Here is a 70997-nt window from a genome sequence, read left to right as displayed (position 1 = left end):
TTCGTGGGTTCATGAGATCCAGCTCCCATGTTGGGAGCAGAGCCTGCTTGGGATTCTCTCTCTCCTTGTCTCTCTGCCCCTCCTCCCTGACTCAAAATAAATAAATAAACATTATTTTTTTTTAAAAAGAGCTGGCCATGTGTGTGGTAAGGCAAAGATTTTTTTTTCCCATGTACTCAAATATATTCAGGATTTTGACTGAGCAGTAGGGGTGACTAATGGCTTTGTTCTTCCTCAGAATCAGGTCACAGCAAGAGGGTTAGAAGATCTAGCTTATAGGAAGAAATGATGGAATTCCTGGAAGGTATGCCAAGAGAAGTTGTAGTCTCCCCCCTCTGGCAATTCTGAAAGAGAGCACAGCCAACTGTTTTGGTTAATAATCCGTACAAAATCTAGCCTAAATCATGGTGCTCATTCTAAATAATAATGGTGCCTCTGTTTAGGGGAGCTATGGATCCCTTCTGAGACAATGATGGATATTCCATTTATATGTTTTATCCGATTTAATCTCCTCGGCATTTTTGCATTTTTAGTTTTCATTATTATGCTTCCTTTGCCGGTGAAGGACTTAAAGTTCTGACAGGTTAAGTTACTCACACTGGGTCGTATGGCTGTTCAGTGGTAGAGCAGAGATGCAAGTCCAAGTTAGTTGGGGTTTGAGGATTCCAAGTATCAAAACCAACTCTGGCATCTCAGGCGAAATAGATAAGTATGTGTAGTAGTCGGGGCTCCCCAGAAACAATAGGAGATGTATGATGCATGAGAGAGGGTGGGAAGTGGAAAGGGGCTCACGCAGTATGGAGGTGACAAGTCCCACAAGACACCGTCTGCAAGCTGGGGAACCAGAAAAGCCTACGGTGTGATCCCAGGATCCCCAGAAGAGTCATCTTTATAGAGACAGAAGGTAGATGATGGGTGATCGCTTAGGTCTAGGGGAGGGCAGCAGGGGGTCTGAAGTAGAAGAAAACTGAAGAAGAGGTGTCTGGGGGGCTCAGTCCGTTAAGCATCTGACTCTTGATTTCGGCTCAGGTCATGATCTCATGGCGGGTGGGTTCAAGCCCTGCGTCGGGCTCTACGCTGACAGTGCAGAGCCTACTTGGGATTCTCTCTCCCTCTCTCTGCCCCTCTCACGCTTCGCTTGCTCTTTCTCTCTCTCTCAAAATAAATAAATAAAATTTTAAAAAAAGAGGATAGCTAAAAGGGACAGGGGTTCTCTGTGCAGTAGTGAAAATATTCTAAACTTGATTGGGGTGATGGTTGCATAACTTTGTGAATATAGTAGAAACCACTGAGTGAGCTGTACGGTATGTGAGTTACAGCTCAATAAAGCTGTTACCAAAAAATTTTAACAGAGGGCATGCTTGCGTGGCTCAGTTGGTTAAGTGTCGGACTCTTGATTTCCATTCAGGTCATGATCCCAGCATCATAGGATCAAGCTCCAAGTTGGGCTCCCTGCTGGGTATGAAGCCTGCTTAAGATTCTCTCTTTCTCCCTCCATTCCTCTCCTGCTCATTCTCTTCTCTCTCTCTCTCTCTCTCTCTCTCTGTCAAAAATAAAAATAAAAAGATTTTTTTATTTTATTAAACATTTTTTAATGTTTATTTATTTTTGAGAGAGACAGAGACAGAGTGCAAGTGGGGGAGGGGCAGACAGAGCGGGAGTCACAGAGTCGGAAGCAGGGTCCAGGCTCTGAGCTGTCAGCACAGAGCCCAACGTGGGGCTCGAACCCACGAACTGCGAGATCATGATCTGAGCCAGACAGACACCCAATCGACTGAGCCACCCAGGCGCCCCCCAAAATAAAGTCTGGGAGGTCTGATGTCCAAGGGCAGGAGAGTTGGGTGTTCTAGCTCAAAAAGAGAAATCAAGAGACTTTGCCTTTCTTCTTTTTCTTTTCTTTGGGCCCTTAACAGTTTCGATGAAGCCCATCCCCATGTGTGAGGCAACTCTCTTCTCTTAGTCTCCCGAACCAAAGGCTAACCTCTTCTGGAAACACCCTCGCAGACACACCCAGAAATAACGTCTTATCAGCATCTAGGCAAGATCAGTCAAGCGAACGCATAAAATTATGTTCTAAAAGAAAATAAATAAACTGTATGTGGAGAAAAGTAGCCAATGAATGGCAGGGTGTAGGAACGGGTAAGTTCTGTTGTTGATGTTGTTGAAGCTGCCCCGTCTGCGGTGCCTGGTCTGGCGGCCCTAGCAAAGGCCATGTGTTTGACCAGAACACTCGTGAATGAGGTACAACTGTGTTTCTTAAACCGCCACCACGTGGTTCTCTTCCGGTTACCTTTGGTTATTGATTTCTAACTTAATAGCCTCGTGGCTAGAGACTGTGGTGTGTGACTTAGTCATTTGAAATTCATGGGGCTTGTCTTTTAGCCCGGGACGTGTTGCACGACGTGGGTAAATATTCTTTGTGTGCGTCACGGGAAGGTGAATTCTATAGTCATGGTTCCATCATCCTTATACATCTGTGGGGCCAAGCGGGGGGCTCGAGAGAGGCTGTTTTCCCGGTGGTTCCCCGGTGGTTGTGATGGGTGACACTTCTAGCTCACCTGCGCACTGAGGGTGTGTAAGGGTAGGGCTTACCTGTAGCCTTAAGAAATAACAGCTTTGTTTTAACACTATAGGTTAAGAGATAACAGCCTTATCCTATCAGTCAAAGGATGGATTAGTGCCTGATTGGATTGGGGCAAGGGCCTGTTTGAACTGTTTCTCCCTGGGAACTATTCCTTTGTTCTGTTCCCAGGTGATAATAAGACGATGTGGTCGGCTATAAAAACTCTGTACCCCAGCTGTTCGAGACCGCACTCTGGTCAAGAGCTCCGGTCCCGATCGATCGGTTTGCCTTACCTCTCATGACAATAAACTTTGTTGTGACTGTCACTGGTGCCCGTAGCATTCTGTTTCAGGAGTCGTGTGGATGCAACAGGTGCAGCCAGTTGGGAGCCTCACGTGGTGGCAGGGGCCTCCTGCTGGACTCCCTACCTTTGATGGCACCAGGCTTCGCTTCCAGCTCTCTTCCCGCTCCCAAAGTTGCAGGAGTGGATGCCCCAGTTCACCTGCTTTACTCTCAAGGTGAAGACCGCGCCTGGCTCAGCACACCCTGCCCCCACCTGCAAGTGCCCGACTTCAACCAGCCTCTCGTGCACATCTTCCAGAGCTTCGGCTAGCTTGTGGATGCACGTCAAGGGATTCCTTAAAAAGTCTCTCATTCGGGACGTAAGACACTAAAAATACAAAGGGAGAAGGGCCACGCCAAGTACAAAAGCAGAACGACCCACAATCTGCAACCATCTGCCCAGAAAAACAACCCCTTACCTACAGAAATCAGCCAAGGTAGCCAGCCTGCTGCAAGAGGGAAAACCGCTTTCTCCACCGACAATCCGGGAAGGCAGGCAACAATCTCTGTAACGAGCAGCCCAAAGGGGCCAGCGCCTCATTAATAACTGACGCTTTTCCCGTCCTTCCTTCCGATTTAGGCCCAGCACACCCCAGAAAGCTAAACAGGCGCCTGTCACCCATCACAGGAGACACCCCGCTTCTAGGCAGCAACCTGAAGCTTCCCCGGGCAGATAGCCTCCATCAGGGCGCCCCCGGAGCCTTCTCTTTCCTCCACTACGAAGCTTTCCCTCTCCTCCGCCCACCTCTGTGGCTCTTTCAAGACAGGGTGATGGTGGCCGACTCCCCCGTCATGGCCGCCTCAGAGTAAACAGCCTTGGCTTCTCCCATTTGGGTAGACTTTGTTTATTTCGTTTAGTTATTTGGATTATTTTAACCATCACTTTCAGTTGTTCCTTAGCCTGTAATGTGGTCTGGTACTTGTCAATTGGTGGGTCTGTTTTGTTCCTTTCTCACAAATTTCCAGAATACAGACTTGGCCCTCAACACGGACTCAGCAATGCTCCCTTGTCCACTTCCCTTCCCTACCCGAGCCTCACACCGACAGGCTTCTCTGCTGCCTCGGTTCTCCACACGGTGGCCAGAAAGATGCTTCCAGAATGCAATTCCGCTCGCCTTACTACCCGGATCCACCACTACCTTCAACCCCTCCTGTGGTCTATTCAGGAGATAATCGCTAAGATCCCAGTTCATTGTGTTGGGTGTATTACTCTCAAATTAATTCCTCATGAGAATGGGGGGGATACTCAGATATGGTGAAATTAACAGAATTCTCTTGTCATTCCATGTAACAACTTGTGGTTAATGTCTGTACCAGGAATGCAGTGCCACATAAAGGGCTGGAATTCGGACCTGCATTCCTGGCTCTCGGTCTGACTTCACTGTGCCAGAAGAAAGATGTTGCGTAACAGAAAGATGTTCTGTAACACAAACCAGACCTTTGTGGGGAGGTGGCCTATCCGTGGGCATCGCTCGTGCACCTGAGGACAAAGCAGGCATGAAGGTCCTGCCTATAAAGGAAATAACTAGGTGGAACCCAAAACCTCTGTGACACTTATAATAGCGGGGGAGGAAAGAGAAGGGGGGGGCAGGGAGGGACGACCTTGAACTTTGCAAAAATTTCTTTCTGCTCTTGGAGCATGCCGGAGCACCTGTCCTATCAAGCCACTGCTAGAAGCCTTCTGGGTCACTCGGCTCTGATTTGAACAGGACTGAGGTCAGGAAAACCCTTCCTGAAAAGTGACATTTAGACTGAGACCTGCAGGAAGGATCTCAGAAACAAAAATCCTCGCTCAGAATTTCAGCTGCGCTGGCTACGGATGGCTGCAGGAATCTGGAATCATAGATAGAAGCCTTTTACAAGCAAGGGGTTAATTCAGCATCCTAAATCTAGTATGCATTAGTCAAATAAAGTTCTGTGGGGGAAAGGGGGTGGGGGACCGTGTACCTCTCTCATTGATGGTTATCATACTGATAAAGTCCTTATCAGAGAGGAAGGTTTTCAAGACTGTAATTCATTTTCACCCATTGGTTTACTTTGAGTTTGCCAGAAAAATCATTGTGTTTTTTTTTTAATTTTTTTAACATTTTATTTATTTTTGAGACAGAGAGAGAGAGAGCATGAGCAGGGGAGGGGCAGAGAGAGAGGGAGACACATTATCTGAAGCTGGCTCCAGGCTCTGAGCGGTCAGCACAGAGCCCGACGCAGAGCTCAGACCCACTAACCGTGAGATCCTGACCTGAGCCGAAGTTGGACACCCAACTAACTGAGCCACCCAGGTGCCCCCAGAAAAATCATTGTTAACTAAGCATCAGATTCCATTTAAATCAAAATAATTCCTATTTACATAATTTAAAGAAGGTCTTTGGAGAAGTGGGAAATAGGCTTTGCTGAAGTATTAGCTCCTGCCCAGCTCAGCTCGGAGCAAACATTGTCTCCTTAATCCAGGCACAGGCCTGCAGGGATGTCCAGGACTCCAAACCCACTTCCTAAGAAAGAAACAGGCTGTTAACAGTCCAAGTCGTATGCCCCTCCTTACTGTAGTAAGTTGATTCATTCCTTTGTCTGACGTAATTAAACTGAACTTTGGAAAGTCACTCCTATTCTATTACCAGCAGTGGGACAGAACAAAGACAAGAAAATAATGTCTTAGGCTTCTTCTCGGTTTTTCACTTTACGTTCTACCAGATTCTCAAATTTCCAACAATTGACTAGGCTCTCAAATTAGAGGCGTGTAAACAATGCTACTTTATACAAAAGCATAGCATCCCGTCATTTGGGGATACAGTGTGGCCAAAGGCCATACGTGGGTTTCCAGCATAGATTATGCCAAAACACTGTACGTGTGGCCTGGTCTATAGACTATGCGACAGATAGATGATAGATTGATGATAGATAGATAGATAGATAGATAGATGGATAATGTAACTGGGGCCCAAGGATATAAGAACACCTAGCTGCAGGAATCCCAAAGAGATCAGGTTCGGCCACTTTCCGCTGACAAAATCCAAAGGCAGAGAGACGTTTGGTGGCGACACAGAAAGGAATTTATTTCAGGGACGCCAACACTAGAAAGACAGCTGACTAACATCTCAGGGGTTGTCTCCAAAGTACCGAAAACACTTCCAGGTTTATACAAGGGAAATGTGGGACAAGGGTCGGTGGGTACATGCAGCTGGACAGCCAAGGTCAGGTGGATCATTATCTTGAGGTCAATCACGTGGGGCTTGCAGGCTCAGGGCAGTTCCCTGTGGCTTGAGGGGGTAATTTCGGTTTCCATCAAGGGATGCTTTGCCCGCTGGGTCCTTTGCCCGAGTTAAGAAATGACGAGAGAAAAGCGCTCTAAAAGTCTGATATATAAGGGAAACCATTTTAGATTTCTTTCTAAATCAGCGTGACCGTACGTAAACTTTGTTCAAACCCAGAGCCTGGTTTATGATCCACCCCCCCCACGGACTGTACACCTGCTTTGTGAATGAGCAGCCAAAAGGACAACCATCTTGTTCTAGAGATATCCATCGGGGCTCCTGCTTTCTGCATTCCTTGATGTTAAAACTCACAATTCCTGCCTATATGCTAATCTATAATCTTTTGAGCTGTTACAAGATGTAAAAAAAGCACATACCTCTGTAAAATCTGTTCGTTCTCCGAAGCACTTTCTTCCCCGTAAAGAGCATGGTTCCCGGACAGCCGTCCCAACTTGGGCTCAAAGAAAACTCTCTTTCTTTCTTTTAGCAATTCTAAAAGTTCTGTTCATTTTGAATCAGCAAAGATAAGCTGGAAGGAAGAACTTAGAAGAATAGACTGAGGTCAAAATGGAGGTAGATGAAGCACTCTTTCAAATACACAGATGATAAATAGATACGCAGACAGACAGAGCCACTGACCATCAGTATGGCCACTGAGTCTCCCAACACCACTGAGGTAGATGCTGTGCTTCCCATATCACATCTGAGGCCCAGAGAGGGTCAGCCCCCAGCTGAGGTCACACAACGACTGAGTTGACAGAGACAAGATCTGACCCGGGATCTAATCTGTGCTGTCTGGCCGCCTATCAAAATACATCTGAAACAGAACAAAGCTTTTAATACCGCTGGTTCCTGCCGAATTGAATTACATTCTAGTGTACCATTGATGGAAATTACGGTTGTAGGGGCGCCTGGGTGACTCAGTTGGTTAAGCATCCGACTTTGACTCAGGTGGTGATCTCGCAGTTCACAGGTTCGAGCCCCACATCGGGCTCTGTGCTGACAGCTCGGAGCCTGGAGCCTCCTTCGGATTCTGTGTCTCCCTCTCTCTCTCCCCCTCCCCCACTCAGGCTCTGTCTCTCTCTCTCTCTCCCTCTCAAAAATAAGCAAACATTAAAAAAAAAAAAAGGAAAATATCTAGTTGTAGAAAAACAAAAATAAATCAAAGTTCTGCCTACTGTACAGATGGCCACCAACTTACAATGGGTCTACTCACAACTCTATGACTTTGTGATGGTGTGAAAGGGATGTGTGTTCAGGAGGAAACCGATTTCGCAGTTTGAATCTTGATCTTTTCCAGGCTAGCGATGTGCACATACTCTCTCATGATGCTGCCTCAAAATTACCCGACATAATTCAACACTTTATTATAAGTTTTATGTCAGATAATTTTGCCCAACTTTGGGCTAACATTAAGCATTCTCATTTAAGCGTGTCTAAGATAGGCTCAGCTAAGCCACGACGTTAGGTAGGTAGGCGTAGGAATGCATTTTTGACTTATATTTTCAAGTTGTGATGGGTTTATCGGGATGTGTCCCCGTCGTTAAGTTGAGGAAGATCTATATATGGGTCCAAATGTGGCTGCTTTTCACCTCTTTCTCTTAAGGTTGAGTTCGAAAATTAAGTTTTCACAGGTTTCCAGTCCCAAACTTGGCAGCTTAGCCTGTTAAGTTAAACAAAGAAGCCACTAGATTGCAGGGGCTCTAATACCCTGGCGGCTTAGGTAGCAAAACAAAATTTAAACCTGGAAATGCCTCAAATGTATAAAATAGAAGCCTAAGGATGACCAGTCACAAACAGCCAACCATGCTTTAAGTGATAGGCAATCAACAAATTCCCGTCTTTGCTCCCACACCCTCTCTCCCCTGGGGCCTGTGGGTCGGGGAGGGAGAGGGTGGTGGGGGACACATTACAGCTTCCAGTTTAGCACTGCCCAATCCAGAGTTCTGCTCAGATAAACTCAACATTTTTAATATCCCTCCATGTATCTGTTAACAGGACCCGAAGATATTTGTTGTTAAATGGTTAAAGAAGACAAGTGAGGTGATACAAACGTTAACACTTTATCAAGAGGACAGTCTGTCTCCATCAAGGGGAACTGGGAAATGAGGCAGATGTCAGAAAGCTTTTATAGCGTAAAGAATAAGGAATAAGAAATAAGGAAGTAAAGCGCAGAGCCCAGAGTTGGCTTGGTGTTTGGGGATTGGCTGACTGGGTACATTGCATTTCTGGGCAAGCAGGGCATTTACAGGAACCTGGAAGTCATCTGTTTGGGTTTGCCAAACACATGGTCTCTGGGCAAGAGAAGCTCTTTCCGGTCGAGAATTGACTTCGACGATACCAAAAGCCGCAGAGTTTAGTGACCACTTTGGCCCTCCAGGCCAGGGCGATGGTGGTTCCGGGGGCCTTGTATGACCTTCTTCCTTGAGGGCCGTGCTGAGAAAGGCTGAGAGCACTGCTGGGGTTCAGCCTCTGTATCTGTATCTCCCCTGACTTTTTCCAGGTTGCTCCTGAAATTCCCGCATTTCCTGGTAAGCCTGATGCTACTACAAAGTAACTATTTTATGAAAGGTGTCCTCTAGCAAGGTGGGGGTTTTTTTTTCGTAAAATTTATGGTTTAATGACATCATAACAAATGTTTTTGCTCCTTCTGCAAACTGTGCGTGGCTTTCACTCAGCAAATATCTACCGAGCCCCTACTACCTGCTGAATGAATGGTGTAAGGGAGAACCAAGAATGTGTACCACTAAGAGGCGTGCGTGTTCGCCCTCGCTATGTTATACCACTGGGGAAAACGGGGCATCTGATTCAGGTAGATCTAGAATGTTCTTACGAATATGATAAATTACGTAACGGGGCCAAGTCCTCATGATACAGGAAAAGAGAAGCAATGACTTGGTCAAGCGAACACAAAAGCAAAACTTCTCATCTTAGACCCACGATAGTGACCCAAAGCAGAGAGCCTAAAATTAACATCTAGTTTATCAGTAATCATAAGTGATGTTCTAGGACCGAATGTCACTAACAAGGATGTCAAGTTCTTATTGTGAGAGAGAGAAGGATGTTCAAATGTCATTTCAATCGAAATAAGCCCATGTTCTTTAAAGTATTCAATATCAGCATTAAATATGGTGCAAAACTATTCATATTATTCTAACTTTGGTCTATATAATTCCTCTAAGTTCTAAAGCACCAACTTTTTTTAAATGGACATTAGCATGGAACACTAGCATGAGACAGTATTTATAGGCTCAGATTTTTCCCATCTATGCTTACTTATAATGTTGCTTTATGAACAAAATCAGTTAAAGAGTTGAGAATTTGAAAGGGAGACGTGGAAAATTAATTTTTTATTTTATCGAAGAGAGCGCATTAAATGTCTTTTTAAGGCTACTCCAGAGTCTCCATAAACATGGCAAATAGTGAAGAATTCAAATTTACAATGGCCGTAAAAGCTTTATCAACCAAATTGTTTTATCACGTCAAAAACGTCTAAAAAAAAAAATAAGATGTCTAAAAAATACCTAAATAAAATCGGAAAATACAGGTTCTCAGTCAAAGCTGTTTTTTTTTTTTTTTTTAATTTTTTTTTCAACGTTTTTTTTTTTTTTTATTTATTTTTGGGACAGAGAGAGACAGAGCATGAACGGGGGAGGGGCAGAGAGAGAGGGAGACACAGAATCGGAAACAGGCTCCAGGCTCTGAGCCATCAGCCCAGAGCCTGACGCGGGGCTCGAACTCACTGACCGCGAGATCGTGACCTGGCTGAAGTCGGACGCTCAACCGACTGCGCCACCCAGGCGCCCCAAAGCTGTTTGTTAAAAGAATAAACCTTAAACTCTCTGGAGTTGACCTTATTTCCAGTAGCATTCCCATCTCTGGAAGATGCCTCCTTCCCTTTACTCCTTTCCAGAAGCCCATTGGCTGGTTTGACAGGTTCACATTCCCAAAGCAGATCTACTATGAGAGACTGGTGAATCAACAGTGGGCTACCATCACAGACTCAGCGGCACCCACCAATTCCACGGGCCCCGAAGGCTGGGGTGCCAGGCTGGGGGCCACCGGGACGTCACCTTCTGGGTGGCGAAACCTCTGCTTGTGCAATCCCAGCCAGGCCCATCGAGCAAAGAGCAGCGTATAGATTCTTCTACGTTCTGTTTATCTCATGGGTCTCTGATGGGTCCGGTGACTCATCCCCAGCCCTGTCAGAACTTTCTACGTCTTGATAACATCTGGATGACTAATGCCTACGACACCTGGCGAGCTCCGAGAAGGCGCTGTTTGTTCAGAGCACACTCATTCCAATAGAATCCAGAAGTTGGTGGTGACCACTGGCAGCTATGTCCCCATGGACCCTAAACCAGAGGAGTCGGTCTAGTCTCACTCGTTGGCTCTGATGAATCCAAGTCAGTGCCTCCCGGGACTGGAGGTCAAGGCGTATGATAGTCACCCCCCCAGAAGATGGCATGGTCTTCGGAGTGTGACCGGCTGGCACAGGGCAGCTCGTGACCTCCCCTCCTCCCATCGAGATTCAGTTTAAATCACCTTTGTTCCAGCCATCAAAGGGAATATTTACTGTTATTGTACTGACTCCTCTTACCGTACACAAGGCCACACCTAAAACACACAGGCTGTCAAAGCACACAAAGGGGCCATTGTGCAAACATGAGCCGGTGAACTAGACGGGGTAATAAACATACGATTAGCAGCTGTGCTCCGGGGCCCCTGCAACTTACCTTAGTGTGTGTGTGTGTGTGTGTGTGTGTGTGTGTGGCCATTGGGCCTTGTACTGTATTTATTTCAAAAGCTGCAACTTCCTCGTGATCATAATTAAATATCTGGGCATTTGCTCTGCATTAAAATAATCCAGCTGCGAACAAACATCATACTGGGGAGAGAATCCCGGGCTAAGGTGGAAAGTTGCGGGTCTGGTCCTTGGTTCATGCTGGGAGACCTCAGAAACACACCATCCCCTTCAGGACCTTGAAAAATGACATCAGAATACAGCAGAGCAGTTCTCAAGGTGTGGCCTAGGAACCCCTGGTCGGTGGGGGGGGGGGTCCCTGAGCCACTTTCTGGGGCCCTGTGGGGTCAGAAGTCGTTTCATAAGAGTCATTTGCCTTGTCCACTCTTGCTCCACGGTGCACACGGAGTGTTCCAGAGGTTTTATGCCGTGTGATACAACGGATTGACTTCAGAGGCAGATGTGAGAATCTGACTGCCTTCTGTCAAGCCAGGCATTAAGATTTACAAAAATGTAAAGCAATGCCAGGCTCCACACTAATTGTCTGTTGTTTTACAACATCGTTCCCCTTTCATTAAAAAAAAAAAAAATGTTATTCATGTGAACACATAATAGTTTCATTGTAATTATTTTTAAATAAATATTTTAAACACTATTCAGTTCTGATTTCCAATACGGTAAAAACTGGTAGAAACCACAGACCCAAGACACATTAACAATGTAAGGAATCCTGAGACCAAAATGCTTGGCAATCACTGCCCTACGTCATTTTTAGGGTCCTTTGCCATTCTGTAATTTGGTTCCCCCTCGCCTTGTTCTTGGTTTTTTTTCCCCCTTTGTCCCCATCACGCACTTATTTCCATTTTAATTACTGAGTAGTTATTTTTTCCAATGTTCATTTATTTTTGAGAGAGACTGGGAGCAGGGGAGGGGCAGAGAGAGAAAGGGGGGACCGAGGATCCAAAGCGGGTTCTGCACTGACAGCAACGAGCCTGATGCGGAGCTTGAACTCATGAACCGCGAGATCATGACCTGAGCTGAAGTCCGACGCTCAACCGACTGAGCCACCCGGGCGCCCCAGGATACTTAGTTATTATGCTTATCACCTATCATGCATGTTCCCCCACGTTCGTGTAAACTCCAGGAGGGCTGACGTATGTGTCCTTTTGTGTGTTAATGTACACCAGGCTGCCCAGAACGGCAGGTGCTTGGTGAATACTGGCGGATGGGGAGCGGGGAGAGAGGAAGGTGTGTAGCTCTCCTGCTATCTGAATAATCGACAGACCAAGGTGTCTTACCTCTGTTTTATGGGAGAAACGGATGCATTGGAAATGAAGGGCCCTGCAAGATCGCGTGGTAGGGGGCAAAGCCGGAACTCCCCATCACAGCTGTCTTAGTCACATGACTCTATCATCCAACCCCCGTAAGGCAGTGCCTTTTCCCATAGATCCCAAGGGCATTCAAGCCCGCCGGAACTGGAATATGTAGACAGCCAACGTCCAGGTGACCCTGAAAGGGGCGGGGACAGCCCTTCCCCAGTGCACAGGTTCTTCAGAGGCCTTCGCAGGGTCTGAGCAGGAAACTCAGACCCACACAGGTGGTGCAGGAGCCCCGAGTCTGTGAACAGACACAGGCTTTGGAATCCATTGAGAGCCTTCCGAGTTCACCCTGGTGGCACAGGTCAGGCCCCGTTTACCAGACCTGGAACATTCCAGCTACGTCAGGTGTGCCTCTGAGGGCCACCCATCACTTTTGCTCCTGATAAGTCCATGATTAAGTAACCACAACCACAGACCAGGCCGTGCTGCCTCTTCTGGAAATCTCTGGGAATGAAGAGATTCGATCAGCCAGCCAGGCACCCCACTGAGTTCACCTCTCTGTCAGCCTCCCCCGCCTGGGAATGACCCCCTACCAACTCCTCTGAAAGGTGATTCCTTCGTCCGTGAACACTCAGGGCCTAGGTGAAAGGACAATCTTCCGGGCCCTAAGGAAGCTTACGGTCTCTGGGAAGAAACTCTGGCGAAACTGTCACCGTCCAGGAGGTAAGACCCAGGGGTGACCTCGGACAGCCAGTGAGGCTACTGTAAGGACCAGGTGCGAAATAGGGCCTGGTCCTCGGTGGGCACCCAGTGCATTTAAGTCACGCTTGCCCTAGCCCATTTGAGTCACTGTAACAACATAGCACAGACTGGGTGCCTTATAAACAACAGAAACTTATTCCTCACAGTTCTGGAGGCTGGGAAGCCCAAGACCAAGATGCTGGCAGGGTCAAGGTCGGGTGAGAGCCCAGCTCCTGGTGCATAACTGGCTGGCTTCTCACTGTGTCCCCAACAGGGCAAGGGACAAGAGAGCTTTCTCCAGCTGCCTTTCTAAGGGCACCAGTCCCGTTCATGAGGGCTCTGTGCTTGTGACCCAGTCATTTCCCAAAGACCCCACCTCCAAATACCCTCACGTTGGGGTTAGATTTCAATACATGCATTTGGAAGCCGCACAAACATTCAGACCGTAGCGATGATCGTTACAACAGGCCAATAAATCTCTGGTTTTTTTTTTCTCCTCAATCCCTTGCCTTCCTCTTGGCTGGACCTTGAGGCTCACGGTGAGGCTGGTGGGGGTGTGGGAGGCCAAGCTGGCCACGCACACGAAAGCCACACCAAGCTGTTTAGATTTTCACAGCACGGACGCACCGAATGCTTTTGAGCAGGGGAATAACCTAATCAGAGCAATACATCGGGAAGCCTATCTGCCTGGTCAGTGTAGTATTGATTGAGAGGAAGCTACCAGAAGGAGAACGTCTGATTGGAAAGTGACGACCTGACCCTATTGTGCCGTCCCTCTCAGATTCGTGGAGACAGAAAGAAGAGATTGATTGCTAGAGAAATTGAAGAGCCAGAATCCACAGGCCCTGGTTCCAGGTTGACTTGGGTTGGGCAAGAGAGAGTAGAGCCTGTGAGGATTGCCCCTGGTCCACCGGGACATAACCTGGGAGGAGGGGCACATTTCAGGGACGGATGCCCTGGAGACTTCTGCTTCTCCTGCAGGTATCCGTTCTTAGCACCGACTCATCTAGCTAAAGACTACACTTCCCAGCCTCCCTTGCCGCTAGATGAAGTCATGTGACTAAATCCAGACCAATAAGAATGAGCAGGACCACCATGTGCCATTCTGAATAGTGACCTTAAAGGGAAGTCCCTTCCTTTCTTTGCCGGGGAGGAACAGGGAGGCAGTAGTGAGCCATCTTCAGTCAGGGGACAAAGGGCAGAACGAGATGGGAGGGGCCTAGGTCCCAAGGTCACTGAGCCACCAAACCAGCCTCAGACCACCTTCCCCAGGTGTTATACTAGGGAACGATCAAATTCTCTGTCACTTAAGCCCCTGTATTTTTGGAATCTTGTCACTGACATATATGTGCAAGTGTCATTCTGCACGCGGGGAGACCCGTTTGCTTTTGTTGTATTTTAAGTGACTGGGAGGTTGAGGGACTGTGTCTCTGCACCGAGGGCTCTCAGAGCCACTGGCCCTCTGTCCTCAGGCTCTGCACTGACTCGTGGCATGGAAAGCCACCCGTGAAGCGTCCCCGCCCGGGGACAGAGGCCACTGTCTGTGTGCAGACAGGTCTGCGGCATGCATCTGGACAGTAACGGACCCTTCACATCTGCTCTGGTGGGACCCAGCCAGGAAACACACCCAACTGAGTGAAGGCCTCGGGGTCACCAGGATTTCATAAAAACCAGTTGTGTGGGTGTGACCTGCCAGGCTGGTTGGAGAAGCAGATAAGGCGAATGTGACAGATGTCGCCCGTTCCAAAGCGGGATATTTCACACAGAGTCGTGTATCTTCGAGGGTACTTCTACAAAAAGGGCTAACCAGGCGTCAGTGACTGTCACCCAGAGGAAGAGTCCCAGTGACATGCTTTGCATTAGTCACTATTTGTTCAACGGCTTGCTTAGCAAGGTTATAGGTTACCAGAGCAGTTAGTAATGAAAGATACTTTGGATAAGAAAACTCAGGAGTCATAAAGATCGGAGACACTGTGATGCACTGAATCTAGCCAGATTCATTCATTCGCTCACTCACTCATTCATTCACTCATTCATTCATTCATTCATTCACTGAGGGGATATTCATCGACAGCTAGAACATGCCAGATGCTGCTAAAGGTGCTGGGACACAGCAATGAACAAGATAGACAAGCGTTCTGCTCTCTCTGAGCTTGCGTTTTAGTACGCTGGGGAAAGACAACAAAATCAAATGAACAGATAAATTAACAGGATAACACGGTAATTTTGTAGCGGTAAATGCAAGGAAGAGCGTTATCGGCATGCGGTGATAGTGACTGGAAGGTGAGGCATCTCCTGACCAAAGGTCAGAAAGGACTACCTTGAATGACATTTATCCTAGAGGATGAGAAAGAGCAGCCTTGCAGAGACAGGGGAAAGAGCGGTCCGCAGAGCAGCAAGTGCAAAGGCCCTGAGGTAGGAGCACTTTCGGGGCGTTCCGGGAGAAGATGGAAGCTTGTGTGCTGGAGCGTGAGGAGCAAGGAGAGGATGATGGGATGGGAGACGAGGCAGGGCAGGTCTTCTAGGGGCAGGAAGGAGTGGGATTCTATTCTACGTGGGTGAGAAGCTTTTGGAGGATTCCGAGGAGAGCAGTGGCATCACGGGATTTATTTTCTGAAAGACTGTGTTGGCTGCCGCGTGGAGGGTGGATTGTAGGAAGTCTGGAGCAGAGGGGTGCCTGACAGTTAGGAGACGGATGCATCGTCAAGGTGAGTGACATGGCGACAAGGGTATGGAAGCAGAAAGAGCGAGGAGCGATCGGATTTGAAAGATGTTCTGGAAGTAGAGTTCACAGGACTTGCTGATGTCTTAGGGGCTGAGGGAAGACTGGAAACCAAGGATGACTCCCAGGGCCTCTGAGTGCCTGCTGGATCCCGAGATGTGAAACCCTTTTCGGGTCCAAGCCACCCTCCTCACCTACGTGTTACCCCCACTGTGGTCCCCTGTCCGGCTCCCCTGCTTCCACGACTCTGGTCCCCACGGTCTACGCTGGATCGTGTTGCACAACACTCTCACTGCTAACAGATGGGCTGCGAGGAAAGCCCAGTGTCTCACGCACAGCAAGCAGACAGGCAGACAGGTGCTCCCCGTGTGGGACTGTCCTTGTGTGGCAGAACACGGACGTGGCTTCTGCCCAGGGAGGGGCTGAGGGCGCCAGGCGGAGAAGTCTGCATTGAAGAAATAACACCCAGGCAGAAACCCCATCTCAAGAGACCAGAAGTGAGGGAACGAGGAGGTCCCGATGCTCGGGACCCCGCCGTGGCTCTGGGCTGGCCGAGACTCAGTCCGCCCCCTGCCAGACCACGGGGCTGGTGGTTGGTGGACTGTGATCCCAGTCCAGAGGTCCACAGGACCAGCCCAGTTTTCTTACCAACTCCAGAATGGGTATTGGATCAGATCCAAAGTCAAGGGGCCCCAGAGAACCCAGCTAGAAGCTAGGAAAGAACAGGAGCGGGAGGGCCAAAGATGACCTTCTGGTTCCTTCTAATCTTCTGGTCATCAACCACTTCACACTATGGTTAACAAGTAATTGCCCTGCATCCACAAGTTCTTAGCCTTTTATCTTTATAAAATTTTTTCCCCCCACCTGAGTTGTAAATGGTGACTCAGCCCTCAGATTGTACTTAACATCCCCACACGTAACTGCCACCTTGAAGTGCACATCGCCCTCACTGGCTGCGATGTCCCCCACCGTGGTTTCATTAATCCCTTCCTTTCGCCTTCTTGTAGAGAATGTCAAAGACCCAAGTCACCGCCTAATTCAACTTTTGATTCCTTCCTGCATTTTTAATTCACTCAAAACTTTCTTACTCGGGCAAAGATCCCTCGCTTTCTTTCTTTCTTTTTGAAGTGTCTGGTTCCATTTATACGAAATTTCCAGAACAGGCAAATCCATGCGGACAGAAGGGATCCCTTGCTTTCTGAGAAAGCTTTGAGTCTTGACTTCCATCCCTCATGCCCATTTCCTGGCCCTCCTCTCAGGGTCACTGCTCCCAAGGAGGTTGTCTGAGTTTCCTGTAGCTGCTATAACAGATCACTGCAAACTCATGGCTTAGAGCAACGGAAATTTACTCTCTCACAATCTGGAGGCCACACGTTCAAAGTCAAGGTCGGCAGGGCCGGGCCCCTCTGAGGCTCTGGGTGAGGGTCTTTCTTTGCCTCCTCCTTCCTGGTCGCTCCAGGTGGTGCTTAGCTCTGCCTTGGTCTGCACATGACCGTCTTCTCTTCTCCCTGTGTCCCTCCTGGACATTTGTCATCAATTTAGGGCTTGCCGGGGGTAACCCAGGATGACTTCATCTTGCAGATCTCCACTTACTACCTTCTGCAAAAACATTTTATCCAAACAACGTCCCATTCATGAGGTTGCAAGGGTTAGGAAGTAGACATCTTTTGGGGGGAGGGAGCTACCTTTCAACCCACTTCAGGAACCCAGCTGTCATCCCTGGGGGAGAGTTACTGCAAAGGCCGAGAGAAGGGGAGCCCACCCACATGAAGGTGAAACAGAAGCTGAAAGGTGGGTGAGGCTCCCTTGCTGGCCATGTGGCTGCAGCGACTGAGACGTGTTTCAGCCAAGTTTCATACACAGCCCACCACGGGGCTTCGGGCTGCTCTCAGATGACGGAACTGACTGATAGGACAGCCTCAAATACCAAAGGTCAAGCTGTACCTTGTTCAGCAAAGAACAAGGAAGTCAATGTCATTGTTCGTCATTGGCAGTCAAGTCCACACAAAGAGCAGATGCCTGGTGTGGGCCCTCAGCTTAGCCAGCTGGAGGGGGGTGGAGGGGGGTGGCAAGACGCTGGCCAGGCTGAGTCACAGTTTCCTCACTGGTTCACCAGGGACTCGGGGCTAACAGGGCGTGTTCTGCTTATCACAGGGCAGGGGCAGGGCAGCTGATGTCTGCGAAACAGTCTGCAAAGTGTGAAGGGTTAGACCCACACAAGCGGCGTGCCCTTCTGTTTGCGTCAGGGGAAAAACACTCTTCAGTGAAAATTTCAAAAGATTTCAGTCTTGCATCCCTTAGAAGTTCATCCTGTGACTTTGGGCAAGTCACTTGAAGTGGAGATAGGAATGCGATCCAAAATAAGGAATGTCATAGAAGGCAAGTCTAGGAAAGGTACAGAGTACTACATAAATGCCAGATGCTACCATGATTACGGTTTTTTCCTACTTCAGCGAAGACTTATAAAAGACATTGCATAATGTAGTTACATCTTTTTATGGATAAAACCTTTAACATATGCGTCCATACTTACTATCCAACATTCTACATGTTCGCTGGAAAGGCGATAAAAATTCACCCATGAACTCATTAGCGTCATTGACCCAACAGATATGTGTTGAGTCTTATGTATCAGGAATTGTTCTGAGCTTTGCAGAAAAGTAGTGAACAAAACGGATACAGTCCCTGCCCTAATGGAGCAGAACTTGGGCTGGAGAGATAGAGAATGAATTGGGGAAAAAAAAAAAAAAAAAAGATGTAAAGAATATTCAATAATGATATGTACTCAAGAAAAAAAATCATGCGGGTCTGATGGGAGTGGTTGAAATGTTGGTGGGGTAGCCAGGGAAGGTCACAGCACAGGTGACTATTTAGGGAAAATCAGAGGCAGTAAGGGAAAGAACTCTCCCAGGAGAAGAAGGAGCCTGCCTGGCATCTGGGGGAGGCCAGAGGCTGGTGCCCGGCAGGGGTGCAGGATGGAGGACAGAGGATGGATCACGGACATGGAAGGAGGCCAGGTCACAAGGCATTGAGGGGCCTGGCGGGCTCTTGAGCTTTTCGTCCAAGCCACATGGGCCATTGGATGGTTTCTGCTGGGGAAGGACAGGATGACAGATGTTTCAACAGCATGCCTGTGAGAATAGACATCTAGAAGTCTTTAGAAACAAGCATAAGTATTTCAGTTCACAAGGTATACTGCAAGTCATTGAAAATTGTCGAATGACGTCATTGTATCTTAATAAAACTGAATGGAATAAGTGATAAGTAGATGCTAGATGCTAGCTAGCTAGCTAGATGTAGAATGGTTGTTTTTCCTAGACGATAGCAAATGGTTCTTGCAGAGAAACAGTCTACTCATTTTGCTATACAAATGCCAAAGTACAGGGTGAAAATAAAGAAACAGGAAGGCACCACTCACCACATTTAGTCAACAATCTTCTTGCTCCCCAAGCTCAAACTAGCGGCGCCCAAGCTGAGAAGGAGACGGGTTTCCCTGGTCTTCCTCCCACAGCGCTGCGGAAGGCCAGGTGGGCGGTCAGGTGAAACCCAGCCTGATCCTGCCTGACGTGACTTTGTGTCTTCCTCCCCTGCTCAGGCTGGTCCAGGAAGAGAACATGAGGCGTTAGCCCACTCTGGGGGCAGAAGATGCCATAAATTTCTTTTTTATTTTTATTTATTTATTTTTGGAGGTTAGTGTGGATATTTATCATTTTCTCATGAATAGGATCATACTGTCCAGATTATTTAGCCAATCGCCTTCTTCACTTGGCTGTATGTCTTGGAAATCTTTCTACCAAAACCAAAATCAACCTTGTTTTTTTCCTGGAATTCTTTTTTTTTTTTTTTTTTTGTATTTTTATTTTATTTTTTTAATTTACATCCAAGTTAGTCAGCATATAGTGCAACAATGATTTCAGGAGTAGATTCCTTAAGCCCTTTACCCATTTAGCCCATCCCCCCTCCCACAACCCCTCCAGTAACCCTGTTTGTTCTTCATATTTAAGAGTCTCTTATGTTTTTGTCCCCCTCCCTGTTTTTATATTATATTTGCTTCCCTTCCCTTGTGTTCATCTGTTTTGTCTCTTAAAGTCCTCATATGAGTGAAGTCCTATGAGACTTGTCTTTCTCTGACTCATTTCGCTTAGCATAATACCCTCCAGTTCCATCCACATACTTGCAAATGGCAAGATTTCCTTCTTTTTGATTGCCGAGTAATACTCCATTTTATATATGTACCACATCTTCTTTATCCGTTCATCCATCGATGGACATTTGGGCTCTTTTCATACTTTGGCTATTGTTGATAGTGCTGCTATAAACATATAAACATTGGGGTGCATGTGTCCCTTTGCAACAGCAGACCTGTGTCCCTTGGATAAATACCTAGTAGTGCAATTGCTGGGTCGTAGGGTAGTTCTATTTTTAAGTTTTTGAGGAACTTCCATACTGTTTTCCAGAGTGGCTGCACCAGCTTGCTTTCCCACCAACAAGGCAGAAGAGATCCTCTTTCTCCGCATCCTCGTCAACATCTGTTGTTGCCTGAGTTGTTAATGTCAGCCATTCTGACAGGTGTGAGGTGGTATCTCGTTGTGGTTTTGATCTGTATTTCCCTGATGATGACTCATGTTGAGCATTGTTTCATGTGTCGATTGGCCATCTGGATGTCTTCTTTGGAGAAGTGTCTATTCACCTCTTTCGCCCATTTCTTCACTGGATTATTTGTTTTCTGGGTGTTGAGTTTGATAAGTTCTTTATAGATTTTGGATACTAACCCTTTATCTGATACGTCGTTTGTAAATATCTTCTTCCATTCCTTCGGTTGCCTTTTAGTTTTGCTGATTGTTTCCTTCACTCTGCAGAAGATTTTTATTTTGATGAGATCCCAGTAGTTCATTTTTGCTTTTGTTTCCCTTGCCTCCGGAGATGTGTTGAGTAAGAAGTTGCTGCAGCCAAGGTCAAAGAGGTTTTTGCCTGCTTTCTCCTCGAGGATTTTGATGGCTTCCTGTCTTACGTTTAGGTCTTTCATCCATTTTGAGTTTATTTTTGTGTCTGGTGTCAGAAAGTGGTCCAGGTTCATTTTTCTGCATGTTGTTGTCCAGCTTTCCCAGCAACACTTGCTGAAGAGACTGTCTTATTCCATTGGATATTCTTTCCTGCTTTGTCAAAGATTAGTTGGCCACACGTTTCATTTCTGGGTCTATTTCTGGGTTCTCAATTCTGTTCCATTGATCTGAGTGTCTGTTTTTGGGCCAGTACCATACTGTCTTGATGATTACAGCTTTGTAATACAGCTTGAGGTCCGAAGATGCGATGAGTTTCATTGTGCAGCCCAACAGTTCCCCAGGTACCTGCAAATGGAGACTGGACACTGGCTATAGGAGAAGTGTATATCATATATATATATATATATATATATATATATATATATATATATTTACATCACGAAAGGAACGGAATACTGACACATGCTATAACATGGATGTCCCTTGAGGACATGATGCTGAGTGACAGAAACCCATCACAAAACACCACATACTGTACAATCTCATTCATGCAGAGAGTCCACAAGAGGCAATTCTAGAGACAAAATCAGATTGGTGGTTACTTGGGACTTAGGGACAATAGGGTGATAGCTAACGGAAACAGGTTTTCTTTATAAGGTGATGAGATGTTCTAAAATTGACTGCATAGTAGTTGTACAGCTCCATGAAAAGTCTAAAATAAAAACGATTGAATTGTGTACTTTAAGTGGGTCGGTTTTATGGTATGTGAATTAGATCTCAATAGAGTGTGTGTGTGTGTATGTGTGTGTGTGTGTGTGTGTGTGTGTGTGTGTGCACATATACATACCTACACACACACACAAACACAAGGTTTTTTCGTGACTTCTAAAAAATGTTAATAATCCCTAATGGAAGTATTTATGCCCAGCCAGGAGAGAGACTTTTTAAAGAAAATTTTATTATTATTATTTTTTTTTTTAGAGAGAGAGAGAGAGCATGAGCAGGGGAGAGAAAGAATCTCAAGCAGGCTCCACTCTCAGTGCTCAGTGCCCAACGCGGGGCTCAATCCCAAGACCCCGGCATCATAACCTGAGCCAGAATCAAGAGTCAGATGCTCAACCAACTGAACCTCCCAGGCACCCCCAGGAGAGCCTATTAAAAGTGCATTTTGAACCTCTGTTGTCACACAGGAAAGGATAGTTTGAAGAGATCGACCGAGATGACCCAGTCTCTGCCTGTGACGTGGCTAATGGGGCCCTGAAGGTGGAGAAAGCCCGGGACAGACGCCCCCCCGGGACCAACTATATCATTTGGAGGGCCCATTGCAAAATGAAAACGGACCTCTTGTTGCAGACAGTTACTCAGAATTTCAAGATGCCAAGTGGAACCCTGTCCTTTTCTACAGCCATGGGGGAGGGGGCTGTTCTTACCGCATGAACCTGCCTGTCAGCTCTGCTTCGTTTTGACGAAAGGGTATTTCTTCGCCAAAAAACAGGGGACTCCAACAGCATTCTGTGAGACTCTTCCAAAAGATGGGTGCTGGTGTTTCTCTCCCTTGACAGCTAAGTGTGGAGAATCGCTTTCCTCCTTGTCCTCCACCCGACCCAAAAGGCATGTTCAAGTGCAGTGGTGAAATTTTTGGCATTTAAGAGGTAAAAGAAAGCATTAGCTGGGAGCAAAGGACATGAGGAGGTGTGATTTACATAACAGCTACAAAACAAGAGGTACTAATAGCTGAGTGGGTCTGAAATAGACAAAGAGACCAAAATTCCTAAGTGCCAAGGAGCCGGGGAAACCTTGCAGCAATTGGAAAACCATTCTTCAAAAGAATGGACACCCCCCGAATATCCCAACATCTTCGCGATTGATTCACATGCCTGCTTGAGGGTGTTGCATTATTTAGCTTTAAAGCATTAATCCAGGTTTCATTTGCCACCGAAGCGGCAGGTGAATTAACCTTTACTTAATCACTTGCTAGGCTGACCGCCACAGCAGTGACTAACTCTTCGCTTGTGCGAGGCCTAGTGTGGCTCAGTGTTGGGTTTGCAAGGCAGACAGTCAGGCTGATGAGCTGAGCATTATCCAGTTGAGTGCATACTGTGGGAATCATTCTGTGATTCAGAAAAAAAAAAGCACACGCAACTCCAAAATCATATATCTGTACCGGTCTGACTCACACTGCAGACACATTTATTTAGGGATTATCGATTTTACAGCATACAAAGGGTCTTTTGCTATTTTTGTTGTTCAGACTTGCCTAAAGCATGGCATCATGCAGTTTAATACCACGGCGGATTTTGAAGGTGTTTTATATACGCCGAGAGTAATACCTTATAAGGGAAAATGCCAGCAAGGGCCAGTCGGCCTGGAAATAACCCCCAGCCCCAGCCCTGCCAGGAAATAGCCGCATGACCGCAGGTAAGGGATTGATCCTCCTTGGGCCTCAGTTTCCTTATAAAAACAGGAGCTGATCTCACTTATCAGATCTCTGAAGTTGTTTCCAGTTTTAAAATTCAGTGTTTTCATTCCACCACCGAGGACAAGCGAATTATGGTGAAGGAAACCGTAGGCTCCTATTGTCTTGACTTTATTCCTTGTTGTGACCCAAAGTCCTGCTCAGAGTGTAGAGCAAAGCGGCCATCAGAAGGCTGGAAGGGATGGTCGGAGGATCTGCTGCCGGTTTATCACACACTTGGGCTTGGACTTGGCACTGTGTGGCCGTGCATAAGAAACACTAACTCATTTCATCCCAAGGCGGCCTTTGGAGAAACGTCAGCATCGCTACCATGCAAACTTGACCGAGAAGGAAACCGAGGCTCGGAGAGGTAAAGTAATACCTTCCAAGGGCCCCAGTGGATGCCTAGTGAAAAAGACTGAACTGGGTTTTGACCCAGGGAGTCTTACCCTACAAGTTACCCTTCGGAGGTTCAGATCACAGGCTGTATCTAGTTTTTAATGCCTTTGTACCCACGGGGAACCCAACCAATAAATGAGGCTGCCACGAAGCAGAAGAAACAACAACGGGCCATCAGGAAAAGTCGCCGACCTCCAGGATGTCCCGTGTTGGCTATTGTAGACACTCTTCCCCAAGAGTATAGATACCGCCTGCTCTTACGTAGCTTGGGACCACCCTGTCAGGAGGCTGGGAGGCTGCCCCACGACCCCAAGTCGCCCCAGCTTCCTGGTAACTGATGCCAGCCTGCAAATGGGCAACAACGGAGAGCCGCTTGGATAGCGAATGTGGTGTCTGAGCACACGGAGGTGGGGAGAGGTGCGGGTTATGAACCTTCACTTCGTCCTTTCCTTGACCCCAACATACATCCGTGGGGTCCCTGCTGCTGCCAGACCCCGCCCACTCCGTGACTGCAAGGTAAATAAATAGTCAACAGAGGAAATTCAAGTGCCAGAATACGCGTGAGTTCCGCGACGCCCGTCTGTAAGTGCGTTTCCCCTCCCCCATCCTGCCCCTGCCCCCACGATCTCCAGAGTTTCCTGTTTCTGTGTGATTTTTACAGTGCTGTGGACTCATTTTTATGTCTTTAAGGGCAGGGACTAGGCTTCATTGGTCTCTGTCTTCTCAGCAGCTGACACTGTGTTTGCTGACTGGGTAAATGATACACTTCCGACCAAATGACATCTTTTGTGATTACAACTAGAAACCACACGTACTGTATGTTGACTATTGATTTGGATTTCAAGGTAAATACAGACATGTTTCTAAGGAAACGTGTTTGGTTTTTTCTCAGGGTTTGTTTTTTTTTTTTTTTTTTTTACAGAATGACTTGGGAAGCTAATCATTTTTAATAATTACGTCTGGATTCTAAAAAACTCCTGACTGCATTTCAGTCTCTAGACATTTGGTATTTAAACACACATGTTCTCCTGTAATATTCCTTTCCTCTTCTCTTCCGTGAGTGTCCCTCTTTCTGGAGAGCAAAGAGTCAAGATAGCTTTTAAACTCAGTTTGACATAGTGCATCTGATCATTTCACCCCGCGTGCCTTCTGACTTTTAATTTCCTTCTAACACGTTCGACTTTTGATCTTGAAGCACAAGGGCTGTCCTTTTATTAGGTTTAATTTACTGTAAAGCTCAGTGTTCCCTGTGAATCAAGCCATAATAGTGAATAATCACAGGCTTCATTCAGTCAGCCAGGTTTTCGTTCTGCTGAGTAACTAGGAAACCGACTAGTAACAGGAAGGTTAAAAAATGTTAGGAACCCTGCTATCGCCCCAGAGCTAGGATCAAGCCATTTTATCATTTGCACATGACTGTCCAAGCGGACAGGGGGATCAGCCATGGCACAGGACCCGGGGCAAGGGGGCCGTTTGGATGGGCCCAGGGCTCCCTGGAAGGGAAAGCAGGGGGTGACAGGGGCTTGATTAGAGTCCAGATTCGGGGCTGGCATGTGACCTCACTATCTCTCCCCCAGCTTCCCACACCTCTTTCAGCTCTGCCATTTGTGCCTCTGGCCAGATTATTTTCAATAGGGTTTCACCCAGTATATTTGAGAGGGTAGGGATAATTCCCTTCTTTTTTTCTTTTCCACATATATGGCATTTTTTGCAAAGGGTTTTTCATAAAATGAAAAGAGAAGAGCTTGGAAAAAGACACTGAATCAATGTATCATTTTGAGATTCTCTCTACCACGTGCTCAAGGCCCTGATAAGTTCTTTACCCGTTTGGTTCTGTGTAGACTGCTCATCACAGCCTGACGACGTAGGTTCTATAATCACCTTTTCTTCTGTAGAGGCAAGAACCTCCTTCACAAGTCAGAGCAGAAGAAAATAGTTGTCAGGAACGGATTATCTCCCATGCCCCTCTTCTGACATCTTTCTGCTCAGATAGGTGGTCAAACAGCCCAGCATGACCAAAGGTCCCCTCCGGGCCCCCAGCCTGGATCCGCCCCTGCAGGAGGGAAGATGGCTTCCCAAAGCATCAGTGGACATCAATGACTCGGGGAGCCTCTGAGCTTGGACCGAACACCCGTGGTCACGGGAGCCCCACTTTGGGCGACTGAACTTAATGCAACAGCTGTAGACATCACACTTCTCAGGCTCCATCAAGGGCTGGATGAGTAGCCTGGGGGAAAAGTCCCTCTATTCGCTGAAACTGCAGCACCCATGAGTCAGTATTTTCTGCTACAGTTAAAAAAAAAAAAAAAAAAAAAAAGTAGCATACTGTTCACATCTCCATGGTAACTTACTATGGATCTGCATTCCGTTTATGAAACTCCTTCTTGACCTATCTGTGATTTCTGATCCAGGATTGAATATAAACTGAGAAGCCATCAGAATCCAATCAGTCTCCTCGAAATATCAACACCCTCTGCATGGGGGGGTGGGGGTGGGGGTGTTTCAGCGGTGTAGACTCTGCCTCTGACCCATGCAGGGGTGATGCCGGAAGAGCCTCAGGGGCCGGTGGCAACATTAAAGTGCAATAGTATCTCAATTATCCGGGTAACGCCAGATTTAGGGTTGCCATGGAAACCGGGAACCTTGGTAACCGAGAGTGAGATGGTTCCTGTCTCTTCACAGCACTGCAGTCCCCGAGATGCGCCAACTTTCAGTCCCTTGGCCTTCCCTAAGCTGGGCTGTTTTATTTTATACCACCTTCAGGAGTCTAAATTTTCCTCCAAAATATTGAGAGCCCGAGTAGGAAATGCGCGCATTTCTAGGCATGGACTCAAGTATTTCGTTAGCAACAGAAACCGGCAGTAGGGGTGACGGTTGTGACCGGGATTGGGAGTCAGATAAACTTGAGTTTCAGCGTGAATTTCCCACTCATATGTTTTATGGCCCCGCAAGTTATTTCCCCAAGGTTCAATTGCCGCACACTGTCAAGCGGGGACAACGATGCTTCGGAGGATGGTGAGCACTCACCCGGAGCCACTCAGCCAAGGCTGGTTACCATCCAGGCACCGCTCAACTCTAGGGGGCGCCCCTCACACGAGGCCGGAGGCTGGGGGCTCCCCGGAGCAGGGCAGACTCGGCGACCCAGCCAGGGGCCCAGTTCGGACGTGTAGCATCTCAGGCGCATTTTTAGAGACTCTTCGTGCCAGAATGATGAGAACTCCCGAGGCCGGGAGGAGATCCAGGAATGCGGCCTGAGTGAGTCCCTCACTACCCAAGTGTCGCAGCCCCTCGGTGCCACCACCCCGCTCCTGCCCACTTCCAGAGGCACGCTTGGTGTGGAGGCCTCGGGACGAGGGGAGGAAACCGGATCCGCCAAGGGGAGGCCCTGCCCCTGACCTCCCCGGGCTCGAGTCCCCGGCCCACCGCGGTCCCAGAACCGCAGGCGAGGGACGCAGCCGGGTGACAGCGGGCGCGGAGCGAGGTCCCAGCCGGAAGGAGCCAGCTCCGCCCCCGCTCCCCTCCCGTCGAGTCCTCACCCCTCCCCTCTTCCCTCCCACTCCTCCGCTCCCCTCCCTCCCCCACCCTCCTCTGTTCTCACCCCACCCCTTTCCTCCCCTCCTCCACCCCTCCTTTCTCCCCCTCCCTCCTCCCCTCTTCCTCCCTCTCCGCCCCTCCCCCCGCCTCCTCCCCTCCCCTCTCTCCTCCTGTCTCCTCCCCTACTCTCTTTCCCCTCCCCCTTGTCCCTCCTCCCCTCCCCTCCCCTCTGTCGTCTTCCCCCCTCCTCCTCCCCCCTCCCTCCTCCCTCCTCCCTCCTGGCTCTGAAGAGCGCGCCGCGAAGGGGACTGGCCGGTTACTTCCTCCGGTGGCGGCACGGAGCGCAGTGCGTCCCCAGCCTCGAGCGCCCGGAGCCGCCCGCCCGCGTCCGGTCAGCGTCCCGGCCCCCGGCCCCGGTGCCCGCGGCTCGGACCCCCGCCCCGTCGCCCTCGCCCGCGTCCGACGCGCACCGCGGAGCCCGGCCCCGAGCCGCCGCCGGCCCTGCCCGAAGCGGCGCGGTAAGAGCGGGGTCCAGGACAGCGCCCTCCGGCGCGGCTTCTCTCCCGGGGCCCCGGACCGCGGGCGGGGGGACGCGGGTAGCCCCGAGGTCCGGATCCCCAGGCGCGGCGGGGCGGCGACTGCTCCCCGGCTTCGGGCTCGCTCCCGGGGCCGGGGCGGCTCGGGGAGGTGGGGGGGCGCGGGGGCCCGGGCAGGGCGCGGGTGGGCCCGGCCGTGACGCTCCCAGCCGGCCGCGAACTTGGGCCGCGGCCCCCGGCGGCCGAGCCGCCGGGCGGGGCGCGCCCGCTTGCTTCACTTGCTTTTGTTTTTAAGAGGAAACGCGGGTCTGGTGGGGGGGCTTCTGCCGCAGGGCGCCCCCGCGGGCCGATTTCGCGGAGGGTGAGGGGGGAGTGGGACACAGCGGAGGGTGTCGGGGCGGCCCCGGCGCGCCCGGCTTTGCGGGTGACTTACCCGAGCGCACCGGGCCCGGTGGGATCGCGGGCGCCCGAAACACCTGGCGGCTGCACCCGCCTCCCCCCCCCCCCCACCCCGCGCCCCCGAAAACGTGCCCAGCACCGGCTCACCTGCTCCGCCGCTCCGGGGCCCGATCGGGGGCGGTGGGCGAGGGAGGCGCCCGGGAGGGCGAGCCCCCCGCGGGCGCCCCGGGACTTCTGGATCTGGGCCCTCGGTGCCGGCAGGCGAGCGTGGGAGCCTGTCGGAAACGCGGGTGTGGGTGCGCAGGGCTGCCTTTATTTTCGCGTTCTTAAAGGATTTTGAATGAAAGGTTGCCGTTTGTGCGTGTGTGGGTTGTTTGCTTTGGTTTCGAGCCCAGGAGACTTTTAAGATGTTGGCCTGTATTCGGTTTCGGGGTAAGCTTAAACAGCTAGGTGACGTGCTACTTATTCAGAAAGTAAAGAAGTGAGCAGTCCCCCCTTTGGACATAGAGGTGATTTATTTTAATTCACTGGTAAGAGATTATATTTGTCCTGGACAATGGAAGCGCCCGTGCGCCCTCGGCCTGTCCACACCACCTCCAATCAGGGAGATAAATCTCCAAGTTAAGGTTTATTAAAATTCTGAGTAATATCACAGTATAGTTATAGTTAGCACCATGGGCCCTGCAGGGAAATATTCACTCATTTCTGGGATTAGTCATTCCTCTCTCTCTCTAAATTGATAACTTTCAAAAGAAAAGGCAAAACCAGCCTTCAAAAGTAGCCTATGGGTCTGTTTTGGCTTTTGTTTTTCAAATTTACCTCAATACAGACCTGTGCTCTGATCTTGTTCCCGTAAGGGTACTGTCCTTAGGCAAATTCTCTTTGTTTTAAAATTTTATTGTTCTCAGATCTTCCATTTCTGCCTTTTTTTTTTTTTCCTTTTTTTGTTCAAAAGCAGCCATCAATAGGGCAACCTGAAAGGGACCTAAATTTGAAATTGATTCAGGTGAAGAAACTTGACCTTAATGCCACCTTAAGAAGCCTTGTGGAGTAAAATAAGCGAATTTAAATTCCATTAGTTATGTGTCTGCCTGAAACCATTGGAGGGACACTTTGATTCTACGTGGTTCTTACAAAACAGATGAAATGCCTGACAACAAAAGAATTCTATTCTGTAGCTAGTAATCAGAGCTTTTTCTGTGGGGATGGTAGGCTGCCTTTTCTCCTGATATTTGTACCCCAAACCAGGCGAGCTTTTTCTATCGCCTTCCATACCAGTTCTCTGTCCATCCCTGGAGGCTGGGAAAAAAAAATGTACAATAAAGTCAGCAAGTTGTCTGCAAACGAGACTTAGAAAAAGTGCTTGGCCCAGTGGGCTCGGGAGAGAGAATTGGTAACAGTTAAGGCGTCTTTTCGTTTAGGTCTTCTGTTTGAGGTTGCTTGATTTAATCGACAGGTAACAGCATTTAGTTTATCCAGATAAATAACATAAAGCTCTGAGTGAAGGAGCATTTCCTGCGGTAAAGAGGAGTGAGCAGGGCCCTGGTCTAATAATATTTGTATGCTCTCTAGGCTCCACAGTGATGTGGTGGGAAAGGCCCAGGCCTCATCATTCGGGTTACCCACCCAAGGACTGATCTGGACTGTAGTCGTGCTGTAGCTGTGTGGTCCTGGGCAAGTCATTGGAGGTCTCTGGGCCTCGGTTGCCCTGTAAGATGCAACATCGCTGTAAACTGTTACAACATCCGCCTCTCAGAAACGTAGGGCAGATTCAGTGAAGTGAGAATGTGTGGTCCCCCAGCTTGGGCTTGGCTCTTGTGACTAGGATGGTGTCAGTGCAGGGATCATTAGTAGGGAATATTGATTCTTGAGCACCTGAGCCACTAAGTGGAGATTCTGAGCCACTGTGGCCACGTTTGATCCCGGACAATCCTTCCTCTGCTCCCTTCTCCTCCATAGGACTATTAATTTATTGTCTGTGTTTTCCAGCCTCCACTGGCCACCATGATAATGTTTTCCAGCCTCCACTGGCCACCATGATAATTACTCGCACTCTGAGGGTTTTAACAGCCCTCTCCAGTGTCTCTTGCCTGCTCTGTGGCATAGACTTCTCCTCCCACGCTACCTCTCTAGCCCAGGGTGTGTGTGTGTGTGTGTGTGTGTGTGTGTGTGTGTGTGTGTCCGCCCGCGTGCGTTCATGCACAGGTGCGTGTCTAGTAGCTGGGAGGTCTGGTTTAGCCATAATGTTGATCATAAGAGGAAACAAAGTACAAACTCAAAGTAGTCACGGGGAAATGTCCTACTCTCCACCTCCAATAAGCCCTATCAATTGCGCAACACTTTAATTACTCAGAGTTCCTGGTTGTAACAGGTGGGAGCACCCCCCGGGGAGATCGTGGGGGGAGGACGATTCGGGGTACCTTGTAAAGCTTCCTATAGACCTTCAGTTCCATAGCCTGTAAGCTGGGGGGCGGGGGCGGGGGTGAGTGAGGCTTGCCCGTTGCTATTATTGGTGCTAACCCAGCTTCTTTGAAAATGAGTTTTAGTCGCTCTGTATGTTTATCTACCCCTCTGGTGGCATGATCTTGGTACCTTTCTCGCCTATTAATATAGAACTTACTCCACCAATTATATGTTAGGGCTCCAAATAAGTTTTCAGCCTACATCACTGTCCCCTTGCAGGCCACGTAAGCAACTATAAATTTTCTAACAGCCACATTAAATATAGGCAAGTAAATGAAGTTAATTTCCATGTTCCAAGTCACTGAATACCTTCAGAATATTATACAAACCTGCCGTCAGTCCACAGTCGTTACTGAGATACTTCACTTTTTTCTACAGAACCTTTGAAATCTTGTGTGTTTGCCGTGCAGAGCTCAGCTCAGCCCATCCCAGCCCCAGGCCAAGCACTTGGAAGTCCACGCAGGGCTGGTGGCTATAGCACAGTGGTCAGCACAGGTCCGCCTGGTAAAGCCCAGACTCTTATCAGAGCCAGTAAGACCGATGCGTACCCAGCATTACTCCCCCTGGAAGAAACACAGCTGAGCTACACACACAGCAGACACGTTTTCAGTGTGTGTAGACAATACTGGAGGGATCCGGGGCTTTGGACCGAAGCAGTGGTTCTGGGAACCTTTTACGTCCTACCTGGGAGTGTTCGCTCGTAGCTTAGGCAGGAGAAAGAGCCTCCTAGGCTCCTTCCAGCATGCTGGTCTGGGTCCACCAGGAGCCGCCTGGGTGTGGGAGCAGGGGGCTGGCCCTTAGCTCCCAAGTGGAGCTGACTGCCCCGGGGACATGACCGTGGAAAGCAGCTTACCCCCACCTGTCCTACAGTCCTTGCTCAGCTCCCTGAACCAGGCTCCCTTGGGAGGCCCTGACCAGCCAGCCAGAAAGTGCCTTCATCTGTGTGCCTAGAATCTAAGTGGATTCGGTGGAGAATCAGCATTATTATTTAATTGCTTAAATAGCATACCCTTTGCGAGAAAGGCCTTTTAAGTAAGAACTGGCCTTCGGTTTTGAATGACTGGTTGTGCTGTAGACGTTGACAGACTCCACCAGAATTAGGGTTGACCTAGCCAGTAAAGACTTCTTAAAAATGTGATGTTTGTTGCCCCTGACTTTATTTCTTTTCCTTTTTTTTTTTTTTTTTTTAAGATGAATGATTTTGGAGTCAAGAACATGGACCAGGTAGCCCCTGTGTCTAACAGTTACAGAGGGACACTCAAGGTGAGTGAGCTAAGTCTTAATTTAAACGTTTTTTTTAAAAAAAAATATTGGAAAACTCAATCTCTAGGATCGTAAAACGATGCGCCGGGTCCCAGAAGACTGGCTTTAGCCCCGGCCTTTTAATATACAGGCTGTGTGACTCTGGATTGTTTGCTTAGTCTCTCTGGACCTCAGTTTTCTAGTCTATAAAATGGGTATCCTGATGCTTGTTTCTGCTTGTCTTCCACGCTAGGAAACCATTTAATCTGCAGATGGTGAGGCCTTTGTGGTTTATTTCTGAGACTCCTACCAGCTGAAAAATCCTGTGATTCTCAGTGGGACAGTGCTGGAGAAGCTGTCTCTACTGCGGTTCTGTTCACCTGTGCATTTCCTGGGGTCACGGGCTGGGTTGTTTAAGAACTGATCAGGGGGGCGCCTGGGTGGCTCAGTCGGTTAAGCGTCCGACTTCAGCTCAGGTCACAATCTCGCGGTCCGTGAGTTCAAGCCCCGTGTCGGGCTCTGGGCTGATGGCTCGGAGCCTGGAGCCTGCTTCCGATTCTGTGTCTCCCTCTCTCTCTGCCCCTCCCCCGTTCATGCTGTGTCTCTCTCTGTCTCAAAAATAAATAAATGTTAAAAAAAAAAAATTAAAAAAAAAAAAAAAGAACTGACCAGGGAAGAGCGGAGAGGAGGAAGGCCCGCCTCCCATGGGGGGGGGGTCCTTCCTTCCGAAGGGTCTGTGCCCACCGGGCTGCTGGCAGCCTGCTGCCACACGGCCACAGAAAGGCACGCCTCTCTGCGTAAACCAAAACACAGGTGAAAGACGAAGGAGGCTTTTCTGGTGTCTAAGAGCCAAATTCCATGCAGCTTCTACCTTCGTCCCTTTGGGGAACATTCTGAAGTAGCAGAAACTGATAATTTCCCGTTTGCTTTCTTCAAACGTGACAGTGAGACCTGATTGTTTTTTTAGCCTCGCGCAGTAAACGCCTGTAGAAGCAGGGATTTTTCGATTGGCCTCCACCAAGCTTAGTGTTTCGTACGGTGATGGAGCTTCGTCGTGTTGCATGATCGTTTGTGTATCCTTAGGAGGTGATTTGTCCGGGAGAGTCCCCGACGGCCAAAAATGGGCCCAGGCTTTTCTTGCGTATTAGGAAGGTCAGGAAACTTCCAGCCAGTGAGTTTGCTCGTTTGATTTGGTCAGATGTTTTCCACGTGGCAGAGGCTGTATAAGAAATCGTGGTGTTAGGTTTGAAACCACACCCCTAGAGAGGAAAATTCTTCCAGACGTTAAAAGAACCTGATGATGCTCATGTGATCTCTGGGTTCGGAGAAGAAACAGTCGTTGCTGACATTGATGTGTTGGTACACTCAGTGGGAATTTGTATTGTCTTTTGGCTTCCTGACTTTAAAAAAAGAACTTCCAGCCAGGAAAGGAAAGGCATTTCTTGGTCACCTGGGGAAATGTTACTGGGAATTTAAAAAAAAAAAAAAAAAAAAAAAATTAATTGGCTATTTCACTGAAATTGGTCCTGTGGTATAGTTTATAAATCCAGATGAGGATTTCGAACTTACTTGATTGTTTATTCCCTTAGGTTTCTGGCAGTCAGACATTAGAGTCTCGGGTTTTGGGGGGCTGGGCTCCCATATCGTTGGGACATCGCTGTGTTGAGTGTTTTAGGCTGCGGTCCAACTTCTGCCTGCCCTCTTACGTAATGCATCATTCATTGTTCCGCATTTCTAGAAAGAAAGCACACAAACCGATTTTATTTGTAAATGTGTTGCACATTTTTTAAATTGATGACTCAACAGATGGTTCATTGTATTACACATAACACGGGATTTCCAGTGTATGTTGGAAAAACATAAGCATCTTTTACATTGTTACTCAGCAAGTCAGGCAGTGATGAATCAAGACTTTATCTGTTACTTATAAACAAGTCTTCCATTAAAGGCTACTTTCATAACTGTTAGATGAAATTATCTTAGATCGACACAGTGTGGGGTTTATCTTTCTCTGTGTCGCCATTCTCTTTTTCCCCTAAGCTATAGATAGTTGAACTTGAAACCTTTTTCCTTTGGAAATCTTTCTCCTTAGTAGATGATGTGGGGTAGAGGTCTTTTCAACACCTTAACTTTTATAAAAGTAAACCTTAAGGTGTTTTTTTCATATCTATTACTATTTTCTGGACCATTGGAGTTGATGAGTGAAAAAAAAAACACCTACTTTCAATTAAAGTGTTTCATGGTTAAACATAAAGATAACTGCTTCCACAAATAAAGTAATTTATTTCACTGTTTGCTTCTCAGTCTTCATTCAGTCATTTGTCTTCCCTTTAACGGCAATGAGCTAAAACTGCCCGACTGAGGGTACTTTTTGCTTTTGTGCCCAGTCTGACTGAATTTCCCTCTGATGTAGTGGAGGGACCAGGTGTTTGGACCAGGTGGGTCTCTTAGTCCCGTCCGGTCCTGTTCTTCCAAAGTTCCATTATTTTTAGGTTTGTTTACTTCGTTTCTTCGTTGAAGTTAATTATTAAGCCATTAAGAATAAATTCCTGGGTTATCCTGACTCTGCGAGGTCAGTGAAATGATCCCGAGTAAAATGGAACCCTCCCCATCACTTTGACTGTCTCGTAAGTCTGGTCTGAGAGCGCTGAGTGGTCTGGTCCATTGGTGGCTTTATAATTGCCAGTTTCGTCAGGCTATGTCGGGACGATTACCCATGGACGACTTTTAAAACAGGTAATTAAATGGGTTGAAATATTAATTTCAATTTTCTTCTCCATCTGTTTCCCAGCGCCAGCCAGCTTTGGACACCTTCGATGGGTCCCTGTTTGCTGTTTTCCCCTCTCTAAATGAAGAGCAGACACTTCAGGAAGTGCCCACAGGCTTGGATTCAATTTCTCATGGTAATTTGCTACTCAGACTTGACAAAGTGTGCCTGGTTTCCTCCCCTAGTTCGGTTACTAAAGAGGCGACCATTTGTAAGCGGCCACGGTTGGTGTCTTCAGTCTTTGGCATGCAAAGTCAGTGACTCTGGACCTGGGAGGAGACAGTTTTCTCACTATGAACATGCTGGCTCTGGTGTCTTCCACTGCCAGGCGCCCCCCAGCCAGAGCAAACGCCCTGCTGGGACCAACCTGTAGGGGAGCCCCTGAGATTTCCACTGGGATGTTTGCAACACTGTAGCCAGCCTGGGTCCGGTCTCCCAGGCGCACCTGCAAAGCCGATGATTAAAATGCACCCCGGCTTCTCTGTCTGGGGTCTCCTCATTAGTTAGATCATCCACCCCACCCCGGAGTCTTGGGGCAACAAATGACACTTGCTAATATCCGCCCGCCCGTATGTATTTATTTCTGTAGTTCTTAATGTCACGGCTTATTGTTTTTAAAGGGACAGCAGTCAGATAATGCCTGTACAATTACTGGGATAGGGTTATTCGTTGGAAACATTCCAGAGATTACTTTGTCATACGAAGTAGGTGCTGGAAAATACAGCCCAGAAAACTAATTAAAACACAGATGCCTGCATAAGTATACCATCATGCAGTCGTTTATCATTCATGAAATTGCTGAGGGAACCCGGAGAAGATTGGTTTTCAATAAAAGTTGCAGGTGCGCTGACGTGACGGGGGCTAAATGCTGTGTGTTTGCATTACACCAGAAGGCCCTTTGCCTGCTGCTTATTTTAATGGAGGTAACTTCAGATTGTACATTTACAGGGGCACCTGGGTGGCCCAGTCAGTTAAGCGTCCCACTTCGGCTCAGGTCATGATCTCACAGCTCGTGAGTTCGAGCCCCACGTCGGGCTCTGTCTCTCTCTCCTTCAAAAATGAATAAACATTTTTAAAAAAATTCTTTTAAGTGGCAAATTATACATTTACCGTCCCTTAAAACCTTTGACCGAAACCACCTACTGTCTTTCATTGTTTAAAAATTTTAAAAGAGATTTAGATAGAAATTTCACCTAAGGATAATGGCAAAATAATTTGCAAAATAAAATAAAACTTGCATTTTATTTTCATAAGTGTAGCTGTGAGATGTAGGATATTTTCTGAATTTCTACCCCTCCCTGCCCAAATTTTTGATAATATTTATACTCTCTTAAGGAATTACGTCAAGGTTTGAGATCAAAATTGTTCTTTCCTGAAAACTTAACAAGATTTCTCCCCTAAATTCAGTATCTGGTCGTGCCAGCTTCCAGTCCTCATGTCCCCATGGGGTTTCTTTCTAGATGCATCCAGCTGTGAGTTACCTCTGTTAACGCCGTGCAGCAAGGCCGTGATGAGTCAAGCCTTAAAAGCTACCTTCAGCGGCTTCAAGAAGGAGCAGCACCGTCTTGGCATCCCAAAGAGTAAGGGCCACTTTTTCCAGGAGTTTCTCTGAGTCTGGGTTGTACTGGAAGAATGAATCTGACCGTCGTTGCTTGGGATTGCTTGGGATGACGGCTGGTTCTTCCCCAAGCAGCTTGCAGGCTGGCGGGGGTATGCGTAACCCGAGCCAGCGATGGTTTCAAACCCCTCAACCGGCCGAACACTCAGTCCGGCACCGTTGTTACTGTCTTAGAGTTTACTGGGTGTCTTTCCCCTCTGCCCGGTCTCTGGTACACATCTGGACTTTGCGGGCAGATCAGGAACGACGCTGCTCTCACTGCCTCCCTCCCGTTTTCTCCCTGTGTGTGTCTGTCTGTCCTTCCCTCCCCCGGACAGACCCCTGGCTGTGGACCGAGCAGCAAGTATGCCAGTGGCTCCTCTGGGCCACCAGCGAGTTCAGCCTGGTCAACGTCAATCTCCAGAGGTTCGGCATGAATGGCCACGTGTTATGCAACCTGGGCAAGGAGCGTTTTCTGGAGCTGGCACCTGACTTTGTGGGCGACATTCTCTGGGAGCATCTGGAGCAGATGATCAAAGGTACCCGCTGGGGGGCCTGGCTCCTGCTCGCCGAGGAGAGCCGTGGCAGGGCAGAGGGATGGAAGGGGGAGCGGTGCTCTGTAATCGTATGGTTGGGGTTCCGAATTACGTAAAGTGCCTGAAAATGCCACCGGAGTGAGTCAGATGTGTGGCCGTGATTAGAGGGTTTTTAATCCACTGAAGTGTGTGTGTGTGTGCGTGTGTGTGTGTGTGTGTGTGTGTGGAATGGAGCATAGCCACGAGGCAGTGACCTGAGTCACTAACTCGTTGACCGTGGTCAGACGGCATGTGTCAGAGGAGTGCGTGTTGGCTCAGATATGGAGGCCAGCAGAATTCCCAGGTGCTGGGGCGCATCTTAGAGAACCCGAAGGAGCAAGTTGCCCTGAGTGAAAGGGAGCTTTTATTCAGACACACTCCGTGAATTTTACAGTAAGTTTTCCTAAGACCCAATGGAATGCAACAACGAGAATTTCCTCTGGTTTTATCTGTTTAAACAAATGCAGAAGTGATTGATATATGTTTACATGCTGACATGTTCTGCAGAAACTGGCCATTGGACAAAAAGAACTCTCATCAGAGAGAAAGTCTTTAATTTTTTTTTAATGTTTATTTTTGAGAGAGAGAGAGGCAGAGCGTGAGCAAGGGAGGGGCAGAGAGGCAGGGACACACAGAATCCCAAGCAGGCTCTGGGCTCCGAGCTGTCAGCACAGACCTCAACGTGGGGCTCGAACTTGTGAACTGTGAGATCATGACCCGAATTGAAGTCGGACGCTTAACCGGCTGAGCCACCCAGACGCCCCCAGAAAGTCTTGATTTAGATTTAGACCTTATAAGAGTGTTGGCAGCAATGTTAACAACACATCTGGTTAAAAGGAAAAAAAAAACTATAGGAAAGGATCAAGTTATAAATATAAGAAAATCAGTTCATTGGTAGAGTTCAGAGAAATAGTCCTCATTCACTTGATTTTAAACACTGTGTTTCAACACCTTTTACAGACCCAGGATCTTTGAAAGACCTTAGGTTTCAGCCACCATTTCTTTTAGGCTGTGACTTCTGGGGGCCAAGGAAGCTTATTTGTGAAGACCCCCAAGTCCTTCCTGAACTTGGACAAGTCTGATTTGACAAGTTTCTGGTGAATCTGCTCACTGGCGGGTTGGGCCTGTCTTACCATCACTCAGGGTGTGAGTCTGTGTGGGTCTGGATTTGTGGGTGTGTGTGGTTCAGTGTGTTTGTAGGGAGTAAGCACACACAGAGAATGCTAATAACCTTTTCCTTTTCAAAGTTCCCAGCCCCTGGGACAGATGGAACCTCATAAATATCTAACTACCTCTTGACGGCAGGGGGGAATTAAATTCACGGTCTAGATATTTGAAATGATGCAGTAGAACATTTAGCTTGGCCAGTGACAGCGTTCATGGCGGAAAACTCACTCTAGTTATTAGAAAATGTGTTGCTGTCTCCGGTTTTTTAAAAAGACCAAATGACACAGATTACCGTCTGATTAAATGTGGAGCACAGGGGCGCCTGGGTGGCTCAGTCGGCTGAGCGTCTGACTTTGGCTCAGGTCATGATCTCGCGGTTTATGAGTTCAAGTCCCACACTGGGCTGTCTGCTGTCACCACAGAGCCCCCGTCAGACCCTCTGTTCCCCTCTCTCTCTGCCCCTCCCCCGCTCGCACTCTCTGTCTCTATCAAAAATAAATTTTAAAAAATCTTTAAAAAAAATTTTTTTTTAATTTTTTTTTTTTTATTTATTTTTGAGAGAGAGAGACAGAGACAGAGTGTGAGCAGGGGAGGGGCGGAGAGAGAGGGAGACACAGAATCGGAAGCAGGCTCCAGGCTCTGAGCTATCAGCACAGAGCCCGACGCGGGGCTCGAACTCAGAGTGTGAGGTCATGACCTGAGCTGAAGTTGGACGCTTAACCGACTGAGCCACCCAGGCGCCCCAGGAAGCTAAAAAAAATTTTTAAAACGTGAAGCGTAAACGCATTTCGATATTCTAAAATAACCATACGATAGTAATTGGGGAATAAATGTTTTTAACCTTGATTTGCAATCCTATGCCTCCTGTATCTGTTTTTCAGAAAACCAAGAAAAGACAGAAGATCAGTATGAAGAAAATTCACACCTCAACTCGGTTCCTCATTGGATTAATAGCAATTCACTAGGTCAGTCCGATCGATTCTTGCCCTGAAGACCTTGGTTTCAAGCTTTTCTATTAAATTGGGACTCTCCACCCCCACGAAAAAAAATCAATAAAAATAAATTTGGACTCCCTGGCGCACAGTCTAGGCCTGCACTGTCCCCATGTGGTGAAAACACGTGGCTCTTGATGCGTGGCTGGTCCACGTTGAGACGTGTGGTAAATAATACACATCTGCAACGATAATTGGTAATATTGAGTCAGATAAAAGGTTAAAATTAATTTCACCTGTTTATTTTCAGTTTGCTGTTGCGGCTACTGGAAAATCTAACGTTGCCTGAGTGCCTGGCATGATCTTTGCCTGGCCAGTGCCGTCTAAGGCAGTCCGTAGAGCCCAGGGGCAGAGCGAAGGGTGCTGACTGCTGTAGTCAGAGCTGGTGTAACCAGTAAGAGGTGACAGGCACGGGAAGCATGTAGAAAGCAATTCTAAATTTGCTCTGAACTTTGGAGTTCAAAGAAGTGTCCTGGAATTTGGGTCTTCCCTTCTGGTCACTGACACTGATGAGTGTGGATTACAGATGGTCCCCCCACCAGCCCCCCCCACCCCCCCCCCCCCAGCCAGCAGAGGGAGGGGATGTTCCCTTGCAAGGCACGCGCTGGGTGGCAAATCACTTACTCCCTCCGAGCCTTAGAAACTGAAAGAGCCAGTGACCTCTGCCATCCCGAGGCAGGATGAAAGCATTTGATAAACCAGAGCCGTAGAAATGCTGACATCGAGGCACCGCATCTCGGTCCGGGGAATTTTGGAAAAGGGCTCCCTGGCTTCAGAAGAGCTGTTGCCGAAGCCCCCGTCCCCCCACGGTTTCCTGGAGGGCTAGAGCGCGCAGAACGGGTTGTGTTCGGTTCGGTTCGAGGGCACAGAGGGTCTCTGATGACCACGTCGCTCCTGCCTAACAACTCTGCCGTCCGATTGTTGTGTCGCAGGCTTTGGCGTGGAGCAGGCAGCGTATGGCGTGCAGACACAGAATTACCCCAAAGGCGGCCTCCTGGACGTGTGTCCATCATCCTCAGCACCCAGCGCGCTCGGTTCTGAGCAGGACTTTCAGATGCTCCCCAAGTCTCGACTCAACACCGTCAGCGTCAGTTACTGCCCCGTCAGTCAGGACTTCCCAGGCGGCAGCTTGAACCTTCTCGCTGGCGGTTCTGGTAAGTCAGGGCTCCAGGCTTGATTCAGACAGTCGGACAGTGAGGGGAGCTTCTCACGCAGCTTGGCCTGGATTCAGCCTTTGGAGGAGGGCGCGGGTCCCCTCTGTGTCCCAAGTGCTGTCGGGCACTGCTGCAGGGGACAGATGGGCTCCGCAAACATCGACTCCCGCTATGTTTCACGCTCCGAGCCGGGCACCGCGGGTATTGAGCAAACAAGGCATGGTCTCTGCTCTCGCAGCTGGATTCCTCCACTCAGTGGGCTATTTTGGGAGAAAACGTAGGAATGTGACATTCCTGCATGTGGGAGAAAACGTAGGAATATGACAGATTTCTTTTTATGGAGGTGCACACGTACAACGCACAAATCTCGGCTTGTACTGCCGGCTGACTGTTTACATATATGCCCCTGAGTAAGTAACAGCCACCCAGATGGAGATAGAGAAGCTTCCAGCCTCCCAGAAGACCCCGTCACGTGCCTTCCATCGGTAGCGTCCACACAGCAAGAGGAAACCATTGTCTTGACTGCTGTCATCATAGATTAGATTTTCCTGCCCATGAGCTTGATATAAATGGAACCCTAGCGCTCTGTTTTCTTGTGCCTTTTGTTCCTCATCGCGTCTGAGACCCATGCATGTGGTTGGATGTGGCAGACCGTTGTCCTTTTCTTTCTTTTTTTTTTTGTTTTAAGTGTGAGTGGGGGAGGGGCAGAGAGAGAGGGAGACCCAGAATCCGAAGCGGGCTCCAGGCTCCGAGCCGTCAGCACAGAGCCCGAGGTGGGGCTCGAACCCACGAACTGGGAGATCATGACCTGAGCCGAAGTCGGCGCCCCCGGTTGTCCTTTTCATTGCTGTGTAATACTCCATCCTGCAGAGCTGCGCTTGGTTCAGCCATGCTGCTGCTGGGTGCTGAGGTTGCATGGCACATTAGTCGTCAGGACCGAGTGCCTCGTGGAGGAGCTTTGTGAGCAGTCCCCAGGGGGGTTGGTGTCCATGCTGCTGCAAAGCCCCAGACCAGCCTGAGGTCCCTCGCGGCTCGGTAACACCGGACGGTCCCCTGCCCCGGAGGAGTCAGCGTCCGTGCCCGGTTGTCTTTGCCAGGAAAGCCCCGGGACCGTGACTCCCCCGAGAACGGCACGGACAGCTTCGAGAGCTCAGACTCGCTGCTGCAGTCCTGGAACAGCCAGTCGTCGCTGCTGGACGTGCAGCGAGTGCCTTCCTTCGAGAGCTTCGAGGACGACTGCAGCCAGTCCCTGTGCCTCAACAAGCCGACCATGTCCTTCAAGGACTACATCCAGGAGCGGAGCGACCCAGTGGAGCAGGGCAAACCAGTCATACCTGCGGCGGTGCTGGCCGGCTTCACAGGTGAGCGCATCGCCCGGATCTCCCCGTCACCTCCCCGGGCCCCGCCCGGCCGCAGCGCCGCATTATTTATCCAGGGTGTTTCTGGTTGGAGCACATTGTATTCACACCCCGCGTTGCCTGCGTGGCCGTCATCCCGAATCGGGCAGGCCGCATCCCTGATTTCCAAAACGGCCAGCGTTGCAGGGATTTTCGCACACCCAGCTCGGTGGCGGGGATGCGCTTCCAGGGGCGGCTCCCTCACCTGGGGTGTGCAGGGCCGGCCTGCAGCGGAGACGGCTGGGGCGCACGCACGGGGCCTGCGGAGGCCTTAGCTCTGACTCACCCCCTCCAGGAATTCCAAAGAACGTCAGCCAGCCCAGGGAGGGACAGGAGCCCGCCTGCAATAACACGGGGGCTGTTTACCTTTTCGGGTTTCTAAAATCCATCTTATTTTTAAGATTTGGGCGAGAGCTGTTTTAGGCAACGGATAAATATTAAGACTGTTTCTGGAAGCAGATATTTCCAGTGCTTGAGCAAAATTACCAAGATTTTTTTTTTTTCATTGCTTCATAGGTCCTTAGATGTGTGTGGGTGTTTTTGTTTTTGTTTTTTTTTCATATTTTGACCATATGGAGCCACTGGATTAAAAAAAATACCTATGGAAAAACAACTCACAGGTTAAAATAAGAATACAGAGGGATCCTTTTTTTTTTTTTTCCTTTCTGTCGTCCCAAACGTCCGCAGAAATGGGCTTGATGAGAGAATAAACAGCCATGGTGGCCTTCATTTTAAGATTCGTTACCATTTGCCAACTGTCAGCTCTTTGTGGCTAACTAGGTGCGAATAGGGTTGGCAATCCTTGGGACAGCCCAGCGCAGGTGAGGGCAGTAACCTGCTTTACGGTTGGGGCGGTTGGCTCAGAAGTAGACAGCTTTCCAGGCACATAGGTAACCTGGTTGTGTCTGCTTCCAGAACTCCTGCCCTTCGTGTTTTCTAGCCTTATTGATGATGGCCATGGGGTCTTGAGGAACAGCTCTTTGATGGGTGTGTGATTCAGGGCAAGACACCTGGCATCTGAGTGCATCTCCTCTTTAAAACAATGTTACAGGGGTGCCTGGGCGGCTCAGTCGGTTAAGCCTCTGACTTTGGCTCAGGTCATGATCTCAACGGTTCGTGGGTTCAAGCCCCGCGTCGATCTCGGCGCTGACAGCTCGGAGCCTGGAGCCTGCTTCGGATTCTGTGTCTCCCTCCCTCTCTGCCCCTCTCCTGCTCATGCTTTTGCTCTCACTCTCAAAAATAAATAAAAAAAAAAACACATTAAAAATAAATAAAAGAGTGTTACAGGGCGCCTGGGTGGCTCAGTCGGTTAAGCATCCACCTCTTGGTTTCAGCTCAGGTCATGATCTCACGGTTCGTGAGTTCGAGCCCCGTGTCAGGCTCTGTGCTGACAGTGCGGAGCCTGCAGATTCTCTTTCTCCCTCTCTCTCTGCCCCTTCCCCACTCACTCTGTCTCTCTCTCTCTCTCTCTCTCTCTCTCTCTCAAAATAAGTAAACTTTAAAAAAATAAAATACAGTGATAACCCTCTTCACAAGGTGGGGGTTCTAAATATTACCCAGGAGAGGTATATGAAAAGCAAAGCATCCCTCACCAGAGGTGGTGAAGCAATGGATACAACCCCAGATGCCCAAGTCACTGTTGAGTAAACTGAGTCCTGGATTAAGCAATTTACCCACCCTCATTCTAGTCAGGAAGGTGCAGCGTAGGATTCCATGAATGGCGTGCCTCATTCTGTGGGGAAACGCCCCTTCAGCCACCCCCGCCCCTGTCCTGCTGGGTGGCTCTAGAAATAAACCCTGAAACTTATTACATAAGGAACAATTAAACAGGATGAGGAATCTTTTTGAAAAGATTTTAAGGCATCTCTGCACCCACCGTGGGGCTCGAACTCACAACCCCGAGGTCAAGAGTCGCACGCTCCCCCGACCGAGCCAGCCGGGCACCCTCGAGCTGAGGAATTTTCATGTCTAGAGTCGGTGGCCCTGAGTTTTTTTCCAGAAGACCGAACTCGGCGATCCTTAAGGGCTCAGTGACCCCTTGTTTCTGGAGTGGGAGGCGGGGAGGAAGACGCCCTATTCGGTCTCTAGCCTGGTGCCGTTGAAGTGTCACCACCCTTGAACCGGGTCGTCATGTTGGCCCCCTGTCCGGAGGGGGGTCTCACATGGCTCGGGCAGCCGAGGTCACTAGGAGGACGAAAGCCTTGCCGAACTGTGAATCTGTAAAAACGTGTAACCCGCCCCTTCCCCCCCCCAGGAAGCGGACCTATTCAGCTGTGGCAGTTCCTCCTGGAATTACTCTCGGACAAGTCCTGCCAGCCGTTCATCAGCTGGACCGGGGACGGATGGGAGTTCAAGCTCGCTGACCCCGATGAGGTACGGCCAGGGCTCGGGAAGTCCATCTCTGGGCTCAGAACCCTGATTTCCTCACCTTAGGCCCAGCTGGGCACACGGCAGCCTCCACGGCTACTAACGAGAGCGGCTCTAGTGTCCCGTGGGTGTGCACGTGGGCACCGGGCAGGCTTCTCCGTCTTGCTCTCTCCTCTGATATAGAGGCACAAGCGGTAAACTGGGGGTCTCTCCCGACCACCCGCAAATGCCGTGGGGAGTTTGCCTTTTCCCCCCGCAGCCCCGTGCTGGTCCTCGGGGCTTCCCCTCTGCAGGAGGAGACCGGGGACAGATCCGAGACCCTCCCTTTGCGGGCCTTAGAGAGGCCCGTGATCTCTGGCAGCAGGAAGGTGCAAAGAAGCACCGAGGAATACATACCGTCCCGTGGCTCGGGACCACACCCGGCAGCTGTTGGCTGGGGTGCCTGGAATAGGAGCCCCGGGGGGAGAGGGGGGACACAGCGTTTCCCTTGTGTCAGGGCCGCCTGACCGTGAACCATCGGCTTCAGGCCGCAGGAGGCGGCGCGGCGGGTGGGGGCCCCTCCCTCCGTCCTCAGAGACACGGTGCCCCGGCAGGTGCACTGAAACAGAGCACACACCCCCAGGGCTCGTGAGGGCCGGCCCGGTTCTCTCCGGGTAAGCGGGCACGACCACCCTCATCGGGGGAGAAGGTCCCCCCGCTGTTTCTTTACCTGCCCAGTTGAAGTCTCTCCCTCCGTGTCGGCCGCAGGTGGCCCGCCGGTGGGGGAAGAGGAAAAACAAGCCCAAGATGAACTACGAGAAGCTGAGCCGCGGTTTGCGCTACTATTACGACAAGAACATCATCCACAAGACGTCGGGCAAGCGCTACGTGTACCGCTTCGTGTGCGACCTGCAGCACCTGCTGGGGTTCACCCCCGAGGAACTGCACGCCATCCTGGGCGTCCAGCCCGACACGGAGGACTGAGGCCCGCGGGGCCCCGACCGGAGCCGGCCCCGCCCGCGTGGGCCCCCCCCACCCCCCACCCCGAGGACCCTGACAGGCGGCGTTGATCGCGTCCCGGAGAGTCGCCGCGGAGCAGTGGCCTTGTTCCCTCCGAAACCGCGGGTTTTCCGCCACCGGGAAGCACGGTTTCTCGCTCGGAGAGCCTACCGACTTGGAACACGCTGCTGATGACGCTCTTAGCGTTAGAACGGCCGACAAAGAAGCACTGGGAAACCGCCCTGGCCGCCCCCCACCCCCGAGCAGGCTGTGTGACCGGAACGCCCTGGCTCTCGGAGAGTCTCAAAGGAGCGAGCCTGTCTGGGGCACGCGCATTTTGGGTTTTTTTGTTTTTGTTTGTTTGTTTCTCGTAAGTTTCTTTCCGCCTCTGGCGGCCGGGAATCACAAAGGCAGGGGTGTTCTGTTCGGTTCAGAGAGGCGGAGGGGCGGTGCAGGGAGACTGTGGTGCCGTTTCAGGAGTCAGGTTTGTGTATATATGACTGTAATCTCCTCATTGCTGTCTGAATCCTCTAATGGTCCTATTTAACAAAAACTGTACATTGTAATTTAAAATAATTCCGTAAGCGTACGTGGAGCGGGAACGCAGAGCCCGTGCGGCATTCTGCAAACGTCGCGTCTGCCCGGCCAGACGCAGAAGTTGTAAAGCCGTGTGTTATTTACATTCAATATGCCTACAGGTGTAAGTTCTGAGAGGGTCAGTCCCTTGTTTTTGTTTTGTTTTGCCCGGATTATCATCTGGCAAGGACTTTGTACATTTGGGAATTTTTATAAAAACACTTAATGTTATTATCTGGAGGCACATGTAGCCTCCGCTTTCTCCTTAATTGTAACGTAAAAGCTATAGAGCAGTATTTTTCTTGACGAATGGCATATGTTTCCCATTTCTGTGCATGCCTTTAAAACCAGTTGATACGCAAACCTTCTTTTATTTTTTAGTTCGACCGTGTTTCCCCGACGACTAACGTCCCCTGACCAGCCATTCCCTTCCCATGGTCCACCTCCGCGCCCCAAATTATTCTGTATGATTAAAATAAGAATGCTATTTTTGGAAATATGTGGCTCCTTTTCAGAGATCAGGAAGGATTTATGTAGCAGCTATTTTTACTGCAGAAGTAATTCACTGGAAAAAATGCAATTTGTAAGAAAGCTTTATTTTTATCTGCACTCCATGTAAAGTTAAACGTATTGTACAGAGCTGAAGGTTGGGGCCGGTGGGGGGAGGGGAGGGGGACCTTCACGAAGTCTCTTGGTCGTGAACGAAACTCGAATTTTTTCCCTGGCCTGGCTCACCTGTTGGGTCGTGGGCTGTCTGGACACGCACGATGCTGTTCCTTTCTGCTCAGTGCCCGCAGCGACACGGGTCTTTGTTCCTATTTTCGTGGAAGCTGAATGCCCAGAGGCAAAGAGGGCACAGAAAATGGGAGAGAGAATCCTTTGGAGGGGTCGACTTGCAGAAATGTTTTGCGCCCGACGGGAGACTCCCGTGGTTGTTTCGAAGGAGCGCCTGGGTCCGCGTGCAGTCAGGACGCTTGTAAATGATCGAGTCGACCTGGTTTCGGAGGCTCACCGACTTCACTCGCAATGTGAGAGGCCACTCAGAGGAGTGGCTGACGTGCCCGGAGAGGAGTCCATCTATGTATTGAGACCACGAAACTGGGTGCGAAGCTGGGAACAGCAACACCAGAGCTGGGGACTCTGTCTCAGTACCTACCCGAGACCGTTTCCAGTGTCTTTAAGCACAGGATGTTTTTCTCAAGCGGGACATGTTTATCACTCAGACATCTGTTTATAACATCAACAGACATGTGACCGGGAATGTCTTTCTGCCAAAGGGGATCTTAGCCCTTGGCTCATTTTAAATGGGGTTGAACCACATGAAATTGCCAATATTTGACTTTTTTTAGAAACTTACAAAGTTGGCAGTTTCATGTGGTTCAACCTAAGTTACAGAAACCAAAGTCCATCATAAACCTTTGGTGTGGTCATGCACAGAACTGAAGTATAAAGATTTTGTAATCTGGCCTTTTCTCTTGCAAATAATAAAGTATTTTGTTTATATATATGCCTCCTGGTAAGGGTCCTCATTCTTCCCACCCCGACAGGGGATGAGGGGAGGTGGTATGATATTGAGCTCTGATCCATTGTCCTCTCAGCAGCTTTCCGTCTATTGAGAGTCACAAGTCCATTTAACCAGTTTTACACACAGGTCACCTAGTAAATCATGACCAAATCGCAGCCACCTGTGAGCTCTTCCCGACGGAATCCCGAGAAAGTGTTTGCTTAAAGCAAAAAAAAAAATTCTTTTAAGAAGGGGTTAGAATGGAAAGACACAGGTGTCTTGTCTTTGCCAAGGGGTCGGCAGAGGGAACACAAGGGATGGTAGGATGTTGATGTGAGGAACATAAGAACTTCAGTCTCCAAAACTTTCTCCAGGGTGCCTGACATTGCTGAGCTGACTGAGGTTGGGGTGATGATCCTGGGACACCTGTTCTCAAAACACACTGCAGAATTAGGATAGGGCACCTGGGTGGCTCAGTCTGTTAAGTCTCTCACTCTTGATTGTGGCTCAGGTTATGATCTCATGGGTTTGTGAGATCGAACCCAGCGTGCTGACAGCACGGAGCCTACTTGGTATTCTCTCTCTCTCTCTCTCTCTCTCTCTCAATAAGCTAAAAACACAAGTTAGGATGCCAACAAAGAGGTGGGTTATAATCAGTGATGTGCTGGATCCCCCTCACCACAGGCTAGAGAGAGAGCAGGTCCCTTCCCAACTTCGCATCAATGACCTATTGGCACCTTGAAAGTGGTCGTGATGAGAGCATTTATACCATGGAAATCAGCGGACACTACAAATCAGGGCTCCCTTCAAGGCCCCTCAGGGAGCTGGTTGTTAAACGTTTACCAAAACACCACTGGCATCGGTGTTCACCATGTTAGTAATTAGAACAAATTTTGCAATGCAATTCCTTTTTAAAATAACATTGTTATGAAAATAACTTTTCCAAAAAAACAAAGGGAGCATTGTTTTACATGTTTCCAAATTTCTCTGTCTGGTTGAAAGGAGAGCTGGGTTCTTATATTTTCTTCTGCATTTTGTCTCTTGCAATATATTTTGGAGGCAATCAGGTCTCACACAGATACGTAATTGGAACAGAGGAGTATTTGGGAGATGTTTAGGATAATTGTGTGTATTTTATACTAAACCTAACCTGGCAAATGAAAGTTATTTAAAGGTTCACTGCAGTTGGAATATGAAACCATATCAATAAACTTTCCTATGATTACAGTAAATTCCATTGGTCTGTCTTGCACTTTGAGTGGATCATTTACCCAGGGGTGATTTTGTAACATCACACATTAGTCATTTGGAAAATATTGCTTCAAAATGTTGACACATTTCAATGTCTAATATCAAACAATCACATTAATTACCACCATCACCAATTTCACCAGGAAAGTACTGAGAATCTATCAAGCTCACAGTGGCAATGTAAATTTTCAGAAATTCAGATTTTCACTTGAAAGTTCAATTTTTATCATTAGCAACAAATAGTCTTAAGTTTCTTTGAAATGACATACTCATTTCATTTGCTTGTGAGGAAATACCTGTCAGATACCCAAGTCCGAATAAACGTAACATGTCAGTTGTTCTTGCAGGTAAAAATGGCGTCCATGGATAAAATGGTTAGTTTAGCTTGCAACTCACATAAATGCATGATGCATTTCCCGGCACAACCAATCTACCTTAGCATGCAGCAGTTCTCGTGTGTACTGTTACCCAGAAGTTAAAAACGTGTATTCACTCATTAATAAAATTACTTTTTACTCCTTTATCAAGGACATTTTTAAATGGAACTGGTATTTTTTTTTTTTTTCCCTACCAGTACATGGTGGTGAAGAATGCAGTGATGGCTGGGACAGTTAATGCTAAGGCCCCAGCAATTTTACACACCTTTGCCTTTGCAAAGTATCTGAAAGGGTGTCAGAGCCCCACAGATATCTGTGGACCTCACTTTGAGAAATGTTCTGGAAAGCAGAGCAGCTTACCCAGAACGGAGTGGAACAGGGACCAGAAGGTGACCAGGAATCAGGTGAAGAGAATTTTCCTTTCTCCTTCCAGATCCAGGGTCCATCCTTCCAATCTCACCCTTTTATAGCCAGTTAAGATGAGCAGTTTTATGTAAAACAAAAAGAATTATTTAATGTTCTACCTGATAAGGAAATAAGGTGAAATGGATATTCTCAAAGTCCTTTTCCTACCGTCCTTCACTCTTTGTCCTTTTCCAGATGTCACTCCAATTCTCTCTTTTTTTTTTTTTAACTTTTTTTGCTTGAGAGAGAGAGAGAGAGAGAGAGAACAAGCAGGGGAGGAGCAGAGAGGAGAGACAGAATCCCAACCAGGCTCCCTGCCATCAGGGCAGAGCCCAGTGTGGGGCTCAAACCCACAAACCACGAGATCATGACCCAAGCTGAGACCAAGAGTCGAACACTTAACTGGCCAAGCCACCCAAGTTCTTCTCTAAATCTTTTTTGGATGTAGTGTATTTCACATTTTAAAAGTTTATTTTTCTTAACATAGTCAAAACTGAAGTCATGAAGGGCAAACAACTCAGCCCACCCCATGTCCTGGTTATTCCCCATACAGAGGCCTCAGAGGTCCTCAGATCTGCAAATGGTGGACACTCAAAGCTATAACGATTCGGAGCCTGAAGGGGCTGCTCCATTGGGTGGGTGAGGTAGTGAGGTACAGAATGTGGGGGCCAGAGCAGGTGGAGACGGAACAGGGTGGGTGGGGAGGGCAGTAACCTCTCTCATCACCTCTTTGGAAACATCAAGCAAGTTGACAGTAGAGTTTGTCGTGCTGTGGCCTGCCCTTGGGTTACGGTTCTCACCCAACTGTTTATGCACTGCTGCATGACCTTGGGCATGTGACTTCATTACACGGTGCCTCAGTTCCCCCTCCATAAAGTGGAGTCACGGGGCGGTCGTGGGTGGATGAATCCATCATTTGTTTAAGATTGTGGGAAGTTAGTGACCTGGGGGTCTCCATTTAAGTCATGAGCAAAGGGGTCTGTGAAGAAAATACAGCTCCTGACCATCATGTCCCTGTTTTCATAAGAAGAAACCCAGGCTGCAGAGTTCGGCAAGAAAGCTGGCGTTTAATTCAATCAGGACTCAGACTTAGGCCTTCCGTTTCCAGATGCTGTTCTCTTGCCATGATAACCACGCTGCGTTTTGTTTAAATCATTATAAATCCTACCCAGGGGCTCCCCCAAGCTTCCAGTTCCTCCTTCTGTTCTGTTTTGAACACAGTGCACAGCCCTTGAATTTTAAAATTATCCACGAGCCTTCTACCCAAAGGACACACAGTCCTCATACACGCAGCAGCTGGTCACGGCTAGTTTAGTTTGAGCAGATGCGTGAATCCCATAATCGGGGCCAGATGTTAATCTGTCTTTTCTGAAAAAGCTGCACAAAAGGGTGAGGCTCAATGCAGTGAAGGGGGAAACCCCTTATTGTGTAATTCTTTTGAAACGCCTGGGCAGGGTTTGAACATGTGATTCTACTTGAAATCTGACATTCAGGGAAATACGATTTTTGTCATAGCTGGTGATGACACCTTCACAACTGGAATGGACATCGCCTTTGTCCATGTGCTATGAGTAACTGTCCCCTCCTTGCCTCCCCAAGTCACGTTCAGTGGCAAGACAGCCCAGGATTGCCAAATCTGACCCCCACCAGCAGTTTCCATATCTATGGTTTCATACTCTCCAAACAGCCAGGGCTCAACGCACACGTGTGTTTGCATGCCATGGGGCTGGAAATGCTGATTCACGGGAGCCCATGGCCCAGATTGGCTGGCAAATGACGTGTCCTGGGGATGCTGGGGCAATAAACGGTACAAAGAACATGAGGTCTCGAGCAAGAAGATTGTGCATCAGCTGTGGCCCGTCTCCACGTAAAGCCCATGAGAAACACCTTTGCCATTTGCTCGTAAACTCCATCAAATTGGCTAACAGAGAGGTTATTTTTCATCACGGCACAAATGTGTAATTAACAATTGTGAAATACAATAGCATTGGCATCATCTCCCTGGGATTCCGGGAGGTCGGTTTCGTTATGTTCATTTTATAGATGTGGGAACGGAGGCTTGGAGAGGTTAAAGCCCTACGTTCAAACTGGAGGGGCTTCTTTGGACTCAGCGGTGGCCTCTGATCTGTCCTGACCGTGGACTCCAGCTTGGGGGTGGTCGAGGCCTCCAGGGCTTGGAGCCCAGAGCCACCCCCGCCTCAGACGAGGGGCTGGACGGGCTCTCAACACTGTCACCCTCATCTGCCCCATCCATCCTAGGCATTGCCATCAGTGGTACAGGTGTTCTTAGCCTTTCCGCCCTGGGGATGAAGTGAGTGCATCATCTCACGGACACAGCACCTTGGTCAGAGCTCTCAGGCCCTGAGCAATCAGACTACTATTTTCGATCAAATTTACACGAGCCTGGGCTTCTGCTTCCCCAAACAATGTATGAATCCCATAAGACCCTCCAAGGGGAGCCCCAACAGTTTAGTTAACTTTTATTCAGTCATTTTTGTATTCACCCCTCCCCCAACCATTCATTCACAAGCAGCTCTTAAACGTCAACCACTAGGAACGTAGAGATCACAGAAAGCCAGATACTCTATGCTTTTCTAGGAGCCAGTTAAGTGAAGGAAACCAGGAGTAACGACGTTAAGAGCAGCTGAGTTCCATCTAGCACCAAGGCCTGGGTCCCAGTGCTACCCTTGCACCTGTGGCTGGCATTTCTCCAATAGCTGTGCGTGACAGCGGTGGCATTGCAACAAGAGGTGACAAGGAATCAACCTTACTGGGCGCTGGGGTAGGTGTTGGGGGTCCGCAAGTTCACCGAAATGTCTCTGAGCTCAACCCTGCAGCCGGGAATAAGACGATCCTCTGAACACGTGTGTGCGCACAAACACACATGCACACTCACACTTACACGTGCGCACACAGCACCCTCTGCTTGCCTCTGTCTCTGTCCCTCTTTCTGTTGGTCACCACGTCTCTTCTCTTCTCTATCGGCTTCCTGGGGCGGCTGTCACACAACACCCACCTTGGGAGGCTCAAACAAGGTAAATCTGTCATCTCCCACTTCTGGAGGACAGAAGTCCCCAAGCAAGGTGTTGGGGGGCAAGATTCCCTTCAGAGGACTATGAGGGAGGATCTGTTCCGGGCCCTGCTCCCTGTCTTGTCACTGGCCATCTTCCCCAGTGTCGCCATATTGCCTTCTCTCCCCACACGTTCCTGCCCACGTTTCCTCTTCTGTGAGGACACAGTCCCACGGGATTAGGGCCCGTGATTTTAACTTGATTACCTTTGTAAAGACTCCATGTATAAGTAAGGTCCCATTCTGAGGTCCTGGGGGTGAGGACTTCAATATTTGAATTCTGCAAGAACATAGTTCAACCCATAACATCTCCCAACACTAAAGAAGTTAAGATCAGCAGAAGCAGACCTGGGGACGCTGGTCCTTGCACGTGGACTTGGGCCAGTGGTAGAGGTACACTACAAATTCAAGGGCAACTATTAGAAATTATTTTAATTTTTTAAAGTTTATTTATTTTTATCTTGAGAGGGAGCACAAGCAAGGGAGGGGCAAAGAGAAGGAGAGACAGAATCCCAAGCAGGCTCTGCACCATAAGCACAGAGCCTGATGGGGGGCTTGAACTTATAAACTGTGAGGTCATGACCCAAGCCGAGATCAAGAGTTGGACCCTTAACCAACCGAGCCACCCAGGTGCCCCAACTACTACAAATTCTTGAAAGAAGTTCGATTCCAAGAGAGAAGATAAAACAAAATCCTATAAATTGCTCAACTAAAACCACTGAATGCAGAAAAGGAGTTTAAAAAAAAAGAAACAGAACAAGGGTGACAAAGGAAAACAGTCAGAAATGTGATAGGTATCAATCCACAAATATTGATAATCACTTTAAATGTTAATGGTCTAAATATATTAATTAAAAGACAGAGACTGAATGGATAAACACACACACGCACACACACACAAAACAAGACTCAACTCTATGTTATCTACAAGAAACTCACTTTCACTATAAAGACACAGATTAAGAGTACAGGGATAGAGAAAGGTATACCACAGTGATAGTAATTTTAAAAAGCTGGGATCACTGTATTAATGTCACACAAGCTGAATACAGAGCAAGGAAAATGACCAGGGGCTCAGGGGGAGGGAGGGAGGGAGGAACGAACAGGGGGAGCCCTGGGGGATTTTCAGGGCAGCAAAACTATTCTGTAGACTCTGGACCGGTACGCTTATGACAGAGTGTATTTTTTGAACACCGGAGAATGCACAACACAGAGAGTGATTCCTAATGTAAGTTACGGACTTTAGATGATAATAATATACCAATGCTGCTTCATCACTAGTATGGATATACTACACTAATGCCAGTTGTCAACAGTAGGGGGTTCTTAACGAGGGAGGCAAGGGGGTATATGCGAACTCTCCATACGTTCCATTCCATTTTTCTTCAAACGTAAAATTAACTAAAAAAATAAAATCTAGGGGCACCTGGGTGGCTCAGCTGGTTAAGAGTCCGACCCTTGATTTCGGCTCGGTTCAAGATCTCACGGGTTGTGGGATCCGGCCCCTAGCCAGGCCGTGTGCTGACAACACAGAACATGCTTGGGATTCTCTCTCTCTCTCCCTCTCTCTGCCCCTCCCCAATTATGCGCAAATGCTCTCTTTCTCTCTCTCAAAATAAATAAATAATTTTTCAAAAGTCTACTTAAACAGCTCTCGCTTCAGACCATGGGCCACCTCCTCCCTCATCACCAAACCTGCTCAGAGTACTTGTTCTGTCCATCCAGAGGGCCCCCACAGCCTAAGCCTGGAAGCCCTCAGGACACCTGACCAGCCTTACTGACTTCTCTCTTTCCCTCTCAGACAAGGAGAGTGGGAACGGCCTCTTCCATCAGGGTCCCAGGGGACGGACGAGGGGCTTGGAGCCGGACTCTGCCGCAGAGATACTGGGCCCCTCCAGGGGCCCACTTCCGAGGTGACTCGCTGGACTGGGGACCCTCCCCCAGGCACCGCGGGAGACATGGCTGTGGATGGAGGGCCACACGAGGGAAACGGCCACCGAGTCACCCTGTCGTAGCATTATCCCCTCGCAGGAGCACCAGGATTGGACAAGGACAGGCTGGCTGCACAGAACCCACGACATTGTAAGACCCTGCCAGTTCCTGACTTCTCCCCAGTTGTTAGGATTGGAATCCTGGTCCCTTAGTAGCTTTGGGGACAGACCCAGAGTGACCTGCCCACTCACAGTGACCACAGAAAGGAGGGAGGGAGCCTCCGAGGAGGGAGATCCCTAGGACCTTTGCGGGCAGGACCGGGAGTCCCTGGAGCAGAGGGAAACTTCGAGTCAGGACGGTGGGCCTCGCCCGGGAACCTGACACTCTGCCCCGACTTCCCCGGTGCACAGAGAGGGACCCTGCCTGGCTCTGCTTTGACCGCCTAGGTTTGCCATCGGGCCAGATGGGCCGAGCTCCCGGCTGGGATCCGCCCTTCCCGCCTCCCCCGGTGCTTGTGTAAGTGAGACCACGTTCTACGTCAGCAAAGTCAGGCAGAGCTGTTTTCTAGAAACTGATTGGCCTCCCCTCCCCCCAGCCCAACCGACGTGCCCCGGTCGCCGAGCACTTGTTTACCTTAGAGACGGAACTCTCCCCTGAGTGGTCAGTTGGGAACCACAGGACGCTGGCCCTCGGAGGCAGTGCTGTGGTCGGAGGCCGAGCCGTGGAGGCCCGCGCAGCCACGCAGGGCCCGCCGTCGGCCACGGGATGTGCGTTTCAGCTGGTCCTGAAGCACCTGTGCGGTGCGGGGAGGGGATTTCTGGAAGCCTGAGACACCTCGTGTTTCCCGGGGCCGTGCTGGCATGTGCTGTGGTGCTGGTGCTGACAGTGAGGAGAAAACACAGTCCAAGAAGCGCGAAGACACTGGGCGAGAGGTGTCCAGCCTGCGGTGAGGTCTGCAGAGGACGCCGTGAGAGCCCTGGCCCAGCCTCACGGGCCGATGACGCCCTCGGGCCGCCCCCGCTCACCTCACAAATCCCGAGCTCCTCGGCGACGGGCATACACCTGAGCAGCGCCTCACTGTGGGACTCCGTTGGCTTTCTGAAACAGGCACACGAGAGCCAGTCTCCTACACTTCCCCAAGTCACTGATGAAAACGCCATCTTGAGGGCATCGGAGAAGGATCGAGAACAAGGTCGGAAGGAAATAACGCATAATCGGGGCGAAAACCCTCACTGTCCAGAAAGTCCGGAAACGCTCAACCAAGAAATTTCGAGACGGAGGCAGAGAGGTCAGGAAAGGGAGGGGGAAGAAAGGCTGGAGCGGGCGAAGGCACGCGGGGAGCAGGGCCCGAAAGATCAAGCAGGCCCGTCACGGCCTGGGGCTGAGCACCTGCTGCGGGCCATCCCCTCGCCTGACCTCCCTGGAGATGGCGGGGCCGCCGGGAGCGGGGACGTCGAGCACAGGGGGGCGGCGGGGAACGGCCGTCGTCCCCTGCAGCGGGCAGCAGGTGATCGGAAGGATGTCGCTGGTGATGCTGGCGTCGCTGTGTCCCCTCGGAGTCCCGAAGGGGGGCATCGAGACAGAGCCAGACAGCGGCGGGAAGACCAGCACCTGACCGCAGAGCCAACAGGACAGGCAAACAGTCTCCGAACCCAGGAAGCCGCCCTGCAGCGTGAAAATTCCCAGCCTGAGAGTGAGATTCAGCAGCTGAAGCTCCAACTTCAGAGCCTGCAGGATGCACGGGACGAACACATCCTGCAGCGTCACAGGAAATGGTTTCGAGAGGAAGCGCGGTGCTTGGAAATCAAGAGGAAACTGGCCAACCTGTATAGAGACATAAACTGCACGTACCAGCTTCGCAACCTGTACAAGAAGATGGCCCAGGACTTGGGCCGAGAGCTGGAGAGAAACTCCCGCTACTGTCACCAGGAGGTCCTCGCCCACTGGGACAGAGCCCAGAAGAGCTGGGCGGCAACTGTGTCCACCAAGAGGAAGCTCGAGGCGCTAAGGGCAGAAAACGACCACATCAGGCAGCTGCTGGCCCGCCGGGAGTCCAGCTGCCAGCCTTTCCCGAGGGGCCCTTTCGCTCCCGCTGCTCCCCCCGCAGCCCAGAGAGGCCGGGAAGGGTCAGGGGGGTCCCCCGGGTCACCAGGGTCCCCACTGTGAGGGCTCAGGGATCCGGGGTCGCCTGTGGGATTGACTCAGCTCAGGGCAGCGGGGCCCTGAACACCCACACCCCCACACACACCTGCACACATTTCTGCGACAAATTTCTGATCGTCGTCGCTTTCCTTCTGCTGCTGTCACTACGCTCACGCTATACTTGTCTTCCTAGGGGAGCAGCATAGCTTTACCGCGGCATCATATTAATAGAGCTGCGTGAATGTTCTCACGAATACATGATTTCCCCCTCAGATGCTTTAGAAACATGGAAGTATTGCATTTTGATTTAAATTGACATCACTCGTCCTTCAAACATTCCCTAAGGTTGACATAGAATAAGGTCGGACATAAAAATGTCCAAAACAAGACCACTTCTGCGCCCTAGGACTAGGGTCACAAATCTGCAGAAGTCACCTAATATTTACATGAATAACATTCGGTTGGTTTTAAAAACAATGAGAAAAAAACGTAAACCACATCCCACTCAAACTTGCACAAAATTGTTATTAGCGTAGTCCCACGTTTATATTTTAGCCCTACATTTATGTTTTCATCCTAAATTCATGGGATTAGTTTAGTCCTAAATTTATAGATGGGAAAACTTAAGAATTTGCAACCATTTCTTTCTTGTTCTGTCATTTTTTTCTTAATCTTTGTGGTTTTAAGATGCTGTTGACCATTTATAAATTTTATGCAGTCAAAAAAAGTTTTCTCTCGATGGCAAACACACACTCACATGCACCCGTGCACACACACACACACACACACACACACACACACACATGCACACAGGCACACACACGTGCACATGTGTAGAATCTAGGCTCTTTTAGTTCTTTCTTGAGTACCTTTCTTGAGTACCTTTCTCTTTAGTTCCATGATGCACAATCTAGGCTTTTAGTTCTTTCTTGAGTACCTGAAAATGTAAAAATAGAATTGAAAATTTTAAAAATTGTTTTTAGATAAATAAATAACTGAAAAGCAAAAACGTGTGTGTGCGATGTGTAAACAGAGGAAAGACCCCTTGATCTCATCCCCAGAAAGCAGGTGCCCTGTGTATCAGCCAGGGTCCCAGCCAGGAGCACTTCTCCCCCAGGGTGCAGAGGAGGACGAGGCGAGGAGATAGTCCCCAGCTCCAGCACGGATGAGGGCAGGACCTAGGAGGCGGGCTCCCAGGCACCAGCACCAGGGGAACCTGGTCCCACCTCGGTCCGGAGGGAGGAGAGGGATGTGGCCTCAGCTGAGCCCAGTGGGGGCTGTCGAGGGAACAGGGAAATGCCCCCTCTGTCCTCCGGTCCCCCTTGGACTGCTGGAGAGGGACGGCCCCCCGGGGGGCTGGGAATGCAGGCAGAGGGGTCAGCCTCGGGCACAGAGCAGGCAGACAGGGTCCAGACGCAATTCGGAGAAGGACCAGCACCCTTGACTCTATTTGATGCAAAGTGTGTGTGTGTGTTACTTCCTTCATTCACGTCTGTTTATTTAGTAAATGTCTGTGCAGCTTCTATGATGTGTGTTCCAGTGCATGGGAGGCAGTGATGGAAAGGACACCCCAGTGAGCCCGTGGACCCCGTGGACCCCGGAGCTTACGTTGTAGGAGGGGCAAGGCCAGGTGATAAAGACCAAAGGGACAAAGGATGGTAATCTCTGCTCTGTAGACGGTTCCAATAGGGTGATGGCTAACCAGGGTCAGAGACCACACCCAGAGGTGACATTCAGGCTGAGAGTAAAGCTAACAGGAGGTAGCCTGGGAGGGGGGGGGGGGGGGGCAGAACGTTCCAGGCAGAGAGAACAAGAGTATAAAGGCCTGAGGGCTGTGCTTCTGGGGCAGGGGAACTGGGGCAAAGGTGACAGGGAAGGGGATGGGGGGGCAGGGCAACTGCACAGACGTCTCTGTGGTGCGGGGGGGATGCCAGGGGCAGGGGTAGGCCTGGAGGGAGAGGGTGGCCGCTGGGGACGTGTGTGATGTGTGTCCTACGCAGATCTCCGAGGCTATGAGGACAGGGGAGGTGGCATGGGGGAGGGGGCTCACGGGTCCGCATGGAGCACTGGGTGCTCATCACGGTGATGGGGGAGGACAGACTGGGGCTGTGTCTGGGCAGCTGGGGGTGCTCAGAGGAGAGCCAGGAAGAAGGCCTCACATCTTTCCTGAGAACCCCGAGGGCTGTCCGCACGTCCCCGGGGAGCCCTTAGAAGAATCTCTACGGGGAGCCCTGAACACTCAGGAGGGCGCGGACCGTTCCAGCAGGAAGCCAGCTTTCCGAGGAGGGGAGTCCGCAGCAGGCACGTCGGTCTGGGCTCCCACCACGCTCCCACCGCACCCGAAGCCCTCGCGAGCAGGTGGTCTCCCCTCCCAGGGGCTCCCACAACAGGGACCCCAAGCACGGCTACAGGAGGGGCCTGAGTGCAGGGCGAGGATTCCCAAGCGGGCGCTCAGACCCCCGAGCGCCGACCCGGTAGAACCACGACAGACGATACGCGTCCTTCCGCAGGGTCACGGGCACAGAAGACAGACGCTCGGGGACGCAAAGTGCTGGCGAAGGTGGCCTGTGCGCCCGTTGCCGGGCCACCCCGGCTCTCCAACTGCCCCTGCTGCAGGCCGGTGGGGGGAGGGGGGCGGCGGGGAGCAGGCCGGGAGGGCTCTCTGGAGGAGGTGGCCTCTGAGCCGAACACTGACGATCAGGAGTCACTGATGGTGCTTCCGCGCTTCAAGGGGCGCCTGAATCACTTGAAGACCTTGTCACAGAAGGTTCTGACTCATCAGGTGGTGGGGGGAGCTGAGACCCTGCGCTCCCCCCATGTGCTCTCGATGCCGGGACCAGACATGGAGGGCCAAGGACCTTTAGGTGACTGTGGGGTAGGAGTGGGAAGAAGTGAAGGGGGAGGGGCGTTTCCGGCAGAAGACAGGGCACAGGCGAAAACACAGGGCACCAAACAGCCTCGACTGGGTGAGCCAGGCAAGTCGTGTAGTTAGCTTTCCGGAGCCCAGAAGCTCAAAGCTGGGAGGGCAGGAGGAGGAGGCAGAATGGATGCATACTCTGTGCACACACACACTGTTCCCCTTACCTTGTCCGGGGCTCCTATCCTACAGGGGCCATCTCAGAGGAGCACAATGAACTTGAGGTGCCTCTCGGGGAAGCCAGCCATGGGGGCACCACTCTGACCAGGCACAGAAGCAGCTTGCAAGGAAGAAAACTCTTTAGCTCTGAAGATAAGCAGACCCCTTCAGACCGTGCACATGAGCTCATCTATCCCATGAGCAGATGTCTGACAGCTCAATGATCTGTGCATTTAAGGGACACATCAAATGCAAATACATCTTATGTCTAAGTACTTGGTGACAAATTATATGTTCACCTCTTTTGTGGTTAAAGAAAATGTATTTGACTGTGTCCGCCTCCACTGAAGATTTACAAATATAAATACTTAAGGTATAGGATTTTTAAACTATTTTGAGAGAGAGAGAGAGAGAGAGAGAGAGAGAGAGAGTGAGCGGTGGAGAGGCAGAGAGAAAAGCAGAAAGAATCCCAAGCTGACACCACACTGTCGGTGAAGAGCCCACCTTGGGGCTGGAACTCATGAACTGTGAGATCATGATCTGAGCCAAAATCAAGAGTCAGAGGCTTAACCAACCCAAGTGCCCCTTAAGGTATGGTTTTTAAAGCATCACAACCCTATATGCTTTCCCATTTCAACCACCAACTTTTCATCCAACAATTACCCCGAGTGTAAGTTTCAAGGACACCTGCGAGAAAGGTTGTGTGTACTTTTTAAAGGGTTACATGTTAGTTAGACTTTTATTTTTCATTCCTTCATTGCCTGGCTCACTCACTCAGCCCTGACTTATTAAGCACCTTCTATGTGCCAGGCACCAGGCAGATTTGGGTACTGCTCTGAACAGGACAGACAAGGTCCCAGCCTGAAGGAGCTGACCCCGACCAAGAGGCAGGTGGTGACCCTGGCCCTTCCCTGGAGGAAGAAGACCCCCACCGCCCCAAACTGTGCCAAAGTCCCTCTCTGGTTCGGTTTCCCGTGAACCAGGGAATACAGCTGTGTCAGGGAAACTTTAATCATCAGAGTTTATTAGGCCAGATGACAGAGCCGAAAGAATCCTCTGGCCATCACACATGGAACAACGAAATGAAAAAAACGGACGAAGCAAAATCACGGAAGGAAAGCCATGCCTTCGCCCGCTTCTTAATGCACATATTTGCCTTGATTACTGAGATTTTTTGGCATCGCTTAAATTTGTTATGATTACAAAACATACATATATGATTTGCCATTTTACCTACTTTTTAAGTGTAAAATTCAGCGGCGTTAAGCACATTCCCGTTGCGGTCCAATCATCCCCGCCATCCATCGCCAGAAGTTTCCGTCTTCGCAAACTGCAACCCCGACCCCCGCGACCTCTGGCCTCCTCTCTGTGTCTAACAACCTGGCTACTGCAGACACCTCACTGAGCGGAATCAGACAGCGTCTGTCCTTGGGGACTGGCCTGTTTTGCTGAGCACGATGTTTCCAAGGTTCGTCCCTGCTGTAGCGTGTCAGAATTACGTTCTTTTTTTTTTCAGCCTGAATAGTATCCCACGGTGTGGCTAGACCACATTTAGTTTATCCGCGTGCCCATCAGTGGGCATTCTGGTTGTTTCCACCTTCTGGATGTTGCGAATAATGCGGCCATGAACATCGGTGTGCAAATATCTGTTTTGAGCATCGGCCTTTAGTTCCTCGGAGTGTATACTCAGACTTGCTGGACCCTACAGTCATTCTATCTTTAATTCTTCGAGGAAGCTTCCTATGGTTTGCCACGGTGGCTGCATTTACACGCCCACGAGCAAAGCACAAGTGTTCCGATTTCTCCACATCCTCACCGACCCTTGGTCCTTTCTGGTTTTGTTTTCTGAGAATCGCCCTCGAGACAAGCATGAAGTGGGCCCCCTCTCAGCCTCTTTGCCCAAGGTAAGCCCGGCCACAGTTCCCAGTCTCCCTTGAGTGGTCCCGGACGAAGCCCCATCCCTGTTCCTGGATGAGGGATCTCTCCTGATGGAACCCCGAAAGGGGGCTTTCCTGTGTCCCCACATGGCTTTACTTGGTGTGTTGGCAAAGACCACAGTCTGTGCCCCTGGACCCAGTGCTCAATTCCCACAAATGAAGGTGAACCACTGGAAAAAGGAGGAAGGACTGGGGTCCTTCAAGGCAGGTCCTGACCTCTGAGAAGCCAGACATCCTCATTTCAGTGACCAGAGTGCCATCGAACAAAAAAAAAAAGAACAAATAAGCCAACAAACACTGCTGAAAAGCACTTCAAATTTTTATAAAGGGTTTTGAATAATATCATCTCATATATATTCTTCTGGAACTTGATCTTTGGCTCAGTCATCCGTTCTGGAGAATTGTTCATGTTGAGAGTCGCAACTCTAGTTCATTCCTTTGAGAGACTGAAGAGAGTCTTGTGTACAAAGACCCCATTTACCAGCCCCTGTGGGCATGTGGGTTGTCTCTATAACTTCATGTCCAGTGCCTGACCCCTCTTTTTCTCCTTCTGGAGGGATCGGTGAGAGGGTTTCCTCTGAGGATATGGACAGTCCCGTGCATGGACACACCAGAGACATCCCCAGCCAGGAAGGACAGACAGACAGAGAAGCCCATTATTACCCTTGACCTCATTCCATGAGGATGGGAGATGTACCCAGAGGTGTGTGCCCTACGTCGAAAACCAAAAACACGAATGCCTGAGCGATCAGAGCACAGAGCTAAGATGGAAAGATGGGCGAGGAGGGGCCAGAATGCCCTGTGTACGTTATGGGAATTCAAGAACTCACAACACGGACTTCCAAATTTAGTCCTGAGCTTTCTGGGCCAAGCAGAGAGGGGAACCAGGCCAGGAAGGAAACACTCTTCCTGCAAGAAGCAGGGACTTGCTCGGGGCCTGGCTGTCAAAGAGCCTTCCCGTGGGGCCCACACCAGAGACCCTGAGGAACATCATGGGCTCTGTCCTCCTGGGATTCCTCCTCGCACCTGTCTCAAAGGGGGCATCCAGGACCCCTCAGGGACCGCCGTCCCAGGGCACAGGCGTCCTCTGTCTTACACAAGGTGTCTGACCCTCTGAGAGCCCATACACGGGCCACCCGGGAACACACGCAAAGTGCCCGCCCAGCAGGCCTGAGGCTCACCCCCCACACCCCGGGTGGAAACTGGGCTTCTTCTCTTTGGGGAGCGGCAATCATCCCCTGCTGTCCAGCCTCTCTGTCTAGTGGGGATGATGGGGGCCAGCTCCTCCGTGGGAGGATTAATCACCACCTCTCTCCAGCTCCCCCCTCCTGCTTAATCAGAGTCATAAAACATCTTAATGTCAGGCCACATCCATTCCGCAATCGTGGGTAAGTCCCTTCGTAAAGAGAGCCTCTGCCAAGCCTTCTGACGAGGACGCCCTGTCCCTCAGCTGGGGCTTGAGCATCAATCCTGAGCAAAGCTGTGTAAAGACCCTGCCTCCCCTCTTGGCCATCTGGGCCCAGCTGGCGCCCAGGGACCGTGGGACCCATGTGAGTCTGGGTGAGTCACCCGGGAAAGACATCCTGCCGCGGCCACTGGCCTGGGGGACCGTGTGCCTTCCCTCCTGAGCTCGTGGTGACAGCATGCTCTTCACCCCTCGTCCCCAGCAGGCATGGAGCTCAGAGAACCGGCCACACACCCAGGGCAGGGAATCTGTACCTGGGCAGGCGGCCAGGTCAGGTTATCAAGAATAGGAGACCAAGGAGACAAGTTCCCCAGGGCTCCACCCAGGAGGTGGCCGGGCCTTGTTTTCAGAGCCATGCATATTTCGCCAAAGTATGTTTGGAAGAGGAACATGCTGCTTACCGTTTCTAAGCTGAGCAAGTGAGGGTGCCGGGAAGTGAGAGCCAGGGACGGACAGGGCTGGGTCTTTTGGAAAGGACAGCGCGGCTGTGAAATGCAAAACCAAGTTGTTGTTCAAGCCCAGGGTCAAAAGACCGGCGCAGAAACTCTCCCTCCGCGATTTGGGGGTCGCTCTGAGGATGCTGAGCGTGCCCGTGGAATGAGCTGGAACAACACATCACCTCTCCGGGTGCTAAGGCGCAAAGGTGCTGGCTCACGGCCGGGTGGTCCTGCGCTCTTGGACCATCGTGCCGGCCCCGGTGCCGCAGTGCCTGGCTGGTGGCAGCCGCTGCGGGCGCCTGGGACGCCAGACGGGGATGGTTTCCGAGCAAAGAGCAGGTGGAGAACGGAGAGCGGTTTTCGGTGGGCAACACACGGGACTGAGATAAGCCGCTGACCAAAGTTCTGTCCCCAAAGCCCAAGCCCGCAATGGCTCAGGATGCCAGGTGACATCAGGCCCTCATCACCTGTGTCCCCACGGACCGGGCGCCCACCGACGGCCAGGCCCCGCTCTGTGTCTACACACAGAGTTGACAACCCTGCACTCATCTCTGAGGCAGGGGCGAGGTCTCCGTCTATGAACACGGTTCACAGAGCCGGTGAGGCCAGAGCAGGGTTTGAACCCATGTCTCTGGAAGAGCGGGTCTGGGCCCCTTTCCTTCTCTGACTTGCCCATGAACAACAGTCTGTCTATTTGCCTCCTGCCTCCGTCTCTGCCCTCTCCTTTCCCGGCCTGCTCCCCCCTTTCCTTCCTCGCCTCCTCTTCCGGCCCCAGCGTATCTGCCCAGTGTCTCACCCAGTCCTGCACAGATGAAGCGGGAGGCAGGCGCTGTGCACTTGGACGCACGCGAACATTCTCCCTGACCCGGGAGCACTTGCAACGTGCTTGCTAAGTAACGAGAAGGAGGGTAGCGCTCTGTGTTTGCCGCTGAAAAATCAGGTGAGCTGGGGGCGCCTGAGAGGCTCCGTCTGTTGAACATCGGACTCTTGATTTCGGCTCGGGTCGTGATCCCAGGGTCGTGAGATCCAGCCCCGCATCGGGCTCCATGACGGGCGTGGAGCCTTGCCTGAGATTCTCTCTCTCTCTCCCTCTGGCCCTCTCCCTGGCTCACGCACGCACACTCTCTCTCTCTAAAATGAAAAGTTTTAAATATGGTGAACCGAACACTTACTCGTCTCTCTTTGGTTGGCTTCCGCTTCTGGGTAACGTTCAATCAATTTCTTCAGGCAAACCCCGCTCACCGGTGATTCAGGGAGAGCAGCTTCTGGGAGGAGAGGGGCCTCCCGGGTGTCTGAAGGCGGGTAGCAGGTGGGGTGGTCAGGAGGAGGGGGCCAGGTGTTCTGGAGTCGAATTCCAGCTCTGCCGCTGGTGGCTCCGATACATTCCTTGGGGAAGGCATCCATCCTTCGAGACTCGGTCTTTCCATCTGTTAAGTGGGGGGGGTTGTTAATACCCACCTCACAGCGTGCGTGTGAGGGCTCCCCTAACAACACGTCAGACTCACAGCACAGAGCTGGTGGCCGGGTGACGCCGTGGCTCCCTTCAGCGGGCCAGCGAGGCTTACGGACCCCTTCCCAGAATCGTATGCTGAAATGCGTAAAATAAAATTCAGAAGGATGACAAAAAAAAAAAAAAAAAAAGCCCCACAAATATCAAAATGGGCGTAGAATTATAAGTGTGGAAAAGCAACGTGTGTGCTCTTTTCTCGTGCATTCGTAGTAAGATCCAGTGGCGGGTCTAATAATGATTGCAATTTCAGGGCAGAGATGATCAGGAACCATTACTTCCAGATTCCACAAGAGTAACCATGTGGTATGAAACACCTGTGATCCCGCTGGTGCTAAAATCCCCAGTCCTGCTAATGCTGCTCTGAGTTCCTGCTTCCACTCAAGAATCAAAGGAAATGCTACATTTCAGTTGAAAGCCGGCGAAAACAAAACCACAGCTTCCCCCCCCCCGCCAACTTCACCCATGCACCGTGAGGAGTCACTTCTCTGGGCTCCGGGTGAACAGCCACCCAGAGGCAGCAGGGTGGGGACGGAGAGAACTCACGCCTCATCTGAGCTGGGAACATCGTGGGCAGTGAGGATGTCAGAGAGGATTTCTGCATTTTGCTTTCTTTCCCTCACAGTTCTCCTAAACAAAACAAAACAAAAAGAAAAGTGCCAGGGGACAGCATTTCAGAGGGGATCATTTTCTCCAAGCCATCTATTTATCCACCTGAATATTAAGTTCACAGATACTCTCGTCTCGCAAAGAAAAGCCGTGGGTGGAACATTCTTTTAAATGTCAAATCCGAAATGAATCTGCAGGGCACAGCCTCGAGAAAGCTCTGTGTTCTCCAGCAGCCGATTCTGAACACAGAGATGTACAAGCCCTTTCTTGTCAGAATTTAGGTAACATTTCCAAGTTTCAGAGTCAGAGTTCTGAGGTTGTTGGTGTGTGGGGTTTTTAGAGGCTCTTTTTTTTTTCTTTCTTTCAATATTCCTCCTCCATCTCCGCTGGTCCCTATCTCCGAGCTCTCAGCAGGTGCCCCTGTAACTCCCCCCCTGTGGGAGGCTGGTCTCCAAACACCCAGCAGTGAACCCAGTTGGTTCACTCAGCATCTCTGGCCCCCTTCTCTTGCCTTCTGGGAACTGCCCTCCTCAACATGGGAATGACCTTCAACCCCTCAGTATAGCGGTGGGCATGAGACCCCAGCCGGCCCAGGCCCAGCCCCTTTCCACAGACAAATATAGACACTAAGAAACAGGGGACTTCTCTCCTGCTGAAATCAATCACAAGCACCAAGAATCCTATAATCTGGGGGTGCCAACAGCCATTGGGTCCCTTTTGGAGATGCTGTGAGAGCTAAGGTACCTTCCCCTGTAGAGGAAGCAGTAAAGCTGAAAGACAGCAAGAAACAAAATCCTGGTACCCGCACCCTTGATCCAGCTGTTCCTGAAGCCTCCATCTTAGTCTCATAAAGGACCTAAGCTGAGTCCCCTCTGAGGATTAAGCAGTTTGAGATGAGTTTCTGCCACTTGCACGTGAAAGAATCCTATTCTTTGTAATAATTCTGATGGCAAATGCTGTCTTAAGTAGAAGTGCTCTGTCCAGAGTCAGAGTCCAGCAGAACAGACAAGGTGAGGTGGCTCGCAGTTCAGGTGGCCACACCCGGGCTCACACCTGACAAGTTCGAGGACGGTCACAAGCTTCCCCGTTGCTGAGACTGCAGGACGTCTTCCCTCTGGGCCCCCCACCGTCCATTACAGTTGCCCCCTCCCTGGGGGTCCTGGGGGGCGTTGTTTTCCTCTGCGTCCGAACATCTTCAGGGGCCACGGCAGGGACGGCAAGTCGAGGGCTCGGCCTTGGCCGCTGACCCATCCCGCCCACAGCGGGCTCCTCCTGGGAGCAGCGCCTGGGCCTGGGGGCTCCCAGCTCCTGTGTGTGCAGGGGGGCACCCCCCCCCCCCGGGTCAGCCTCTGGGGAAGGGGGAGGCCTCAGGGGCAGGACCCGGGCCATTCTGTCCCCAGCAAGGCCTCTCCCCGCCTTTCGGACGGACGGCTCCTCCCGGGCCTCGGAAACCCGGACCCGAGGCCACGCCCGCCCTGAGCGACCGAAGGGGCGGATATGACCGCGCATGCCCAGTAGTCCTCCGCTGGAGGCTGGAGGGAAAAGGGAAGGAGGTCCGGATTGGCGCCCGGGGCCTCAGACCCCCGGAAATGCTACCCAGGCCGGAAGGAGAGGAGCCGAATACAGCGGATGCCGGGCTCTATCGGCTGACTTTCCGAGGGAGACAGAGCTCACGGGGGCGAGTATTTGTGCATCTGAGACGGGCAAGAGTGTCCCGGCTCCCAGACGCGGCCCAGACTGCTCCCGCCTCACCCCTGCCGGGGACGCCCAGGGGATCCCCGGGTGTGGTTCTCAAAGCCAAAGCCCACGGAACCCTCCTGACGTGATGGGGGGGGGGGTACTGACCCCCGAAGGCTCTGCCTCCGGCTGACATAAACCCCCCAGAACTCTTGCCTTTGCACCGAAGGCCAACCCCCGGGCAGCTGTGTGAATCACTGCCCTGGGTTAGGCTTTGGAGGGTCCTCCGTCCGTTGCTGGGGTGACAAGGGCAGCACACCCCCCAGAAGGACAGGCCGCTCCTACCTCCTCCCAGAGCCACGAGGCCGCTCCGAGGCTCCGTCATGGACCCCAGACTCGCGGGTGAGGAGGAAAGGCCTCCGGCCACCCACAGGCCCGTGTGGAGGGTGCACCGACAGACCCAGGGGGGTAGGACAGGACCCGGCGGGAGCTAGGGGGCCGTGATGGACCCCAGACAATCACCGTGGCAACCTGCTCTCCAGCCTTGGCCTCCCCACCTTCCAGACGTGTGTCCTGTTCTCCAGCATGTGGTCTCGGGCGGGTCTTGCTGCCACATGCAGAGCGAGGTGACAGACATACCCTGTTGGTGCTTGGTGCCCGTGCTGGCTTGATTAGTGTCCCCCCAAATTCGTGTCCACCTGGAACCTCAGAACGTGAGCTTATTTGGAAATAGGGTCTTTGCAGATGTAGTTAGTTGAGATGAGGTCACAGGGGCCAGAGCAGACCCCCGATCTGACGTGACCGGTGTCCTGGCAGGCACAGGAAGGAGACCCAGACCCGCAGCGGGGAAGGCAGGGGAGCCCTCGGCAAGGACTACAGGAGCACCCAGCTTAGCAGCAGCCCAGAAGTGGGACAGAGGCACCAAATGGATCTCCCTTGGGGCCTCCAGAAGGGACCAGCCCGGGTGGACCGGCCTGGAGAACAGGGAGAGGATCCAGTCCTGCAGTTCGAAGCCCCTTGGTCTGCTGTGTTCTGTTACCGCAGCCACATTCCCCTTTGAGTGAAGAAGAAGGCTCTTGATTGTTACTGGCCCATGGGGCAGTGTCAGCCCGGGCCCCTGGTGCCCTCAGAAGGTGCCTTAAAACGTGTCCCCATCAGAGATCGGGCTGAAGGGTCAGGTGACCCCCCCCCCCCCATTAGTCCTCTCAACTTTGGAGAAAGGGGACAGGGAGGGAATGGGGAGGGGAGGGTATGGAGAGGGTATGGGGAGGGTATGGGGAGGGAAGAGAACAGGTTACTATGGAGGACTTTAGCACCGATGCACAGCTACATTCTGAAATTTTACTTTTTCTGATGGCAAAACCTAAAAGGTATGATAGTTTGAATTCTAGTTAAAACTTAACTCTGCAAAAGATAAATTAAGAAAGAGTCCCATTTACAGTTGCACCAAAAAAGAATAAAATACCTCAGAATACACTTAACCAAGGACGTGAAAGACCTTTGCTCTGAAAGCAATAAAATATTGTGGAAAGAAATTGAAGATGATACCAGCAAATGGAAAGATACTCCACGCTCATGGATTGGGAGAAAAAATATGAAAATGTCCATATTACCCAAAGCAATCTACAGATTTAGGGCAATCCCTATAAAAATACCAACAGCATTTTTACAGAACTAGAAGAAGGAATCCTAAAAATGTGTATGGAACCACAAAAAAAAAAAAAAAAAAAAAATCGGACTAGCCAAAGCGATCCTGAAGAAGAAAAACAAAACTGGAGGTATCACAATCCCAGATTTCAAGATAAACTAGAAAATGTAGTAATCAAAATAACATGGTACTGGTACAAAAATAGACACAAAGATCGATGGAACAGAACAGGGAGCCCAAAAAGAAACACACATTTATACGGTCGATTAATTTGTGACAAAGCAGGAAAGAATATCCAATGGAGAAAAGACGGTATCTTCAACAAATAGTATTGAGAAAAACTGGACAGCAATATGCAAAAGAATGAAACTGTACCACTTTCTTACACCATACACAAACTAAACTCAAAATGTATTAAAGACCTAAATGAGAGACCTGAAACCATAAAATTCCTAGAGGAGATCACAGCAACGTTTTTCTAGATATGTCTCCTGAGGCAAGGGAAACAAAAGCAAATATAAACTCTTGGGACTACATCAAAACCAAAAGCTTCTGCACAGCAAAGGAAACAACCAACAAAACTAAGAGACAACCTACCAAATGGGAGAAGACATTGGTAAATGACATAGCTGATAAAGGGTTATTTTGCAAAATATATAAAGAACAGATACAACTCAATACCCAAAAAACAAATAATCAAATTAAAAATGAGCAGAAGACATGAACAGACCTTTCTCCAAATGTGACATCCAGAGGGCCAACAAACACATGAAAAGATGCTCAATATCATCAGGAAAATGCAAATCAAAACTACAGTCAAAACTCACACCTGTTAGAATGGCTAAAATCAAAACCACAAGAAACAACAAGTATTGTTGAGGATGTGGAGAAAAAAGAACCCTTGTGCACTGTTGGTGGGAATACAAACTGGTACAGCCACTCTGGAAAACAATATGGAGGTTCCTCAAAAAATTAACAATAGAACTACCATATGATCCAGTAATTTCACTACTGGGTATTTATCCAAAGAACATGAAAACATTAACTTGAAAAGATACATGCACCTCTATGTTAATTGCAGCATTATTTACAATAGCCAAATTATGGAAGCAACCCAAGTAACCATTGGTAGATGAATGGATCGAGAAGATATAAATGGAATATCACTCAGCCATAAAAAAGAATGAAATCTTGCCATGTGCAACTACATGGATGGAGCTAGAGAGTATAATGCTACATGAAATAAGTAGTCAGAAAAAGACAAATATCATGATTTCACTCCTACATAGAATTTAAAAAACAAAAACAAAGAAAAAAAAGAGACCAAAAAAAAAAAAAAAAAAACCCAGACTCTTAACTATAGAGAACAGATTGATGGTCACCAGAGGGGAGGTGGTGGGGGGATGGGGGAAATAGGTGATGGGGATTAAGGAGGGCACTTGTGATGAGCACAGGGTGATGTATGGAAGTGTTGAATCACTATACTGTACACCTGAAACTAACATAGCACACTCTATGTTAACTAACTGGAATTAAAAAAATAAAAATTAAAAAAATTAAAAAAAACCACTCTGCAGTATCCCCTGCTGGCGTAAGGTTCAAGGCCAGATGGATTCCCAGTATTTTTTCCTTTAGTATTTCTAGTTTTTATCGATATATACCACTTCTACCGTAGGTGCTCAAACCTCGGGGTCACTTAACTATTATCCAGTGACCTTTTACATAGCTCTGCAGTCATGGAAGCTTCTTCCAGAGAAAGATGCCAAGTCTGCCAGGCCCAGCAGGCCCCTCCTCGATAACTAATCCCCCACCCCTAGAGGAAACTGCAGCTCTGACCTCTGGCACTACATGTTACTTAATTTAAAAGTTAGAGGTGGAATCATCCACTATGCATTCTGGGACCTGCTTTCTCATGCTCCACATTGTGTCTATGACATGTCCTTGTGAAAAGCAATAGTTTGGCTATTTAAAAATTATTATTATTGCTGTATACTGTCCCGTCACATGCTATACCACAATGAGGTTGATTTCCTCTGCAGTTGGTGACCCCTCAGTTGCTTTTATGTTTGGGGCTGTCATAGACAATGGTGCTATGACCACCGGATGCATGTCCCCCGGGGGCCATGGCCCTCACTTCCCCGAGTACACACCCAGGGATGCTGGCCGTGGACATCGGTATGTTCAGCTGTACGAGACACGGTCACGCTGTTTTCCAAAGTTGTGCCACTTTACACCTCAACCGTCGATGTTCGGGACCTGCCGTTGTTCCCCGTCATTGTCACACTTGGTGCCGGTCTTTTTCATTTTAGCCATTCTGGTGAGTGTGCAAGGGTATCTCACTGTGGCCGCATTTGCATTTTCCTGTTGGCTGATAATGTTGGGCACCTTTCCCTATGCTTATTGGCCTCTTGGGTTTTCTCTGTTACAGGGGTCTGCATATTATCCTGTCGGGGGCTGATAGTAAATACCTTTGGTTTGTAGGTCGTTTGGTCTCCGCTCCAACCACCCAGTCCCTCTGTTGTAGGGAAAAGCAGCTGTAGGCAATATATGAATGAACGAGCAGGCAGCGTACCAATAAAACTTTATTTAGAAAGAGGCTGAGGGGTCAGATCTGGCCTCTGGGACTTTCATTTCCTGACCCCTGCTCTAGCGTAAAGCAGCTACCCAGATGTTTGCCCAT

The 70997-nt window shown here is 49.9% G+C and overlaps 1 protein-coding gene across 2 annotated transcripts; it reads left to right on the top strand.

Annotated features, from left to right (window-relative positions):
• Nucleotides 1–27400: 27400 nt before the first annotated feature.
• ETS2 (ETS proto-oncogene 2, transcription factor) lies at nt 27401–45258 on the top strand. 2 transcript variants are annotated; one of them, XM_042954959.1, is made up of 10 exons: nt 27401–27588; nt 31660–31731; nt 34502–34613; nt 35938–36057; nt 36413–36613; nt 38698–38781; nt 39741–39962; nt 41060–41323; nt 43614–43732; nt 44474–45258. In XM_042954959.1, exons 2-10 carry the CDS (start codon nt 31660–31662, stop codon nt 44687–44689), a joined length of 1410 nt encoding a protein of 469 aa, XP_042810893.1. In that variant the 5' UTR covers nt 27401–27588; the 3' UTR covers nt 44690–45258. The 2 variants fall into 2 exon arrangements, with proteins under 2 accessions (XP_042810893.1, XP_042810892.1); XM_042954958.1 differs by lacking the exon at nt 27401–27588 and having other exon boundaries at nt 30403–31731.
• Nucleotides 45259–70997: the final 25739 nt, after the last annotated feature.

This window comes from Panthera leo, chromosome C2, assembly GCF_018350215.1.
Source record: "Panthera leo isolate Ple1 chromosome C2, P.leo_Ple1_pat1.1, whole genome shotgun sequence".
Taxonomy (NCBI): domain Eukaryota; kingdom Metazoa; phylum Chordata; class Mammalia; order Carnivora; family Felidae; genus Panthera; species Panthera leo.
This window is presented reverse-complemented; position numbering and strand designations above follow the sequence as displayed.

Coding starts and splice junctions, on each gene's coding strand:
- ETS2 (XM_042954958.1), top strand. CDS start 31,606: ATGTTTGTTGCCCCTGACTTTATTTCTTTTCCTTTTTTTTTTTTTTTT. Junction 36,614..38,697: donor TCTGGAGCAGATGATCAAAG/GTACCCGCTGGG, acceptor TCTGTTTTTCAG/AAAACCAAGAAAAGACAGAA. Junction 38,782..39,740: donor GATTAATAGCAATTCACTAG/GTCAGTCCGATC, acceptor GTTGTGTCGCAG/GCTTTGGCGTGGAGCAGGCA.